General features: G+C 47.9%; 3 protein-coding genes across 4 annotated transcripts in view; 2 read left to right on the forward strand and 1 right to left on the reverse strand.

The window, feature by feature from the left end:
* The first annotated feature begins 462 nt into the window (after positions 1-462).
* Positions 463-22662, forward strand: dnase2b (deoxyribonuclease 2 beta). Of its 2 annotated transcripts, XM_033029080.1 has the most exons (6): positions 465-849; positions 2580-2757; positions 3897-3975; positions 14077-14238; positions 16031-16228; positions 21566-22662. In XM_033029080.1, the coding sequence occupies exons 1-6, from the start codon at positions 743-745 to the stop codon at positions 21901-21903; spliced, it is 1062 nt and encodes a 353-aa protein (XP_032884971.1). In that variant the 5' UTR covers positions 465-742; the 3' UTR covers positions 21904-22662. The 2 variants fall into 2 exon arrangements, with proteins under 2 accessions (XP_032884972.1, XP_032884971.1); XM_033029081.1 differs by lacking the exon at positions 14077-14238 and having other exon boundaries at positions 463-849.
* Positions 22663-28198: 5536 nt separating this feature from the next.
* Positions 28199-58289, forward strand: rpf1 (ribosome production factor 1 homolog). The gene is made up of 9 exons (XM_033029082.1): positions 28199-28471; positions 35637-35693; positions 42763-42843; positions 48460-48555; positions 51073-51226; positions 53614-53696; positions 54940-55121; positions 56107-56233; positions 57614-58289. The coding sequence occupies exons 1-9, from the start codon at positions 28250-28252 to the stop codon at positions 57653-57655; spliced, it is 1044 nt and encodes a 347-aa protein (XP_032884973.1). The 5' UTR covers positions 28199-28249; the 3' UTR covers positions 57656-58289.
* Positions 58290-66580: 8291 nt separating this feature from the next.
* Positions 66581-71276, reverse strand: part of gng5 (G protein subunit gamma 5) — a 15747-nt gene continuing 11051 nt past the window's right edge. Inside the window, exon 3 of the mRNA XM_033029083.1 lies at positions 66581-66975. The gene's annotated coding sequence lies outside the window, so the exon portion shown is untranslated. The remainder of the gene's footprint in view (positions 66976-71276) is intronic.

Raw genomic sequence — 71276 nt, forward strand, 5'->3', positions numbered from 1 at the left:
GGGCATGTTAGCCGTGGGCAAGTTGGGCCGAAGGGCCTGTTTCCATGCCGTACGACTCTATAATTCTATGTATGTATTTTTCACACTTTTGTACCACTTGCCCGTTGGGCAAGGGGAGAAGAGGGAGTGACTGGGGTGAGACTGGTCCTTGTCTGGGCATGGGTCACCTACACTGAAGAATGAGTGGCTGAAAGCACCATCTGGGTATCACCTTGTGTGAGAAAGAACTGCAGATGCTGGATAAAATCGAAGGTAGACACAAAATGCTGGAGTAACTCAGCGGGTGAGTCAGCACCTATGGAGAGAAAGGATGGGTGATGTTTTGTGTCGAGACCCTGAATCACACCCATTCCTTCTCTCCATAGATGCTGCCTGTCCCGCAGAGTTACTCCAGCATTATGTGTCTACCCTAGGTATCTCCTTGCTGTACTCAAGAACAAACAGCGGAAGTGGCCAGAAGCTCCCCCAGAGTCACCATCACAGGCTCAGGTCAGCCGCATCTTAACTATCTGAGTCTTTAGCTGAACTGTTTTATCTGGGCAAGATGATCAAGTGTCAAAGGCAGCGGGGGACAATGTGCGGAGGGACTGGTAGCTTCTCACGTGCGATTTACCACAGTGTCACTTCTGCTTTCTGGAAGTTGATTCAGCAAGACGAACCTGGCTCGTGACACAACCTCCCCCACTGAAGCTGACAGGAGACTGCCAGCAACTCAGCTCTTCACAGCTCAGCAGCTCTTGAAATGAAGACAGGACCACCGTGCAGTCTGCTCCTTCTGATCGTCGCTCTCCTCCACCCCGGCTTGGCCGCCATCTCCTGCAGAAATGAGCTGGGCCAACAGGTGGATTGGTGAGTACGAGAAGTATGGCATTGAAACTTTCCGAATTGTGAAAGGCCTGGAGAGAGTGGATGTGGAGAGGATGTTTCCACCAGTGGGAGAGTCCAGGACCAGAGGGCACAGCCTCGGAATTAAAGGACATACTGATTCTGTTCTATTCTGTTCTGTAGCTTTTTGCACAATCCGCAGGCATTGCCACTTTCATTTCACTGCACATCTTATATGTGTATGTGACAAATAAATTTGACTAGACTTGACGACTTGAGATGAGGAGGAATTTATTTCGTCAGAGGGTGGTGAATCTGTGCAATTCTTTGCCACAGAAGGCTGTGGAGACCAAGTCAATGGATATTTTTAAGGCAGGGATAGACAGATTCTTGATTAGTACGGGTGTCAGGGGTTATGGGGAGAAGGCAGGAGAATGGGTTCAGGAGGGAGAGATAGATCAGCCATGATTGAATGGTGGAGTAGACATGATGGGCCGAATGGCCTAATTGTACTTCTATCACTTACGACCTTATGACTACATGGAGTGGTTAACATTCGGCCCAACTAGTCTATGCTAGCACGGTGGCGCAGCGGTAGAGTTGCTGCCTCACAGCGCCAGAGACCCGAGCTCAATCCTGACTACGGGCGCTGTCTGTACGGAGTGTGTTCTCTCCAGATGCTCTGGTTTCCTCCCACATTCAAAAGACGTGCAGGTTTGTAATTTAATTGGCTTCTGTAAATTGCCACTAGTGTGTAGGATGGTGCTAGTGTATGTGGTGATCGTTGGTCGGCGTGGACTCGGTGGGCCGAAGGGCCTGTTTCCATGCTGTATGTCTCCATGACTAAAAATGCAGCATCCTCATTGGGCGGCATAGTGGCGCAGCGGTAGAGTTGCTGCCTCACCGCGCCAGAGACCCGGGTGTGATTCTGTCCACTGGTGCTGTCTGTACAGACTTTATACCTTCTCTCTGTGACTGCGTGGGTTTTATCCGGGTGCTCCGGTTTCCTCCCACACTCCAAAAAACGTGCAGATTTGTAGGTTAATTGGCTTTGTAAATAGTCCCTAGTGTGTGCAGGATAGTGTTAGTGTACGGGAACTGGATTTTAGTCGAAAACTAAATCTAAAACAGGCCTTCAAACACAGTACTCATAAATAACATAATAATAAACTAACCATTCAACAATTTATAAAAACTAAAATATTACTGCAAAAAAGCCCAAAGTCCTTAGTGCCACCATGTTAGTTCAGATGGGGAGGGGGTATTCTGGGATACATTGAGAGCCTGCCCTCTGCCTCCCATACGCTCTCCTCCCCTCTCCGCTGTCAGCAAGTGAGGGGCCGCTCTGTGGGAGTGTCCGTGAGCCCACACTGGCTTTACCAGAAGCCCCATGAATGGTGTTGGAGCAAGGCTCCCCCCCCCCCCCCCCCCCACCTCCTCACAAGGAACAGAAGACTTTGGCCCAGTGAGTCCACGCCATACATTAGTTCTATTCTACACACTAGGAACAATTTACAATTTTACAGAAGCCAATTAGCTTACAAACCTGTACGTCTTTGGAGTGTGGGAGGAAACCAAAGATCCCGGAGAAAACCCACGCGGGTCACGGGGAGAACGTACAAACTCCACACAGACAGCACCCGTAGTCAGGATGGAACCAGGGTCTCTGGCAATGTGTGGCTGCAACTCTACCGCTGCGCCACCGTACCGCTCCTGTTTTATGTTCATCTTCTCCCCTGTGCTTGTCCTCATAGGTTTGCCGTGTACAAGTTGCCCAGGCACGTGGAACATCGCGCTGGCGGTCTGGGGCTGACGTACATCTACCTGGACCCATCGATGAAGGACTGGCAGAAAGGCAAATACCTGGTCAACGCGACGGAGAGCGCGGTGGGAAGAACCTTACAGCAGCTTTATTCAACCTACACGTCAAAGGCAAGTGTCTAATGGACTCTGTGGTCAACCTGCATCTACATAATGCCAACATGACCCTTGCAGTGTTCCATGGTACTGGTTACATGGTACATGGTAGTGGTTAGTTTAGTTTGCTTAGTTTAGTTTAGTTTATAAATTCATGTTCATAAGTTCTAGGAGCAGATTTAGGCCATTCTGCCCATCAAGTCTACTCCACCATTCAATCATGGCTGATTGAAACATATAAGATTATTAAGGGTTTGGACACGCTGGAGGCAGGAAACATGTTCCCGATGTTGGGGGAGTACAGAACCAGGGGTCACAGATTAAGAATAAGGGGTAAGCCAATTAGAACGGAGACGAGGAAACATTTTTTCACACAGAGAGTTGTGAGTCTGTGGAATTCTCTGCCTCAGAGGGCGGTGGAGGCCAGGTCGCTGGATACTTTCAAGGGAGAGCTAGATAGGGCTCTTGAAGATAGCGGAGTCAGGGGATATGGGGAGAAGGCAGGAACATGGTACTGATTGTGGATGATCAGCCATGATCATATTGAATGGCTTGAAGGGCCGAATGGCCTACTCCTGGACCAATGTCTATTGTCTATTGTCTATTGTCTATCTATCTTTCCCTCTCAACCCCATTTTCTGCCTTCTCGCCATAACCCCTGACACCCGTACTAATCTTTAGTTTGGTTTGGTTTAGTTTAGAGATACAGCATGGAAACAGGCCCTTCGGCCCACCGAGTCCATGCCAACCAGCGATCACTTCATACACTAGTACTATCCTACACACTGGGGATAATTTTCAGAAACCAATTAACCTGCAAACCTGTATGTCTTTGGAGTGTGGGTGGAAATGGGAGCACCCGGAGAAAACCCCTAGGGTCACGGGGAGAACGTGCAAACTCCGTACAGACAGCACCCGTGGTCAGGATCGAACCCGGATCTCTGGTGCTGTGAGGCAGCATGGTCTAACGCTGTGTCACCGTTCTTGATTAGTAATGGTGTCATGGATTATGGGGAGAAAGCAGGAGAATGGGGTTAGGAGGGAGAGATAGATCAGCCATGATCGAATGGCAGAGTAGACTTGATGGGCCGAATGGCCTAAATTCTGCTCCTATCACCTATTACCTTATGACCTTATTGTTCCTTTGTAAACAGGTGAACGACAGTGCGTATTTTATCTACAATGATGCTGCACCCTGGATGCCTTATGACCCAGACCATGGACATACTAAAGGTGGGTCTTCCACACTGTTGCAGCAAGGGTCAGCTGCAGTAACCTGGTTGGTCCGGTCGCAACATAATTAGTACGGGTGTCAGGGGTTATGGGGAGAAGTCAGGTGAATGGGGTTTAGAAGGGAGAGATAGATCAGCCATGACTGAATGGCGGAGTAGACTTGATGGGCCGAATGGCCTAATTCTACTCCTATCACTTATGGCCTAATGACCATCAGAAGGTCAGGCATTAGGCCGACCATCCATCACCCGTTCCCACTAGTTCTATGTAATCCCGCTTTCTCATCCGCTCCCTACACACTAGAGGGGAATTTACAGAGGGCCGATTAACCGACAAACGTCTTTAGGATGCGGGACGAAACCGGAGCACCCAGAGGAAACCCACGCAGTCACAGTGAGAACGTGCAGACTCCACATAGTCAGCGCATTATGGACTTTAGTGAGGTTGGTGAGGCCACACTTGGAGTTTTGTGTTCAGTTTTGCTCACCCTGCTATAGAAATTATGCTATTAAGCAGGAAAAAGCGCAGAGATATTTCCAGGACTCGTGGACCTGACCGACCTGGAGAAGTTTGGCAGGCTAGGACTTTATTCCATGGAGCGCAGGAGGATGAGGGGTGATCTTATAGAGGTGTATAAAATCATGAGAGGAATAGAAACATAGAAACATAGAAAATAGCTGCAGGAGTAGGCCATTCGGCCCTTCGAGCCTGCACCGCCATTTAATATGATCATGGCTGATCATTCAACTCAGTATCCTGTACCTGCCTTCTCTCCATACCCCCGATCCCTTTAGCCACAAGGGCCACATCTAACTCCCTCTTAAATATAGCCAATGAACTGGCCTCAACTACTTTCTGTGGCAGAGAATACCACAGATTCACCACTCTCTGTGTGAATTTTTTTTTTCTCATCTCGGTCCTAAAAGACTTCCCCCTTATCCTTAAACTGTGACCCCTTGTTCTGGACTTCCCCAACATCGGGAACAATCTTCCTGCATCTAGCCTGTCCAACCCCTTAAGAATTTTGTAAGTTTCTATAAGATCCTCCCTCAATCTTCTAAATTCTAGCGAGTACAAGCCGAGTCTATCCAGTCTTTCTTCATATGAAAGTCCTGCTATCCCAGGAATAGATAGGATGTATGCACAGTCTTTTACCCAGGGTGGGGGAATCAAGAACCAGAGGACATGGGTTTAAGGTGAGGGGGGAAAGATATAATAGGAATCTGAGGTGCATCTTTTTCACAAAGTGGATGGTGTGTAGTTGGAACGGGCTGCCAGAGGCGGTAGTTGAGGTGTGTACAATAACAACATTTAAAATATGTTTGGACAGGTACGTGGATAGGAAAGATGTAGTGAGGATTGGGCCAAACGTGGGCAGGTCGGACTTGTAAGCAGAATTGTATACAGTGGACTGGAAAAATGGGCTGGACTAGTGTAGATGGGGCATGTTGTTCGACTTGGGCAAGTTGGGCTGAAGGGCCTGTTTCCGTGCTGTATGCATCTATGGAAGGATTAAGGCGGAGGAGATTGGCGCAGGATTTCCGCTCCCTTTGCCGGGCAGAATACTTTGGAGTCATGTTTGAATAACCTAATTAATATACAACAGATGAATATTGTTGACCATTGTGAAATGGAATGGTCCGCAAGGGTCACGTACATTGTTTGGTCAATAAGCCAAATCCTTCATGGCTTGGAACAACACTGAGTTTACTCAACACACACAGAGTTTCTGATCAAATATCATCTTGTGTTTTCTGTCCCAAACTTTTAAACTTTGCTCTTATCCCGTTCTCTCCAAGTTTAGTTTAGTTTAGAGATACAGCACGGTAACAGGCCCTTCGGCCCACTGGGTCCGCGCCGACCAGCGATCCCCGCACATTAACGCTATCCTACGCCCACAAGGGACAATTTTTACATTTACCAAGCCGATTAACCTACAAACCTTTGGATTGTGGGAGGAAACTGAAGGTCTAGGAGAAAACCCACGCAGAAAACGTACAAACTCCGTACAGACAGCACCCGTAGTCGGGATCGAACCCGGGTCTCCGGCGCTACATTTGCTGTAAGGCAGCAACTCTACCGCTGCGCCACCGTGACCGCCTTTGATCGTTGTGTGAACTCGGCTTCCCTCAAACATTATTCAGGGCGGCACAGTGGCGCAGCAGGTGGAGCACATTCTGCCTTTCACCCAGAGGGTTGTGAATCTGTGGAATTCTCTGCCTCAGGGGGCAGTGGAGTCCAATTCCCTGGATGCTTTGAAGAGAGAGCTAGATAGACCTCTGGAAGATAGTGGAGTCAGGGGATATGGGGAGAAGGCAGGAACGGGGGGCACTGATTCTAGAAGATCAGCCATGATCACAGTGAATGGCGGTGCTGGCTTGAAGGGCCGAATGGCCTACTCCTGCATCTATTGTCTATTGACTATTGCCTATTGGCCGCATGGATTTATTCCAAGAAAAAAGACGTGCGGTTTTTGTAGGTTAATCGGCCTCTCTAAGTTGTAAATTGTCTCTAGTGTGTAGGGAGTGGATGTGAAAGTGGGATAACTACTTAAAAGACACATGGACAGGTACGTGGATAGGACAGGCTTGGAGATATATGAACCAAACACAGGCAGGTGGGACTAGTGTAGATGGGGCATCTTGGTCGGTGTGGGCAAGTTGGGTTGGTCTGAAGAAGGGTCTGGACCTGAAACGTCACCCATTCCTTCTCTCCAGAGATGCTGCCTGTCCCGCTGAGTTACTCCCAGCATTTAGTGCCTATCTTGGGCTGGTACAACTCTGACTCTGTGACTCTATAACTAGTGTGAACAGGTGATCAATGGTCGGCGTGGACTCGGTGGACCGCAGGGCGCCTGATTTCCTGCTGGATCTCTAAACTAAACGTCAGGTACACAAGGTTTGTGAGCCAAGGTCATGGCTGCCTGCGGGGATTGTGCGGGTTATCTGAACCAGAACGCTACTGTATCGCTCTTGTTGCTCTATCACTCGATAATGTAACTACCCGTCATCTGCAACGCAAACCTGCGTCCAATGACCCTCTTACAAAATCAACCCTTTCCCCTTTAACCCAAAGCCGTAATTTTCCATTCATTATTCTTGTTGCTACGTCACTGGAGTTACTGAATTGCTGCCAACAGTCTGAGGGTCATAAGGTCATAAGTGGTAGGAGCAGAATTAGGCCATTCGGCCCATCAAGTCCACTCCACCATTCAATCATGGCTGATCTATCTCTCCCTCTCAACCCCATTCTCCTGCCTTCTCCCCATAACTCCTGACACACGTACTAATCAAGAATCTATCTATCTCTGCCTTTAAAATATCCACTTACTTGGCCTCCACAGCCTTCTGTGGCAAAGAATTCCACAGATTCACCGCCCTCTGATTAAAGAAATTCCACCTCATCTCCTTCCTAAAGGAACGTCCTTTAATTCTGAGGCTGTGACCTCTGGTCCTAGATTCTCCCACTAATGGAAATATCCTTTTCACATCCACTCTATCCAGGCCTTTCACTATTCGAGAGGTGGTTTTGTATAATGTAAGAAAATAAATGATTGAATTTAGGGACTTTTGTTAAGGTCCCGCACGGTAAACTGATCTGGAAGGTGGGATCAAGACCAGAGGTAAGAGTGTTTAATAGTAAGATTAAACGAGAACTTACCAGTTTGAAGTTTGATCTTTATTTTATGAGGAGTTACGATGAGGGATTACGTGAAGACCCCACCAGCACGCATGCGCGACATACTTCAAAACAGCGGTGTGGAATCACACAAACAACACAATAATTGAAATAAACATAGTAAAGATAAGGAGAACTAAGTTACTGCAAACTGGTAAGTTCTCGTTTAATCTTACTATTTTACTTCGGAGTCACGTGAGTGACTATGTGAAGATTTCAAAGCTCTGTGATTTCAAACCGTGTAACAGTTCATACTTCACTCGCTGCCGAAGTCATCCAAGGGAGTAAGTATGTTATTGTAATCAAACATGAATCTGTTTATAAAACAATAATGGTATTTATTTGAAAACAATAACAAAGAAAATAATGCTCCCCCGGGCTTAAATTATATATTTGCAGAGTCTAAAATTATTTCTGCAAATAAAACAGGTTCTGCTAATGGCTTGTTGTAGAATGTTTGAAAAGTTATTTCCATGGACCACCCCGCTGTTGCCAGGATGTGGTCCAATGGCACCTCCATTCTTTTAGCCGCCGACGTGGATGCTGCCCTGGTGGAGTGAGATGTGTAAATATCAGTATCCACTCCAGCAGCTCCCAGTACCGGTTTGAGCCATCTAGAGATGGTTTGACTCGACACCCGACCATGTGGTTTTTTGTGGTTGACCCATAGTGCTTTTTCTCTCCCTCGGGAATCTTTGGTTGTGTTGATGTATAATAGAAGGTGAGTCATGACACATAAACGGGGGTCAGGTGGGTACGCCCGGAATTCCATAATAAGACCTGAAGTTCCTGGTCTGCTCTGTTTTACCAGCTCCTGAATGGTGAATGTTATTTGGTCTGGTGTTACGACCATATTGTCCAGTTTGAGTAAGTAAAGAGACTGGACCCTTTGTGCTAAGACTAGAGCCATCAGCATGGCCGTTTTCAGGGTTAGCTGTTCCAGAGTGAGGGATCTGGCTGGTGACCATCCCCTTAGGTATGTCAGGACAACACTGACATCCCAGATCTTGGTGTACCTAGGTCTAGAGGGGTTTTAATTGAAGATCCCTCTCATTAATTTGGCCACCAGCGGATGAGACCCTATGGCCTGTTGTCCTGGTGCCTGTCTTAGGTAGGCCGACAGTGCACTTCTAGCACAATTGATAGCACTATAGCTCAGACCTTCATCATGGTGAAGGCTGGCCAGGAACTCCAGTACATTTGTTATGGTGGTTGATGTGTAGGTTGCCCTGTTCTCGAGCAGTATGTTTCCCATTTTCTTATACTCGAGAGGTATTGTTTCTTGGTGGAAAGTCGGTGAGATGCTGTCATCGTGTCCATGGTCCTGTTTGACAATCCCAGGTCTTTTTAGAATCTGCAACCCAGTAGGTTTATTCTGTCATGGCATGGGTGACTTTCACCTGATACAGGGTGAATCAGTAGATCTGGTCCACTGAGAATGGTCATTGGTGTTTCAACGACCCTGTCAAGGACCACTGGGAACCATGGCTGTGGAGGCCAGTCGGGTACTACCAAAATGCCTGAAGCATGGTCCATCTGTATTTTGCGTAGAACCCGACTGATGAGGCAGAAGGGGGGAAAAGCATAGAAAAATTGTTCCCCCAGTTCAGCGCGAATGCATCCATCGCCGCTGCCTCAGGGTCTGGTTCCCAAGCGACATACATCGGTACTTGGTCGGGATGCAAAGAGATCGATATCTGGTGTTCCATATTGCTTTGTAATTTCAGCAAATACTTTGGGGTTTAACATCCATTCGATGTTATCATTGAACTTGCATGACCTGGTGTCTGCCACTGTATTTAGCTTACCTGGTAGGTAAGTTGCTGATAGCAAATATGTTTGTCGACACACCATTGCCAGATTGTGTTGACCAAATTATCACATGATATCGATTTTATCCCGCCCATATGGTTAATATAGGCCACCACTGTGGTATTGTCAATCTGCAAACGAACATGCAAATGTTGCATATTTGTACAATATGCTTTTAAACCATAGAACACACCCAACATTTCCAAATAGTTTATGCCCAGTGTCTGTAGTAGTGATGATTCTAGATTAGTCCATCTACCACCTGTACTGGATATGGTATTAGTTGCTCCCCAGCCTTGAGCACTGGCATCTGTTTGTATTGTTAACGTTGGGTTATTGATAATGATGGGACTGGAACTATGCCAAATGTTCTCTATCCACCATTGTAACTCTGATATTGCTTCAATGGGCAATTTCATGGTTCGGTCAAAGTGACCTGCATGTTGTTTTAACGCTTGCACCTTTTGCTCTTTGTAAGTTTTGATAATGCAAAGGTCCAAACTGGGTAGCTGGAAATGCTGCTACCAATTTCCCAATTACTCTTGCCACTTGTCGGATGGTTGGTCGATTGTTAACCATTAATTTGTTACACGTTTGTGCCAATTCTGCTGATTTTTCTTTTGGCAACGTTACAGACATGTGGACTGAGTTAATTGTGAATCCCAGATAGTCCATAGTTGTGGATGGCGTCAACTTAGATTTATCTGGATGTATGACAAAACCCAAAGTTTCAAATAAATGTCTAGTAGCTAATACTGCTGAATTAGCTAATTCCATGGTTTTGCCTATTATCAAAATATCATCAAGATATGCCATGACAATATGTTTTTGTTTTCTTAATATTGCTTAATATGGTTTTAATATCTTGGTAAACAGTCTTGGGGCTGACGTTAGACCATTAGGCAACGATTTGTACTGCCATAGTTGCCCTATCCAGGTAAATTTTAGGTATCTACGATGATCCTTATGAATAGGTACTGAATATTATGCATCTTTTAAATCGATGCTTGCCATAAAGTATCCTTTGGAAATCAATTGTTTGGCAGTCACAAATGTTTCCATTTTAAAGTGTATATACTTAACGAAAGTATTCAATGTAGTTAAGTCAATGATGATGCGACATCCACCATCTTTTTTGGTTTTAGTAAATATATTTGATACAAATTCCAAAGGTTCATGTTCAGATTTCTCTATGATACCCTTTGTATGTAACCTCACCAGTTCTGCTTGTCCCTCCCGTTTTTCTTTTAGTGAGAGGGTAAAACCCCTTTGGGGTGCATGCTGAACTGGTGGCATGTTTTCTTGAATGAATTCAATTTTATATCCTCGAATACTATTAAGTATATAACTATCAAGTGTGATAGTCCTCCATGCTTCCATAAACAGGTGTAGTCTCCCCCCTGTTAGCACAATGCCCCCACCTTTTATGTACTGGTAGGAACCAGACCCACCTACCTCCATTGTTATTGGTGGTGTATTCATTTCTTCGGTTTCTGGTTCCTTGTCTGTCGGGGTGGTGCTGTTGGGGGGTGGCGCATTTTCCATGGGCCCTGTCCTAAAAAAGACTTCCGGGGATGGTATGCGGGCCCCGAGCTTTCACCAGTCCCATGAAGTTGACGCCTACTGGTGGATGCGGTGGGGTACTGCCGTCTGGGTTGCGTGGTTCTGCTCGTTCCGGATCCTGCCCTCATGAGGCCAAATGCTTTGGATTCTTCGTCCAAGTCTTTGACTTGCTTGGGCAAGTCCTTGCCAAATAGCAGGATCTGTGGTTCTGAGGTCCTGCAAATTTTGGATTGAGGGCAGGTCTTATTGCTTCCTTACGGAGGTTGTTAATCTCATACTGTGTGTTGCACAGTAGAGCCAGGGTATCTTGCTGGTTAGTTGTCATGTCTACCCCGTCCACGGAACGAGCATACGAGATGATAGCCTACGTCAGGAGCTTCAATATTTTCTGCAGTTTCAATTCTTGGGTTCTGATACCCTGCCCAATGTACCCCCAGATTTGACTATTGACGGCAGGCACATTGAGCGAAATGCAGTTTTCAGGAGGCGTGTAGAGGTCCAACACCTCATTGACTACCTGTTCTTGCAGTGGTTTAAAGGACAGGTAGTCAATGCTGGCCACCAGTTTAGGCTGTAACGGCCGCCCCGCTCGCGGTGTTGCCACGTTGCCGTTCACCACTCCCAGCAGCTCTTCCTGTTCCTGTACCCCAAGCATACTCCCGGTATCTTCAGCCAGTGACCCCTGTTCTTGACCAGCCCAGTCCTGGTCGCCAACGCTCCCCTCTGCTGAGGGAGATGCGATGGCCAGTGCTTGACAGTGCACTGGAGCGGGAGTGCTTGTGCTCCCTTAGCGAGATTGCCCCATCTCCCGGAGCAAGTCTCGCTGGAGCATTTGCTGCATTCGGCTCAAACGGCCACCTTTGCCGCTCTCGGGCGGTGAGTCTTCCGCATCGGACTCGTCTGAGTATACCGGCCGGTCTGACTTCAGTTTTGCCTTACCTCCAGCCCGCTGCTGTTGTTCAGGCTGTGCTAGCGGCGCTGGGCTTGGCTCGGAAATGCTGTCGGTGACTGTGGACCGCAGCGTGTGCGGTCCAGGTGCCGCCGGTCGCCCCCCACTGATGGAAGCCAATTAACTTACAAACCTGTACGTCTTTGGAGTGTGGAAGGAAACTGAAGATCTCGGTGAAATCCCACACAGGTCAAGGGGAGAACGTACAAACTCCGTACAGACAGCACCCGTAGTCGGGGTCGAACCGGGTCTCTGGAGCGGCAAGCACTGTAAGGCAGCAACTCTACCGCTGTAAGGCAGCAACTCTACCGCTGCCCCACCGTGCCGTTCTTAGATCTCAGAAGATCATAAATTTCTTAAAGATTAAAGTGTCCTTTTCACACAGAGGGTGGTGGGTATGTGGAACGAGGAGGTATTGAGGCAGGTTCTATAACAACATTTACAGGGCGGCACGGTGGCGCAGCGGTAGAGTTGCTGCCTCACAGCGCCAGGTTCCATCCTAAGAGGGTTGATTGTATGGAGATTGCACGCTCTCCCCGTGACCGCTAGGGTTTCTCCCACACACCCGGTGTGGGCAAGTTGGGCCAAAGGCCTGTTTCCACACTGTATCACTCTATGATTCCATGACCAAAGACGTACAGGTTTGCAGGTTACATTTGGCTTTGGTAAAATTGTAAACATTGCCCCCCTAGTGTGTGGGATACTGCTAGTGTACGGGGTGGCCGCTAACCTAAAACTAAATTAAGATGGATGGGATTAAGCGAGCGATGGTGCAGACGAGATTCACAAATTTGTTGCAGGAACTGGAGGGCATATGGGCTATACGAGAGTGGAGTCTTTGGAGCATCGGAGGCTGAGGTGTGGGCTTATAGTGTTCTGTAGAAGCATGAGGGACATGGATAAGGTGGATGTTCACAGTCTTTTGCTGAGTTTAGTTTTAGTTTAGTTGAGAGATACTACGCGGATACAGGCCCTTCGGCCCACCGAGTCCGCACTGACCAGCGATCCCCGCACACTAACACTATCCTACACACACGAGGGACAATTTACATTTATACCAAAACCAATTAACCTACAAACCTGCACGTCTTTGGAGTGTGGGAGGGAAGTGAAGATCTCGGAGAAAACCCACGCAGTTCACGGGTAGAACGTCCAAACGTGGGAAAAAGAAAGGAAGAGGCGGAGAGAGTAGGCTGGGAAGGAAGGAGAAAACAAGGACTACCTGAAATTGGAGAAGTCAATGTTCATACTGCTGGGGTGTAAACTGCCCAAGCGAAATATGAGGTGCTGCTCCTCCAATTTGCGGTGGGACTCACTCTGACCATGGAGGAGGCCCAGGACAGAAAGGTCAGATTCGGAAGGGGAGGGGGTGTTGGGCGAAGCGATAAAAAAAGGTCATTAGGCCGAGGTGGAAGCCTGTGATGTGATCCTATTAGCAACTCCCTCTAGTGGTTGAGTGGCTCAAAATATAAAATCTGCTTCTCACACAGAGCTAAACGCTGAGTTCTATCTGGCTTCCCACATTGAATATTGCTATTATTTATGGAAAGACATAAAGTGCTGGAGCACCTCAGTAGGTCAGGCAGCATCTCTGGAGAATGTGGATGGGCGACATTTCGGGTTGGGATCCTTCTTCAGACAATACTGAGTATAGAAGTTTAGTTTAGTTTAGTTTAGAGGTACAGCATGGAAACAGGCCATTCCGTTCACCGCGTCTGCACCGATCAGCGATCCCCACACATTAACACGATCCTACATACCAAGCCAATTAACCTACCAACTTGCACGTCTTTGGAGTGTGGGAGGAAACCAGAGCACTCGGAGAAAAGCCAGGCAGGTTATGGGGAGAACGTGCAAACTCGGTACAGACAGCACCCGTAGTCAGGATCAAAGTCGGGTCTCTGGCATTGTGAGGCAGCAACTCTACCGCTGCGCCACCGTGCCACCCTAGTGTACGGGGAACGCCGGTCGGCACGGAATCGGTGGGCCGAAGGGCCTGTTTCTGCTTGGTATCTTTAAACTAAACTAAACTAGACTCCGGTCTCGAGCTCGGACTGCACCTTTCATCCTAGCCTCATTGTTGCACTGTCTAATTTCAGGGGTGCTGATGTTTGACAGAGTCCAGGGGTTGTGGCTGATGCACAGTGTTCCTAATTTCCCTCCCGGCGTGGAGCAGGGGTATTCCTGGCCTAACTCCGGACGGAGAAATGGACAAAGCTTCCTGTGTGTTACAATCCCGTACCACCAGGTGACAGAGATCGGTAAGGAACAATTGTTTAGTTGAATCTGATCAGCGATCCCCTCATATTAATTCTACACCATCCTACACACACTGGGGACCATTTACATTTATAGCAAGCCAATCAACCTCCAAACCTGCACGTCTTTGTGGGTGGAAACCGAAGATCTCGGAGAAAACCCACGCAGGTCACGGGGGGAACGTGCAAACTCCAAAAAGATAGCATCCGTAGTCAGGATCGAACCCAGGTCTCTGGCACTGAAACCACTGTAAGGCAGCAACTCTACCACTGCGCCACCATGCTGCCCACATGTAGGAAGGAACTAGAGAGCAGTCTGAACCTCTATCTACCTCGTCGGAGAACCTCGGACTATCTTTGATCGGACTTTACTGGCTTTCACTTGCACTAAACATTATTCCCTTATCATGTGTCTGTACACTGTAAATGACTCGATCAAAATCTCCCCAAGGAATAAAGTCCGAGCCTGCACAACCTCTCCCTATAGCTCAGGCCTTCAAGTCCTGGCAATATCCTCGTAAATCTCTTCTACACTCGTTCCACCTAAACAACATCTTTCCTCTAAATGCGGCCTCACCAATGTCTTGTACAACTGTAACAGGATAGACACAAACAGCTGGAGTAACTCAGCGGGACAGGCAGCATCTCTGGAGAGAAGGAATGGGTGACGTTTTGGGTTGCGACCCTTCTTTGGACAGCTGGGAAACCGTCTGAAGAAGGGATTTGACCCGAAACGTCACCCATTCCTTCTCTCCAGAGACGCTGCCTGTCCCGCTGAGTTACTCCAGCTGTTTGTGTCTATCTTTGATGTACCTTCAGTATCTTGCATCTCCATTTAACTAAGGTTATGTTTAATTCTCGTCTTGCCTTTTATCTGTGAACAACGGTCCCTCTCCATGACTAACCTAATAGACGTCACCATCTATCCTTGTGGGCACTCGTCAATAAGCACCAAGACCTGGCTTGGCTGGCGGTGAGGGGAGCCCTCCCAGTCAGATATTTCCTGCACCGTCGGAACCTCACAACCAGCGCACGCTGCCCTCGGGACGGCTGCTATGGAGAGGAGACGGTTTCCCTCCTCTTCGCAGGGTGTGGATTTGCAAAGAGAGTCTGGAGAAGTTTGCAAGGGTCCTCGTCACGACTTATTCCGAACAGCTCCGTAACTGACTGATTCATAGACTGTTCCCAGGGAAGCCTTCAGATACGGACATCGAGTGCTGCTGGGAGGTCATCAACTCATTAAAAGGCGTTCTTTGGTCGGTCCGAGCTTTGTTGACCTCCCAGCAGAGCGGGGTGTCTGTTGGGGAATGTTGTCGACTGGCCTGCTGCAGACAACAGGAGTATGTGCTGAGGGAGGCTCTGTGGGGGAGGACCACAGTCTAGGGCCCTTCCGCTGCTGGACATTGGGGGGCTATGTCCCTGTTTGGTGGAGACGCCCCTCAAACAAGGGAAGGGAGATTGCCCCAGGGGGCCACATGAGTGGCAAGGGTAAAATTGTGTAAACACTACATAGTGATGCATTGAATGTCTCTGAGAATGTCAGAAGAGTATTTTGCACAGTACCTGTTTTATATCGGAAGGAACTGGAAATGCTGGTTTAAACTGGTTAGACACAAAATGCTGGAGGAATGGTCTGAAGAAGGGTCTCGACCCGAAACTTCACCCATTCCTTCTCTCCAGAGATGCTGCCCGTCCTGATGAGTTACTCCAGCATTTTGTGTCTATCACCTGTCCTGTATATATATTTTTACTCTGAATAAAGTTTATTTAGATTTTTATAAATCTATCCCTGTAGGCGACCAGTTGTCCTACACCAACCCACAGGTCTACAATTGGACTCTTCCTCACCTCTTCCTGCCCGAGCTCTCTCACCTGCAGATTGTGGCTAAAGGTGGTAGTCTTGCTCGGACACCGTGGATACGGCGAGCCAAACTAATGTCCACGGGGGGAGTCTTGTTCCAGAGTTTTGCAAAGTACAAGCTCTTTGGAGACGGTAAGTTCAATGGCTCGATGCTGCTTTACTAACACGTGTGCCCTGCACGGTGAAATGCTTCCTGCATAACTCACACACACGCACGAGTCGCCATATATTGCCGCCATTTACACAAAGTCCAAAGTCCGGTCCGTGCGCTCGATGTACTGGAGCAGCTCCAGATCCAAGCGAGCCCCAGGCTGCTGCGGGGCCTCTTCCGTCACCCTCGACCGGCTCGGCCCGCCGACCCACGTCTCTCTCCTCGCCCGCCCGACCCTCTCTGTGAGTGGAGGCATTGGAAAGAGTGCAGAGGAAGTCGCGCTGCCTCGGCAAGGCCAGCAGCATAATGAAGGACCAATCGCACCCCGGTCACTCCCTCTTCTCCTCTCTCCCATCACGCAAAAGGTACAGAAGTGTGAAAACGCACACCTCCAGATTCAGGGACAGTTTCTTACCAGCTGTTATCAGGCAACTGAATCATCCTAACACCAAGTAAAGATATGTGCTGACCTACCATCTATCTCATTGGAGACCTTCGGACTATCTTTAACCGGACATTACCTTGCACTGAACGTTATTTCCTTTATCCCGTATCTGTACATTGTGGACGGCTCGATTGTAATCATGTATTGTCTTTCCTCGGGCTGGTTAGCACGCAACAAAAGCTTTTCACTGTACCTCGGTGACAATAATGAACTAAACTAAGAGCCTGGTACACATGGCAATAATAAACCTAAATCTAAACATTTGAACTATGAATTAACAGCACTAAAGACTTTGGGCTTTTTTGCAATAATATATATATTAATGATTGAGACGTAGGAATTAAACGTGACATCTCCAAGTTTGCAGATGACACAAAGCTGGGTGGCAGTGTGAGCTGCGAGGAGGATGCTATGAGGCTGCAGGGTGACTTGGATAGGTTGGGTGAGTGGGCAGATGCATGGCAGATGCAGTATAATATGGATAAATGTGAGGTTATCCATTTTGGTGGCAAGAACAAGAAGGCAGATTATTATCTGAATGGTGTCAAATTAGGAAAAGGGGAGGTGCAACGAGACCTGGGAGTCCTTGTACACTGAAAGTTAGCATGCAGGTACAGCAGGCAGTGAAGAAAGCAAATGGCATGTTGGCCTTAATGGTGAGAGGATATGAGTTTAGGAGCAAGGAGGTCCTACTGTAGTTATACAGGGCCCTGGTGAGACCACACCTGGAGCAGTGTGTACAGTTTTGGTCTTCTAATTTGAGGAAGGACATTCTTCCTATTGAGGGAGTGCAGCGTAGATTCACCAGATTCACCAAGTTAATTCCCAGGATGGCGGGACTGACATATGATGAAAGAATGGATCGACTGGGCTAATGTTCACTGGAATTTAGAAGAATGAGAGGAGATCTTATAGAAAACTATAAAATTCTTAAGGGATTGGACAGGCTAGTTGCAGGAAAAATTTTCCCGATGTTGGGGGAGTCCAGAACCAAGGGTCACAGTTTAAGAATAAGCAGTAGGCCATCTAGGACTGAGATGAGGAAAAATATTTTCACCCAGAGAGCTGTGAATCTGTGGAATTCTCTGCCACAGAAGGCTGTGGAGACCAATCCACTGGATGTTTTCAAGGGAGAGTTAGATATAGCTATTTGGGCTAACGGAATCAAGGGATATAGGGTGAAAGGAGGGGCAGGGTACTGATTTTGGATGATCAGCCATGATCGTGTTGAATGGTGGTACTGGCTGGAAGGGCTGAATGGCCTACTCCTACACCTATTTTCTAGGTTTCTATGTTTCTAATATTGTAGTTTTTATAATTTGTTGATTTTGCTGTTTATTATGTTACCTATGAGTACTGTGTTTACCAGCCTGTTTCAGTTTTAGATTCAGGGATACACCAACGATACAGGCCCTTCAGCCCTCCGAGTCCATACCGACCATTGATCTCCTGTGGAGAGGATGGTTATGCTAGTGGGAGAGTCCAGGACCAGAGGTCATAGCCTCAGAATTAAAGGATGCTATTTTAGGAAGGAGATTGCGAGCAATTTCTTTAGTCAGAGGGTGGTGAATCTGTGGAATTCTTTGCCACAGAAAGCTGTGGAGTCCAAGTCAATGGACATTTTTAAGGCGGAGATTGACAGATTTTTGATTAGTACGGGTGTCGTCAGAGGTTGTGGGGAGAAGGCAGGAAAATGGGGTTAGGTGGGAGAGATAGATCAGCCATAATTGAATAGCGGAGTAGACATGATGGGCCGAATGGCCTAATTCTGCTCCTATCACTTATGAACTTATGAAACTAGTGAATGATTCCACAGCACCAAACTATCCATGTTATGTCTCTAAACTAAACTAACCGAAAGGTCTCCCTTCAACCATGCTGTTCCTCATGTCCTTGTACCACTTTCACCGTTGAGTGCCCCCTTTCCGGGGTTCCGCCTGTGCCAGGTTGCCCCTCGAAAAGGAACATGCGGTGTCCATGGGCACCATCTTGGATTTGCGGAACCGCTGGGCACATCGGAGGGTGGAATGAATTCTGGACCAGGATTGTAATATAATTATTTAATATTTAGTATAGAGAATATCTGCTGATTTTTGTATTTGGTTGTGGGTGTGTTGGCATTGTTTGTTTTGTACATATTATTTGCAAAGGGCGGCGCGGTGGTGCGGTACAGTGGCGCAGCGGTAGAGTTGCTACTTTACAGCGCTTACAGCACCAGAAACCCAGGTTCGATCCTGACTACGGGTGCTGTCTGTACGGAGTTTGCACGTTCCTTTGGCAAGTAAGGTGAAAGTAAATCCAAAGGGTTTCTACAGCTATATTAATAGCAAAAGGATAACGAGGGCTAAAATTGGTCCATTAGAGAGTCAGAGTGGACAGCTATCTGCAGAGCCAAAAGAGATGGGGGAGATATTGAACAATTTCTTTTCTTCGGTATTCACCAAGGAGAAGGATATTGAATTATGTGAGGTAAGGTAAACAAGTAGAGTAGCTATGGAAACTATGAGATTCAAAGAAGACGAAGTACTGACACTTTTGAAAAATATTAAAGTGGATAAGTCTCCAGGTCCGGACAGGATATTCCCTAGGACATTGAGGGAAGTTAGTGTAGAAATAGCAGGGGCTATGTCAGAAATATTTCAAATGTCATTAGAAACGGGAATAGTGCCGGAGGATTGGCGTACTGCGCATGTTGTTCCATTGTTTAAAAAGGGTTCTAAGAGTAAACCTAGCAATTATAGACCTGTTAGTTTGACGTCAGTGGTGGGCAAATTAATGGAAAGGATACTTAGAGATAATATATATAAGCATGTGGATAAACAGGGTCTGATTAGGAACAGTCAACATGGATTTGTGCCTGGAAGGTCATGTTTGACTAATCTTCTTCAATTTTTTGAAGAGGTTACTCGGAAAATTGATGAGGGTAAAGCAGTGGATGTTGTATATATGGACTTCAGTAAGGCCTTTGACAAGGTTCCTCATGGAAGGTTGGTTAAGAAGGTTCAATTGTTGGGTATTAATGGTGGAGTAGCAAGATGGATTCAACAGTGGCTGAATGGGAGATGCCAGAGAGTAATGGTGGATGGCTCTTTGTCAGGTTGGAGGCCATTGATTAATGGGGTGCCACAGGGATCTGTGTTGGGTCCTGTTGTTTGTCATGTACATCAATGATCTGGATGATGGTGTGGTAAATTGGATTAGTAAGTTTGCAGATGATACTAAGATAGGTGGTGTTGTGGATAATGAAGTAGATTTTCAAAGTCTACTGAGAGATTTATGCCAGTTGGAAGAGTGGGCTGAAAGATGGCAGATGGAGTTTAATGCGGATAAGTGTGAGGTGCCACATCTTGGCAGGACAAATCAAAATAGGACGTTCATGGTAAATGGTAGGAAATTGAGGAATGCAGTTGAACAGAGGGAGCTAGGAATAACTGTGCACAGTTCCCTGAAGGTGGAATCTCATGTAGATAGGGTGGTAAAGAAAGCTTTTGGTGTGCTGGCCTTTATAAATCAGAGCATTGAGTATAGAAGTTGGGATGTAATGTTAAAATTGTACAAGGCATTGGTGAGGCCAATTCTGGAGTATGGTGCACAATTTTGGTCGCCTAATTATAGGAAGGATGTCAACAAAATAGAGAGAGTACAGAGGAGATTTACTAGAATGTTGCCTGGGTTTCAGCAACTAAGTTACAGAGAAAGGTTGAACAAGTTAGGTCTTTATTCTTTGGAGCGCAGAAGGTTAAGGGGGGACTTGATAGAGGTCTTTAAAATGATGAGAGGGATAGACAGAGTTGACGTGGATAAGCTTTTCCCACTGAGAGTAGGGAAGATTCAAACAAGAGGACATGACTTGAGAATTAAGGGACAGAAGTTTAGGGGTAACATGAGGGGGAACTTCTTTACTCAGAGAGTGGTGGCTGTGTGGAATGAGCTTCCAGTGAAGGTGGTGGAGGCAGGTTCGATTTTATCATTTAAAAATAAATTGGATAGTTAAATGGATGGGAAAGGAATGGAGGGTTATGGTCTGAGTGCAGGTAGATGGGACTAGGGGAGAATTCGTGTTCGGCACAGACTAGAAGGGCCGAGATGGCCTGTTTCCGTGCTGTAATTGTTATATGGTTATATGGTTCCCCGCGTGACCTGTGTGGGTTTTCTCCGAGATCTTCGGTTTCCTCCCACACTCCAAATACGTACAAATTTGTAAGTTAATTGGCTTGGTGCATGTGTAAATTGTCCCTAGTGTGTGTGGGATAGTGTTAATGTGCGGGGACCCCTGGTCGGCGCAGACTCGGTAGGCCGAAGTGTGTGAAGTACTATTGACATAGAGTCATTAAGCTTCATAATAAGTACTTAAAATAAGAATACATACAGAGACCATAGCAATAGGTACTGTAGGCTTGAAGTCTTGTGCCCCTGCCCCACATAGGACACCTGAACGGAAACCTCTGGAGACTTTGCGCCCCACCCAAGGTTTCCGTGCGGTTCCTGGAGGTTGCAGGTGGTTGCCGGAGGTTGCAGGTAGTGGAAGCAGGTAGGGAGACTGACAAAAACCTCCGGGAACCGCACGGAAACCTTGGGTGGGGCACAAAGTTTCCAGAGGTTTCCGTTCAGGTTTCCTAAGTGGGACAGGGGGCATTAGGTAAAACTAAAGGTTATGGCTGTTCGCATTCCACAAGATGACATAGTGGAAACCCGACATGGATTATGGATCGGGTCAGCTATAGCAAAACTAGACATGGATCAAATCAGTAATAGTGATTGATCTACAGGAAGTGCCTGTTTTCACACTGAGTCTCTAAACTAAACTATTATTGTTAATAATTGAATACATTTATTTTTGCAAATAAATAAACAATGCTGGCTGTTTTTTCAGACATCTATGCGGCCTGGGTTGCCCAGAGCCTGGGTACGGATTTGCTGGTGCAGTCCTGGAGGAGAGGGAAGCATGTGCTGCCGTCTAACTGCTCCCTGCCCAAACACGTTTACAATGTGGATATGCTCGAGCTGCCGGGACCTGCCCTCTTCGACACCAGGCAGGACCACTCCAAGTGGTGCGTGTCCCCGCGTCCTGCCCGTGGCTGGTTCTGCATCGCCGATCTCAACCGCACACCCTGGCAGATGTGGAGGAGTGGTGGCCTGCTCTGCACCCAGAGCCCCTCGCTCTACAGAGCTTTCCGCAAGCTGGTGTCCCACTACAAGAATTGTTCCTAAGTCACAGAGTGAAAAACCCCGAGTTATAGAATCGTAGAGTCTAAATGTTATCTCTTGTCTGGACCTGAAACGTCGCCCGTTCCTTCTCTCCAGAGATGCTGCCTGTCCCCGCTGAGTTACTCCAGCATTTTGTTTCTATCTTCGGTTTAAACCACCATCTGCAGTTCCTTCCTACACATTCCCCTATCATGCATCTGTTCTCTGTAAATGGCTCGAATGTAATCATGTGTAGTCTTGCCGCTGACTGGTTAGCACGCAACAAAAGCTTTTTGCTGTACCTCGGTACACGTGGCAATAAACTAAACTGAAACATAGAGTCAGTCACGCAGCATGGAAACAGGCCCTTCAGCAAAATCGGAACAGCTTATTCTCCTATCAAAGACTTGTCCCGCACCGATCATTCCTTCTTCTCCCCGCTCCCGTCCGGCAGAAGGTACAAAAGCTTGAAAGCGCGCACCGCCAGACTCAGGAATAGCTTCATCCCCTCTGTTATCTGGCTTCTGAACGGTCCTTCCATAAGCTAGGGTACTGTCCAATTCACCTCTACCCCATTGCGGACATTGGACTTTGTCTCTGGAACTGATGCGCTACAATGCTGAGAACTATATCCTGCACTCTGTATCTTCCTCTTTGCTCTACCTATTGTACTTGAGTTTGACTTCATTGTGTCTATGTATGGTATTGTCTGAACTGATGGGATAGCATGCAAACCAAAGCTTATCACTGTACACATGAAATAATAAACAGAAACTTGGCAAATCCCTCGTGATCCAAAGTGTAATTTATATCTAACTTGGTTGTATTTGATCTGCAGTATCCCGGCTGCCATGTGGCCAAGGATTGTGTTCCCTTTCTGATTTTCTCAGTACTCACGCGGCATGGTGGCGCAGCGGTAGAGTTACTACCAGTGGCGGACTGGGTCTAAAAATATTGGTTGCCAGGAGATAAAGGGGGCCCACGCACAACTACAATGCTATCATTTAACAGGGGCCCACTTGCCATCACTTCATCAGGGGCCCACTTGCCATCGGGCAAGCTGACACCCTGGCCAGTCCGCCACTGGCTACTACCTTACGGCGCCAGAGACCCGAGTTCGATCCTGACTACGGGTGCCAGTCTGTATGGAGTTTGTACGTTCTCCCCGTGACCTGCGTGGGTTTTCCCTGAGATCTTCGGTTTCCTCCCACACTCCAAAGACGTGCAGATTTGTGGGTTAATTGGCTTGGTATGAATGTAAAATCGTCCCTAGGATATGGATAGTTACAGCGTGTGGGATAGTGTTAATGTGCGTGGATCGCTGGTCGGTGCGGATTCGGTGAGCCGAAGGGCCTGTTTCCAAGCTGTATCCCTAAACTGAGCTCAACTACTCCATCTGGAAGACGGAATCATGGGATGTGGGGAAAAAGCACGAACGGGGTACTGATTCTGGATGATCAGTCGTTGAATGGCGGTGCTGGCTCGAAGGGCCGAATGGCCCACTCCTACACCTATTTTCTCTGTTTCTATGTAAATTCTGTAAGGTTCTACACTATTTAGAGTCATAGTCATACAGAACGGAAACAGACCCTTCAGCCCAACTTTCCATGCCGACCACAAAGCTAGTTCCATTTCATAGAGGCCATAGGTCAAACAGCACGGAAACAGGACCTTCAGCCAACTCATCCATCCCAACCAAGATGCCCCATCAAGATGCCCCATCTGCCCACATTTGGCCCATATTCATGTCCATTTATTTCATTGCATTCAAGTAGAAACCGCTGACTTGGTCTTCAAAATAAATAAAAGTGATGTATTCTGGGAATAGTTTTGGATTTCTAAGAGGATATTGGACCAGAATTTCCAAACACTAGTGAGACATTCCATTCACTCATGAACTTGCCGTGACCAGAATAAAGGGAAGTCAAATGGAACTGTGGATGCTGGAATCTGGAGCAAAACACAAAGTGCTGGAGGAACAGAGGGTCAGGCAGCATCTGTGGAGGGAATGGTCTCCCCTCTTCGATACACATCCATTTCTCCCACTATCCCTCCTCATCCCCTTCAAGACGCTGGTGAGGCCACGCTTGGAGTCTTGTCTTCAGTTTTGGTCACCCTGCTGTGGGAAGGATGTTATTAAGCTGGAAAGAGTGCAGAGAGATTCACAAGGCTGTTGCCAGGACCCAAGGGCCTGAGAAACGGGGAGAGGTTGAGCAGGCTAGGACTTTATTCCTTTGAGAGCAAGAGGTTGGGTGATCTTATAAACTCATGAGATGAATAGATAGGATGAATGTACAATCTTTTACCCAGAGTAGGGGATACACGAACTAGAGAACATAAGTTAAAGGTGAGAGAGGAAAGATTTAATAGGAACCTAATGGGTAACTTTTTCACCAAGATGATGGTGGGTGTATGGAATGAGCTGCCGGAAGAGGTAGTTCAAGCAGGTACTATCACAACATCTAGAACATGGTACATGGATAGGACAGGTTTAGAGGGATATGGGCCAAATGTGGGCATGTGGGACTAGCGTAGATGGGGCATCTTGGACGGCATGGGCAAGTTGTGTTGATAGACAATAGACAATAGGTGCAGGAATAGGCCATTCGGCCCTTCAAGCCAGCATTGCCATTCAATGTGATCATGGCTGATCATCCACATTCAGAACCCCGTTTTTGCCTTATCCCCATATCTCCTGACTCCGCTATCTTCAAGAGCCCTATCTAGCTCTCTCTTGAAATTTTCCAGTGAACCGGCCTCCACCGCCCTCTGAGGCAGAGAATTCCACAGACTCACAACTCTCTGTGTGAAAAAATGTTTCCTCAACCGTTCTAAATGGTTTACCCCTTATTCTTAATCTGTGGACCCTGGTTCTGGACTCCCCCAACATTGGAAAAATGTTTCCTGCCTCTAGTGTGTCCAAACCCTTAACAATCTTATATTTTTCAATAAGCTCTCCTCTCATCCTTCTAAACTCCAGAGTGTACAAGCCCAGCCGCTCCATTCTATCAATATATGACAGTCCCGCCATCCCAGGAATTAACCTTGTGAACCTATGCTGCATTCCCTCAATAGCAAGAATGTCCTTCCTCAAATTTTGAGGCCAAAACTGCACACAATACTCCAGGTGTGGTCTCACTAGGGCCCTGTACAACTGCAGAATGACCTCTTTGCTCATATACTCAACTCCTCTTGTTATGAACTTGTTTCCACTCTGTATGACTCCATTCCATTACCACCATCTTTCCAAGTAACGCATTCTAGATCACATAACAACCAGATTTTTATATCAACAATATATCTGAGATGCCATTAAACCCGGCAAATTTAATAGGAACCTGAGGGGTAACTATTTCGCACAGATGGTGGTGGATGTATGGAACGAGCAGCCGGAGGGGGTCGTTGAGGCAGGGACCATTACAACATTTAAAACGTATGTGGACAGGTACATGGAAGGTTTAGAAGGTCATTAGATTATAAGATCATGTGATTGGAGCAGAATTAGGCCATTTGACCCATCGTCTACTCCGCATTCAATCACGGCTGATCTATCTCTCCCTCCTAACCCCATTCTCCTGCCTTCTCCCCACACCCCTGACACCCGTACTAATCTATATTACTAAAAGTCTGATCTTGACTGCTTTTGGCCCACTGTGCTGCGATTTCCGAGAGAACGCCGCCACCTACAGCCGTCATTTTTGGCCACCTCATTCAAAGCCCCCCTCCGCCTTCCGGGACCGGAGGATTTTTCCCATCAATGAAAAATCAGAGATATATTAATGTTTTTAAAAAAAATTCCATTCTCTCTGCTGCCCCCGCTGGCGGCAGGGGGGAGGGACTATAAAACCTGGAAGTGTAGTCCCTCACTCCTGCCAGACCCAGGAAGCGAGAGGATCACGGCTCTCTGAGCTGCGAATAACACTGAACGCACGTCTACTCCAGGGCTGCAGCCCAATTGTTTGCCTTGCCTTTTTTAACAAGTTTGTGTTCACAAAATGAATTTTGGTTGTCAGGTGGTTGCAGCCCAATTGTTTGCCACACCTTTTTTTAAAGTTTGTGTTCACAAAATGAATTTTGGTTGTCAGGTGGCTGCAGCCCAATTGTTTGCCGTGGCTTGGCTTTAAAATCGTTGCAACAGTTTGATGCCAGCCCAAGAATCCATTCGGCTCACAATGTCTATACTAGCTCTCTGGAAACCAGTACCTTCGGCCCCCAACACCCATATTAGCGCAAAAGACAGCCCCCCCCACTGGCGAGCAATATTGGAATTGGTGGAGAGGTGGAATGTTGCGTTGGTGACCAGCCCTCCCGTGTGATGCTGGGACCCAACGGGTCCCACTTAGCCTAGTCAAGAATATATCTATCTCTGCCTTAAACATATCCATTGACTTGGCAATGAATTCCACAGATTCACCACCCTCTGACTAAAGAAATTCCTCCTCATCTCCTTCAGAAATGAATATCCTTCACTTCTGAGGCTATGACCTCTGGTCCTAGACGATCCCACTAGTGGAAACATCCTTTCCACATCTAGAAGGAAATGGCAAAATGTCTTTCTCCTGCGTCAATGCGAGGGTCAACATCTCTACCCCTGCAGAAGCAAGAGCCAGCAAACCTAACCCTGCAAAACACTTTCTCTGAGGTACCAAAACCGAAGAGAACCAAATAGTGAAAGGTCTGGATAGAGTGGATGTGGAGAGGATGTTTCCACTAGTGGGAGAGTCGGAGACCAGAGGTCACAGCCTCGGAATAAATGGACGTTCCTTTAAGAAGGAGATGAGTAATTTCTTCAGTCAGAGGGTGGTGAATCTGTGGAATTCATTGCCACAGAAGGCTGTGGAGGTCAAGTCAATGGATATTTTAAAGGCAGAGATAGATAGATTCTTGATTAGTACGGGTGTCAGGGATTTAGTTTAGTTTAGAGATACAGCGTGGAAACAGGCCATTCGGCCCACCGGGTCCATGCCGACCAGCGATCCTTTCACACTAACACTACCCTGCACACACTCGGGACAATTTATATTTACACCACGCCAATTAACCTACAAACCTGTATGTCTTTGGAATGTGGGAGGAAACCGGAGCACCCGGAGAAAACCAACGCAGGTCAAGGGGGGGAACGAGCAAACTCCACACAGACAGCACCCGTAGTCAGGATCCAACCCAGGTCTCTGGTGCTGTGAGGCAGCAACTCTACCGCTGCGCCACCGAGCCGATGTTATGTGAAGAAGGCAGGAGAATGGGGTTGAGAGGGAAAGATAGATCAGCCGCGATTGAATGCTGGAGGAGATTCGATGGGCCGAATGGCCTAATTGTGCCCCTGGAATGCAGCGGCGCGACTTACCCGTTGCAGCGGCCCCTACAGCCTGTCTGTCTTTTTTTTATTTTTTGTCTAGTTAAATGTTGTGTTGGTGTTTTTTTTAATACTGGTTTTAAATGTGTATATGTGGGGGGCGGGGAGGGGGAAACTGTTTAAAATCTCTTAGCTGTCTGGGAGACCCGATCTTTTCCCTGTCGCGTCTCCGTTGTCGTTGGGGCCTAGCACCGTGGAGCGGCCTCCAACCTGAACGACCCGGGGGCTCGGGAGACTGCGGAGCTGCGGACTACTCACCATCGTGGGGCTGGCCGGCCTCGGAGCATGGGGAGCGGTGGTGACTCGCTGCTGCGACTCGACTCCTGGGGCTCGGAGGCTCCAGCAACGCAGCCGCAGGTCCGGTGGAGTGGGACATCGGGAGCTCGCGGGTCCGGGGGGAGAGACCGCTTCCCGGAGCTCCCGCAACGCGACTTCTCCAGCCCGTGTTGTGGGGTTGGAACGACCCGGAGCGGGGACGTACATCGCCTGGCACGGCTTCATGGCCGTGGGACATTACAGCGCCCACTGGGGGCTCCAACGTTGTGACTTTTAGACCGGGAGCGGAACGTAAATCGCCCGGCACGGCCTAAAATGGCCGTGGGACTTAGCATCGCCCGCCTGGGGCTTGGACATCGGGAGAGACATGGAGAACAGGGGAGAGAAAATACTTTGCCTTCCATCACAGTGGGTCCACTGTGATGGATGTTTGTGTGAATTAAATTGTGTGTATGTCTGTAGGAAATTGTCTTTGTTTGTATGGCTGTGGAAACAGAATTTCGTTTGAGCTCACTGAGGCTCAAATGACAATAAATGGTATTGTATTGTTGTATCGGAAACTAGTGAAGCTTGTGGAGCTGCCGGTCACTCAGACGCCGCCAGGTGGCAGTGCGGAGCGGTGACGTCAGCGCGCGCCCGGGATGGTGATGGTGGTGGGGGGGGGAGGGGCTTCTCCAGGAAGCGGAAGTTGGAGCGGCTGGGGGCGGCCATTAGCGGAAGCGGCTATTCGCTCGCGGCGGCATGGAGGCGATGATCACGGTGAACAAGGGCAAGGCGAAGGCCAAGGCCAAGGGGAAGAAGCGGCGGGAGGCGGAGGCCGAGCCCGTGGCCCCGCAGCCTGAGCCTGAGCCGCAGCCGGCGGCCCCGGAGCTCCAGTTCCCGCCAAACTTCAACGTGTCCGAGATCAAGAACAAGCAGCGGCGACAACTGATGTATCAGAGGTGGAGGCGGCTCCAGCGCAAGGTCAGGGGTCACTGGGGTCAGGGGGCACTGGGGTCAGGGGGCACGGATCAGGGGCACTGGGTTCAGGGGGCACTGGGATCAGGGGCACTGGGATCAGGGGGCACTGGGGTCAGGGGCACTGGGGTCAGGGGGCACTGGGATCAGGGGCACTGGGGTCACGGGGCTCTGGGGTCAGGGGGCACTGGAATCAGGGGCACTGGGTTCAGGGGGCACTGGGATCAGGGGCACGGGGCACTGGGGTCAGGGGGCACTGGGGTCAGGGGGCACGGTTCAGGGGGCACTGGGATCAGGGGCACGGGTCAGGGGGCACTGGGATCAGGGGTCAATTATAAATAGGATCTGGGGTCAGAGGGATCAGGGTTCAAAGGGCTCTGGGGTCAATGGGATCAGTCAAAGGTCAAAAGGCTCGGGTCAATGGGATCAGCGTCAAAGGGCTCGGGTCAATGGGATCAGAGGTCAGTGGGTTCTGGAATCAAAGGGTTTTGCGGTCATCACATCAGGAGTCAAGAGTTCAATGTATTAGGGGACTGGCTGAGGGAGGAGTCTGTGGTCAATGGGATCAGGGGTCAGAGTTTACTGCGTTGGGTCAGGATGGGGGGGGGGGAGTTCAGGGACCACTAGGGGCCGGGGTCAGAATGAACGGAGTGTTGTGGATCAATAAGATCAGTGGTTAGGACAAGGGAGGTGGGATCTGGAGTGGGGAGCATTGAGATTAGTGTAGGAAGGAACTGCAGATGCTAGTTTACACCGAAGATCGACACAAAATGGCATGAAGAAGGGTCTTGACCTGAAACGTCACCCACTCCTTTTCTCCAGAGATGTTGCCAGTTCCCTCTGAGTTACTCCAGCATTTTTGCGAATATCAACATTGAGATTAGAGTCAGTTTCTGATCTTGTGGAGAGAAATTGCGGAGACACAAGACACTGCCAATGCTAGAATCTTGAGCAACGAAACAGACTGCTGGAGGAGTCATAGTTTGTGGAGAGATATTTACATAGTTTGAGTCTGGAACATTCCTCAGACTGAAACTGGAGGTCCGTGCAGAGGTAATAGATAATAGACAATAGGTGCAGGAGTAGGCCATTTGGTCCTTCGAGCCAGCACCGCCATTCAATGTGATCATGGCTGATCATCCCCAATCAGTACCCCGTTCCTGCCTTCACCCCATATCCCCTGACTCCGCTATCTTCAAGAACCCTATCTAGCTCTCTCTTGAAAGTATCCAGAGAACCGGCCTCCACCGCTCTCTGAGGCAGAGAATTCCACACTCATAACTCTCTGTGTGAAAAAGTGTTCCCTCATCTCCGTTCTAAATGGCTTACCCCTTATTCTTAAAGGAGTCCAGAACCAGGTGGCCTCTGGTTCTGGACTCCCCCAACATCGGGAACATGTTTCCTGCCTCTAGCGTGTCCAAGCCCTTAACAATCTTATATGTTTCAATGAGATATCATCTCATCCTTCTAAATTCCAGAGTGTACAAGAACAGCTGCTCCATTCTCTCGGCATATGACAGTCCCGCCATCCCGGGAATTAACCTTGTAAACCTATGCTGCAGTCCTCAATAGCAAGAATGTCCTTCCTCAAATTAGGGGACCAAAACTGCACACAATACTCCAGGTGTGGTCTCACTAGGGCTCTGTCAACTCTATTTAGCTATGTGATGTTCAGGAAGGCTGGAGGGTAGCTGGTGTTGTGCCATTTTTTAAAGAAAAGCAGGAAGTACAAGGTCGGGAACTACAGGCCGGTGAGTCTGAAATCAGTGGGAAAGCTACTGAAGGGGGGGGGGGGGGGGTCTGAGGGACGGGATCTAGCAGCAGATGGTTGACAAGAACTAGTTAGAGATAGTCAGCACAGCTTTGTGTGGGATATCACGTCTCCCAAATCTTTTAGAGTAACTAAAGTCTGAAGAAGGGCCTCGACCCGAAACGTCACCCATCCATGTTCTCCAGAGATGCTACAGGACCCGCGGAGTTACTCCAGCACTTTGGGCTCTTTTGTCGAGTAACCAAGGGATTGATAGGAGAGAGTGTGCACCTGGGTAGCAGAAGGGAAAGGGTTAAAGGCAAGGGGGGAACATTGGTTCATTCTCCAGGGAACAAATGGAGTGAAATCTAATTTGTGCCACATTAGATTTAGTTTGGAATCGCAATGGTTGCCTTTGGGATGGGGAGGGGGGAGAAGTTGGGCTCAGATCCCAGTTGGCAGGTGGGATGGGTGACGCTCTGGGCTCCGAGGAGGGTTCTCTGTTGGTGCAGGGAAAGTGAGGAGAGTGCTGGAGGATGGCGAGCTGCTGGAGGGAGAAGGGAGGGCGGGGAAAGGCCAGCAGTGTTGGAGTGGGAAGCACAGGAGAGGAAATGTGGAGAGGAGGGGTGGAGTGCATGTAGGGGGAGAGCAGTGCATATAGAAGATGGGGGTTGGGGCAAGGGCAGTGTCTGTAGAGGGAGGAAAGGAGTATCGTGGGAAGGAGAGGGAAGAGGAGTGGATGTAGAGGAGGGGGGAAGGAGGGGAGTGACTATAGAGTGAGTGGAGGCGAGGGGAGTATGTAGAGGGATGGGAGGCAAGGGAAGGGGTGTGCAGAGGGGGAGATGAGGGGAGTGTGTAGTGGAAGGGGAGGCGAGCAAAGTGACATCAGAGGAAGAGGTGCCTGAAGAGGGAGGCGATGGGGGTATGTGGAGGGAGGGGGAGGCAAGGGGAGTGTTTGGAGGGGGAGGCGAGGGGAGAATGTAGAGGGAGGGGTAAGGGGAGTGACAATAGAGTGAGTGGAGGCGAGGTGGGTATGTAGAGTGAAGGGAGGCGAGGGGCGTGTTGCAGAGGGAGGTGACACCAAGAGCCTGCCTGTGGGTGAGGGGGTAAGGTGGGAAGCATCAGCCGCAAGGGGTGACGGGGAGACAGGGTGCGTGTGTGTTCATGTGGGAGTGAGGGCACTGCCAGCGAGTGAGGGGCGAGGTGAGGGGGGACAGATTGCGGGGAGCGTGAGTGGGGAGTGGTTGCTGCAGGAGTGGGGGCAGTAACGAGCAGACCACAGGTAAGGGCCTGGTGCAGAGTCCCTCTCCGGGCTGATGTGTTGATGGCTTTGAATAGTTCAGCTCGTGATTCCCTGCACTCCCGCCGATTTTATTGACGTGCTGAGTCCTCCCATCTGCTTGTCATTTGCCAGCCTGGATTTTAGTGTCAGTTATAATCTATAATTTTACATTAGCAAGGCAGCTGTTTGGATAAAGTCACAATTAAGCAGCTACATCTGACTTTGATTCCTCTGTTTTTATCTGATAGTGGCAGCTGTTGCTATTGGCATGAATTGTGAAATCCAAGACAAGCCGAGATCTGCCGTTAGCTCACGTGCTGTGGTGCAGTGTGTGTTATCACTTGCTTCGGCGGTGTAATAGCCCTGTCCTACGGTATGAGTTCATTCCAAGAGCTCTCCCGAGTTTGCCCTGATTCGAACTCGGAGATTTACGGTAATGGCCGCTCGTCGGTACTCGGGGCTCGAGGCTCTCATGAACATTTTTCAACGTTGACAAATCTTCACGAGTCTTCCCGAGCTTACCTGCCGTTAGCGAGTCTTCGCGAGTACCTGTCGTTAGCGTTACGAGCCACTAAGAGACGTCCCCGAGCTCCGACGTACCCGCTGCATTCATTCTCCATGCTTACCATGAGTTTGATTTTTTTTAAACTAGGGAGAGCTCTTGGAATGAACTTGTTCCATGGGACAGGGCCACAAGGCAGCTCAGGATTTATCATCCAACTAGCGTGCTATTGCACGTAACCTGAGTTAACCTGAGTTGGTCTAGAACTACTATCACATCCAGAAGGATGGTGTCGATGCTGTGGAACAGAGGGGCGACATGGTGGTGCGGCGGGTAGAGCGGCTGCCTCACAGCGCTAGTGACCTGGGTTTTCACCAGGTGCTCCGGTTTCCTCCTGCACTCGAAAGGCGTACAGGTTTGTAGGTTAATTGGTTTCAGTAAAGATTGTAAATTGTCCCTAGTGAGTAGGACAGTTCTAGTGTCTGACGATCGCTGGTCGGCGCAGACTTGGTGGGCCAAAGGGCCTGTTTCAATGCTGTATCTCTACACTTAACTAAAAATATCAATTTCCCGTTTTATCAGTCTCTGTAAACAAAGTTCTCCTGGTTTCCTCACAATGTGTGTTGGAAACCAGCCTTTTATTTAAGGCCATTGGAGTTGGACTCTCACCAATGAGAGGACATGATTTCCAAAGATCTCGCAGGGTGACTCTGCAGCCTTCTGGGTTGTAAAGAGGCCTTGCCATTCTTGAAAAGTCAGTGTACTTGCTTCTGTGAATGTTTCTTCCAACGGCATCAGTGTGTTTGCATACTATTTATATAATCTGACAGTGTAATTATACTCCGGGGCAGAGTTCAGGAGAACCGGTTTTAGCGCAGTGCTTGTGAGGCTCTGGAATGCATTTCTGGAACTCACGACTGAAACATAGCTTGTGTTGAGCCTTCCAGATTGGGTTGGATCGGTATTAAAGAAGGGTAAACGGTTTTGGAAATGGATATGTATGCATGTAAATAGATTTATTTATTGAAATCATATTCTATGTCGCTCTTCCAGGGAGATGCTAACTGCATTTCGTTGTCTGTACTGTACACTGACACTGACAATTAAAGTTGAATCTGAATATGCAGAAGAAATTAAGATTAATGCCCAAACAAAATTGGGCGGCACTGTGGCTTAGAGCTCCTGACTACGGGTGCTGTCTGCGGAATTTGTACGTTCCCTCCGTGACCTGGGATTTCTCTGAGATCTTCGGTTTCCTCCCACACTCCAAAGATGTACAGGGGTGGGAGATTGCAACCTTCACGTGGTCTGCCATGTTTCAACGAATGCAATCAACCTGGCGTGCACGATCAAATAAGATCAAATAGAACAAGTTGTCCTACAACGGTAGGTTGTGCACGCCATACGCAAGAAGAAGAAGAAGAAGATGTACAGGTTTGTAGGTTAATTGGCTTGGTGTAAATGTACAATTGTCCCTAGTGTGTGTAGGATAGTGTTAGTGTGCGGGGATCACTAGTTGGTGTGGACACAGTGGGCTGCAGGGTCTGTTTCCGCGCTGTATCTCTAAACTAAACTAAATTAAACAAAAGATAGGTGAACTGTTACAGTGAACAAGAGGCGCAAGGAACTGCAGATGCTAGTTTACAAATAAAAAATTACAAAGTGCTGGAGTAACTCAGCGGGTCAGGGAGCATCTCTGGAGAACACGGAGCCAATTTCCTTGCGAAGTTTCCTCCATGAACCCTGCATTTTGGAGTGTGGAAGGATTGCTGTCATTTTAAGCATTTAGTGTCGTTACTTTTAAGAGGTGGTTCTGGTTATTTTCAACATGCTATGTTAGTAAAACAGCCTGTGTCGTGTCTTTTGGAACAGATATAAGATTACTTCGAAAGCAATTAAGGTTTTCTGTGTGTCAGGATAGTGGGAAGTACAATGTGACATTCCTGTCAAAGCAAAGTATTGATTTCTCTAACTTCAAATAACCCTTGCATCTCCTCTCTCTACGCCCCCCTCCCCTCTCGTCATCGTACTCGTTTCACCGAAGATGGACACAAAATGCTGAAGTAACTATGCTGTTCAGGCAGCATCTTTGAATAGAAGGAATGGGTGACGTTTCAGGTCGAGACGCTTCTTCAGACTGAGCACAGTCTGCTCAGAATTGCTGCCTCACAGCGCCAGAGACCCAGGTTCGATCTTGACCACGGGTGCTGTCTGTATGGAGTTTATACGTTCTCCCTGTGACCTGTGTGGGTTCTCTCCAGCTCCGGTTTCCTCCCATACTCCAAGGACGAACAGATTTGTAGGCTAATTGGCTTGATAAAATTGTACAGTAAATTGTCCTTAGTGCGTGTGTGTGAGCTAGAGTTAGTGAGCGGGGATCACCGGTCCGCATGGACTCGGTGGGCCGAAGGGCCTGTTTCCGTGCTGTATCTCTAAACTAAACTAAAAAGCAGGTAGATGTCCTGGCCACTTCAACCATTGTCAGTGAATTATCTCATCATTATTCCACGGCCATTTGTGGAATCAAACAAGTTGGCTGCTGCAATTCCTGTTCTGTGACCATGGCATTTAGCCTCTTAGCATAAGCTTCAAAGTGGAGCGGTGGTGGAGGACACCAACAACTTTGCTTGACTAGGCCGACCCTGCAATGCCACCAGAACAATGGCCTTCATGGCCAGCTCAAGAACTACATTTATAACAATTTTCAAACTTGAATCTTGAAAACATCTTGTGTACTGTCTCGGTGTACACTTGGGGGCACGGTAGAGTTGCTGCCTTACAGCGCTTGCTGCACCGGTGACCCGGGTTCAATCCCGACAGGTGCTATTTGTACGGTCTCCCCGTGACCTCGTGGGTTTTCTCCGAGAGCTTCCGTTTCCTCCCACTCTCCAAAGATGTACAGGTTTGTAGGTTAATTGGCTTGGTAAATGTTTAAAAAAATAGTCCCTAGTGTGGGTAAGATAATGTTAATATGCTGGGATCACTGGTCGGCGTGGACCCGGTGGGCCGAAGGGCCTGTTTCCGTGCTGTAATTCTGAACATAAACATAAACTTGTACTTAACTAAGATTGTGCTTCTGTGATTGTGCTTACTTTTTCTGAACTGTATGCAAATAAAGACCTCGGTGCATGTACCATAAAGTACCATTGAGTTGAACGTACCGTTGAAAGATGCTTCATTGCTTCTCATGCCTTTTGGGACATAGGATTGATAAAGGTTCATTAAGGTTTAACGTAAATGCAACTCTTTTGGGTTAAAGACATGTTTGCTGACTTGTGCAACCCCATAGATAGACGCAAAATGCTGGAGTAACTCAGCGGGTCAGACAGCATCTCTGGAGAAAAGGAATAGGTGACATTTCGGATCGATCCCCATAGTTAACCCAAGCCTACATTCAGAATTGTTCCTACTCAACCATTGTAGTACTGGCTTTGCAGTTGATGTTCTCCATGGGGCAGCAAGAGTGCTGACTCTAACTACAGTCCTATCAAGCTGCCTCCAACAATGCCTGTGAGAGGTAACTAACTGATGGGGCTCTAGTCGGGCTGGTGACTGGGTGTTGTGGCTCACAGGCGGGTTTTGGCTGGGGAGTGGATGTTGTGCGTCTTCTAACATTGCTTTTGTTTTATCTTTTCAGGAACAACTGGCGTCCAAAAAGAAGCGGCAGAAGGAGAGAGTGGCGCTCGGAGACAAGGTGACTGTCCCAATACGTGTTTGGAACGCGCGGTGATGCTGGGAGTTTGGGTGCATGGACGGGCCAGGGAGCCTGGAGCTTCACGTCCCAGTTAAGCGGGCAATTTGATTAATACGGGTGCACTAATTCATTGCCACAGAAGGCTGTGGAGGGATATTCTTAAGGCAGAGATAGATGGATTCTTGATTAGTACGGGTGTCAGGGGTTATGGGGAGAAGGCAGGAGAATGGGGTTAGGAGGGAGAGATAGATCAGCCATGTTTAAGAAAGAACTGCAGATGCTGGAAAAATCGAAGGTAGACGAAAATGCTGGAGAAACTCAGCGGGTGAGGCAGCATCTATGGAGAGAAGGAATAGGCGACGTTTCGGGTCTGAAGAAGGGTCTCGACTCGAAACGTCGCCTATTCCTTCTCTCCATAGATGCTGCCTCACCCGCTGAGGTTCTCCAGCATTTTTGTCCACGATAGATCCGCCATGATTGAATGGCGGAGTAGACATGATGGCCCGAATGGCCTAATTCTGCTCCTATCACACGAATTTATAAATTAATTGTGATGTTCAAATCCACAAAAGTTTTTGATGGATTGTCCCAAGTCTGTCCAGCCTCTCCCTGTAGCTAATGGTCGTTATTCCAGTGCAATATCATCTTCATCAGAGCACAAATCATTACGTGATTCAGGCATGCTGCGTTGTTTTTTTTATAAGGTGCAGGATTGAATTAGAGCATCAAAATAGAAGTGTAACAAAAGTTGGTACATTGACAAGACTATTCATTGCCTAAATGATAACAGAAATTCCTAAAATGCTGATTGAAGAACTTAATTACTAATTAAATAAAGTGCAATAAGATGGGCATGTTAGGGCAGGTAAACATAGAAACTCGGTGCAGGCGTAGGCCATTCGGCCCTTTGAGCCAGCACCGCCATTCAATACGATCATGGCTGATCATCCAGAATCAGTATCCTGTTTCTGCTTTCCCCCAAATTACCCTTGATTCCGTTTGCCCTAAGAGCTAAATCTAATTCTCTCTTGAATACATCCAGTGAATTGGCCTCCGCTGCCTTCTGCGGCAGAGAATTCCACAGATTCACAACTCTCTGGGTGAAAAAAATTGTCCTCATCGCAGTCCTAAATGGCCTACCCCTTATTCTTGAAGTGTGACTCCTGGTTCTGGACTCCCACAACATGGGGAACATTTCTCCTGCATCTGGCCTGTCCAGTCCTGTAAGAATTTAACATGCAGCGTTGCTGCTGTTACCTGTGGTCTTGGTGCTCCATGGCTGGTACAAGGGCAGTGTTTGTAGCTTAAGGAGCTCAGAGTTGATGAAGCAGAGGCTGATATATTGTCAGTACTTGGACACCTACCAGGACGCAGTCACGCACCTTTGGTCCTGCACAACTGGGCAGTCCTGCACCCTAGGAGGGTGTGACACCGTGTCAGGCAGGTACGGTGGTTCTGGAAGGTAGCATTCAGGCCTCGCTCTTGTTCAGCAGATCCTTTGTGGACAAGAGACTGCAAACTGACATGTAGGCGGCACAGTTATGCAGCAGGTAGAGAGCCGCTGCCTCACAGCACCAGAGACTTGGATTCGATACTGACCCCGGATGCCGTCTGTGTGGAGTTTGCACGTTCTTCAGATTCAGATTCAATTTTAATTGTCATTGTCAGTGTACAGTACAGAGACAACGAAATGCATTTAGCATCTCCCTGGAAGAGCGACATAGCAAATGATTTAAATAAATAATAATAAGTGATAATAAGTGTCCGGGGGGTGGGGGGGTGATTGGCAGTCACCGAGGTACGTTGTTGAGTAGAGTGACAGCCGCCGGGAAGAAGCTGTTCCTGGACCTGCTGGTTCGGCAACGGAGAGACCTGTAGCGCCTCCCGGATGGTAGGAGGGTAAACAGTCCATGGTTGGGGTGAGAGCAGTCCTTGGCGATGCTGAGCGCCCTCCGCAGATAACGCTTGCTTTGGACAGACTCAATGGAGGGGAGCGAGGAACCGGTGATGCGTTGGGCAATTTTCACCACCCTCTGCAATGCCTTCCGGTCGGAGACAGAGCAGTTGCCATACCATACTGTGATGCAGTTGGTAAGGATGCTCTCGATGGTGCAGCGGTAGAAGTTCACCAGGATCTGAGGAGACAGATGGACCTTCTTCAGTCTCCTCAGGAAGAAGAGACGCTGGTGAGCCTTCTTGATCAGAGTTGAGGTATTGTGGGTCCAAGAGAGGTCATCGGAGATGTTGACTCCCAGGAACCTGAAGCTAGAAACACGTTCCTGTGATCACGTGGGTTGCCTCCGGATGCTCCGGTTTCCTCCCACATCCCAATGACGTGCGGGTTTGTAGATGAATTGGCTTTTGTAAATTGCCCCTCGGGTATAGCGGGACAACCCGCGTGAGCGGGCGATTAATGGATGGCGTGGACGCGGTGGGCTGAAAAGCCTGTTTCCATGCTATATCTCTAAACCAAACTGCCTGCAGTGAGCAAGCTTGGGCCAGGGTATAACATTTCAGATGAGTAGGCAGGAAGGAAAAGGTTGGGTTGCTTGCAGAATAGGATGAGATCAGTACAGCAATGGTAAGTTATCTTGGTTTGGGTGAAGGTGAGAAATAGCAAAGGAAAGTAGCACATGTGGGAGTGGTCTGTGTGGCTCCTAATAATAGATGTTGGGGCACTCATGACAACATTACAGAATTTGACATTTATTTTAGTTTGTGTAAGAAACATGAGTCCACAATTTGAATTTAGACAATAGACAATAGGTGCAGGAGTAGGCCATTCGGCTCTTCAAGCCAGCACCACCATTCAATATGATCATGGCTGATCATCCACAATCAGTACCCCGTTCCTGCCTTCTCACCTATCCCCTGACTCCCCTATCTTTAAGAGCTCCATCTAACTCTCTTGAAAGCTTCCAGAGAATTGGCCTCCACTGCCTTCTGAGGCAGAGAATGCCACAGACTCACCACTCTCTGTGTGAAAAAGTTTTTCCTCATCTCTGTTCTAAATGGCCTCACCCTTATTCTTAAACTGTGGCCCCTGGTTCAGGACTCCCCCAACATCGGGAAACGCGAGAAAGAACAATTACGAAGGTCTGAAAGTAGAATTGTACACAGTGGACTGGAAAAATGGACTAGACTGGCATAGATGGGGCATCTTGATCAGCATGGGCAGGTTGGGCCGAAGGGTCTGTTTCCGTGCTGTATCACTTTGTGGTTCTAAAATCTACGAAAGGTCAAGGCAGTATTTGAAAAGTGGACAATATTTCAAGAAAGTATTTTGCAATTCTTGACAAGGTTATGCTTCATTGAGAAATAAAGACTCCAGGAGGCTGAGAAGTAAATGGTGTCAGGTTTGAAGAAAAGACCAACAGCGTTAATGGTGAGCCAGGTGGCTGTGAACATTTTCGAGAGGTGTACAAAAGTTAAAGGATAAAATAGGTTAAGAGTTAATTTGCAAGAAATGTAATAACAGATAGCAAAAGTTTTGGACTCAAAAACAGGCCCTTCGGCCCACCAAATCCATGTTGATCATCAGTTACCTATAATTCACTCATTCCCTTTGCCCAGTTTAGTTTTGTTTATTGTCACGTGTACCGAGGTACAGTGTTGCGTGCTTTTGTTGCGTGCTATCCAGTCAGCGGAAAGACAATACATGATTACCATCGATCCATTCACAGTGTATAGATACATGTGGAGTAGAGGATTTAAATTGTGGAACGATTGTAATAGATTATTGTAGATCTGCTTCTGTGGCGCCTTGGTTTAGAGGACCAAATGAGGGCAGATGGGACTAGTGTAGATGGGGCATCTTGGTCAGAACTCATAAGGAATAGTAGAATTAGGCCATTCAGTCCATCAAGTCGACTCCGTCATTGAATTGTGGCTGATCTATCTCTCCCTCCTAACCCCATTCTCCTGCCATCTCCCCATGACCTCTGACACCTGTACTAATCAAGAATCTATCTATCTCTGCCTTAAAAATATCCACTGAGTTGGCCGTCTGGCAAAGAATCCCACAGATTCACCACCTTCTGACTAAAGAAATTCCTCATCTCCTTTCTCAAAGAACGTCCTATTCAGTATGGTATCAGGTCAGTATGGGTGAGTTGGGCCAAATGGCATATTGCCATGAGTATGACTCTATGACGTGATCCCTAGCCCTCTGCATTGCTGTTTCAAGTGCCCGTCCTGATGCCTTTGCAATGCTACCCCCATCATCCCCACAGGCAGTCCGTTCCAGATTCCAATCACCTTAGGGGTGGCAAAGCTTCTTCCCCTGATCCCCTCTAAACTCTTTCACTCTTATCCTAGACCTACGTTATCTAGTTTTTGACCTATGTTCCAGGGAAATAACTGCTACTTTTTACCCCGTTTGTCTCTCAAAATTATGTAAAACCCCTTTTATCAGCCGTCTCTGCTCTTTGAGGAAAACACATCCGTCTTATCCAGCCTTGCCTCATAATTGAGATGTTTCATCACGGGCAAAATCCTGTTGGATTCTTCTGCACCTTGTCCAGTGAAGTCATGGCCTTCCTAATACCCCTGTTCCACGGTACGAGTTCATTCCAAGAGCTCTCCTGAGTTTGCCCTGATTCGAACTCAGAGATTTACGGTAATGGCCACTCGTCGGTACTCGGGGCTCTCGTGGACATTTTTCAACATGTTGAAAAATCTTCACGAGTCTTTCCGTGATTACCTGCCGTTAGCGAGTCTTCCCAAGTACCTGCCGTTAGTGTTACGAGCCACTAAGTGACGTCCCCGAGCTCCGATGTACCCGCTACGTTCATTCTCCATGCTTACCACGAGTTTGATTTTTTTTAAACTCGGGAGAGCTCTTGGAATGAACTCGTACCGTGGGACAGGGCTTTAACCCTTACTCCTATGGCTTCATGGGAGAACTGTGTACCGTGCTCCTATCTATGGTCTAACCATTGTTTTATAACGTTGCATTATAATTTTACTGCTTTCAAATTCTGTGTTGCAACTAATGAAGCTTCGTATCCTGTATCACCTTTTATCTGTCTATGCTGCCACTTTCAGGAACCTTGGCTTTGTATGCCAACGTACCCCTGTTCCTCAATACATTCCATAAATTTACCGTTCATTGTACATTTCCTACCTTTACTGGCCCTCTGAAAGTGCATGTCCTCACACCTATTAGAATGACATTCCATTTGCCATTGCTCTGACTATTTTACCAACTGATCAGTATCTTCCTGTAACCTCAGTCTCCTCACTATCAACACCAGTCTTTCAGTTATCTGCCAACCTACTGGTCTTCACCATTCCTATCTAAATCGTTAATACATCGTACAGAGAGTAATAGAATAGAATAGTTTCTTTATTGTCATTGTAACATGAACCATGTACAACGAAATTGTAAAATGTCAGCCAGTCAGTGCACCATTCAAACATTTCTAAAAGCTAACGATACATACAAAGTAAAATAGTTAAAAAGATAAACAACTAAAATAAATATCATAAAAATAGCACGCATAAACACCCAGCCCTACATCCTTCTGTCGATTTCATGTATGTATGTATCGCCCCTGCGTTCCTTGGCGGCTACATTTAGTGCCTTTATAGCAGTGGGGTAAAAACTGTTTTTAAGTCTGTTTGTCCTTGTCCTTGTAGATCTGTACCGTCTGCCTGACGGTAACAGTTCAAACAGGGAGTGTCCGGGGTGGGAAATGTCCTTTATAATACTCTGGGATTTTTTGATGCAGCGGGAACTGTGTAAGTCCTCCAAGGTAAGGAGAGGGCATCCGACAATCCTCTGGGCGTTGTCAATGGCCCTCTGGAGCGCTTTCCTCTGAGCCGCTGTGCAGCTGGTGTACCATACGCATACACAGTATGTTAGGAGGCTCTCAATGGAGCACCGATAAAAGGACAGCAGCAGTCTCTGAGTGATGTTATTCTTCCTGAGCACCCTCAGGAAGTGCAGTCTCTGCTGGACCTTTTTCAGCAGCGCAGAGGTGTTCACGCTCCACGTCAGGTCCTCCTCAATATGGATTCCCAGGAAGCGGAAATCCGCCACCCTCTCCACACAGTCCCCTCTGATAATTAATGGTACCATGTCCGTTTTATTCTTCCTGAAGTCTATTATTATCTCCTTGGTCTTTAAGGTGTTAAGGAGCAGGTTATTTTCTCCACACCACACTGTCAGCTGCTCCACCTCATCCCGGTAGGCGTACTCGTCCCCCCCGGAGATGAGTCCCACCACCGTAGTGTCATCCGCAAATTTGACAATGGTGTTTCTGTGGTGGGCGGGGATGCAGTCATGTGTGTAGATGGTGTAGAGCAGGGGGCTCAGCACGCAGCCCTGTGGAGAGCCGGTACTGAGGCTGAGGGCCGTGGATGTGTGATGGCCCACTCTGACTCTCTGGCTGCGACCCGACAGGAAGCTATTTATCCACATGCAGGTGGAGTGTGGAAGTCCCAAGTCCCCCAGTTTGTCCACCAGTTTGTGGGGAAGGATGGTATTAAAGGCAGAGCTGTAGTCCACAAAGAGCATCCGCACGTAGCTCCCCCGCTGCTCCAGGTGGGACAGTGCAGCATGGAGAGCTGTGGCTACAGCGTCCTCTGCAGATCTATTCGCTCTGTACGCAAACTGGTGGGGGTCAAAGCTTCGGGGCAGGAGTGATGTGATGTGACCCCGGACCAGTTTTTCAAAACACTTCATCACCACTGGTGTGAGTGCGACTGGCCGGTAGTCGTTGAGGCTGGAAATGTGGGGTTTTTTGGGCAAGGGGACATAAGGATCCCACACTGAGTCCTGTGATACACCATTAACAGTCTTTCAACCAAGAACAATCGTCCATCATCATTCTCTGCCTTGTGTATATATATAGCGCAGGCTGGATCATTGCATGTTTTCAGGACTGGTGTAGAGGTGATGGAATGCAGCCAGGAGAGTTGACTGGAGGCTCACCGTCACATCCGATGTAATGTTACTGGCACAGAAGACAGCCAGTGAGAATTTGGATTAATTGTTAATGCTCGTGATACAATTGTCACTCGCATGCATGCAAGTGTGTAACATGGTTGTGAATTTTGGTTTAAGGCTCCGCCAAAAGCAGTCCCGAAGACGATCGAGAACCAGCGGGTTTACGATGAAACAGTAGTGGATCCGAACGACGAGGAGGTAATTATCCGAGCGTGGACAACGTTGTGTAAACGGCTGCCTCTGGCAGCTGGCCCCGGCTGCAATTTTACCATTATTGTTGAACGAAGGAACGAATGAATGAATGTGTCAATGAATGAATGAATGATACTCTATTGTCACAGTGAGATTCATTGTTTTTCATACCCAAGGTATGCAAAGAGTGGCCACATAAAGGGCGCTGACATAGTTACAAAGTATCCCGTGCCAGGTCCTCCTTTGTTCTCCCCTCCTCTCTCTCACGGCGGTCCTTCTTCAGTTCAGTTTGGTTTATTGTCATGTGTACCGAGGTACGGTGAAAAGCTTTTGTTGCATGCTAACCAGTCAGCGGAATGATTACAATCGAGTCATTCACAGTGTACAGATACACGATAAGCGAATAACTTTTAGTGCAAGGTAAAGCCAGTCAAGTCCGATCGAAGTTAATCCGCAGGTCCAACAGACAGGGTTCAGTAGTTCAGCACTGCTCTCTGGTTACCATAAGATGATTCAGTTGCCTGATAACAGCTGGGAAGAAACTGTCCCTGAATCTGGAGGTGTGCGTTTTTCACACTTCTATAGCTTTTGCCCGATGGGAGAGGGGAGAAGAGGGATGGCCGGGGTGCGACTGGTCCTTGGTTGTGCTGCTGGCCTTGCCGGGGCAGCGTGAGGTGTAAATGGAGTTGATTGAAGGGACACAAAATTGCTGGAGGAACTCAGCGGGTGCAGCAGCATCTATGGAGCAAAGGAAATAGGCGACGTTTCGGGCCGAAACCCTTCTTCAGACTGATAGGGGGTGGGGAAAGAAAGAAGGACAAAGGGAGGAGGAGGAGGAGCCCGAGGGCGGGCGGATGGGAGGAGACAGCTAGAGGGTGAAGGAAGGGGAGGGGGGGGAGGGGACAGCACGGGCTAGCCAAATTGGGAGAATTCAATGTTGATGCCAAGGGGACGCAAGGACCCCAGACGGAATATGAGGTGCTGTTCCTCCAATTTCCGCTGTTTCTCACTCTGGCAATGGAGGAGACCCAGGACAGAGAGGTCGGATTGGGAATGGGAGGGGGAGTTGAAGTGCTGAGCCACCGGGAGGTCAGGTAGGTTATTGCGGACTGAGCGGAGGTGTTCGGCGAAACGGTCGCCCAACCTACGCTTGGTCTCACCGATGTAAATCAGCTGACATCTAGAGCAGCGGATGCAGTAGATGAGGTTGGAGGAGATGCAGGTGAACCTTTGTCGTACCTGAAACGACTGCTTGGGACCTTGAATGGAGTCGAGGGGGGAGGTGAAGGGACAGGTGTTGCATTTCTTGCGGTTGCAACGGAAAGTGCCCGGGGAGGGGGTGGTGCGGGAGGGAAGTGAAGAGTTGACGAGGGAGTTGCGGAGGGAGCGGTCTTTGCGGAAGGCAGACATGGGGGGAGATGGGAAGATGTGGCGAGTGGTGGGGTCACGTTGGAGGTGGCGGAAATGGCGGAGGATTATGTGTTGTATTTGCCGGCTGGTGGGGTGAAAGGTGAGGACCAGAGGGACTCTGCCCTTGTTGCGTGTGCGGGGATGGGGAGAGAGAGCAGTGTTACGGGGTATGGATGAGACCCTGATGTGAGCCTCATCTATGGTGGCGGAGGGGAATCCCCGTTCCCTGAAGAACGACGACATTTCCGATGCCCTAGTATGAAATGTCTCATCCTGGGAACAGATGCGGCGTAGGCGGAGGAATTGGGAGTAGGGGATGGAGTCTTCACAGGGGGCAGGGTGGGAAGACGTGTAGTCCAGATAGCCATGTGAGTCAGTGGGTTTATAATGTATGTCGGTCAGGAGTCTGTCCCCTGCGATGGAGATGGTGAGGTCAAGGAATGGTAGGGAAGTGTCTGAAATCGTCCAAGTGTATTGGAGTGCCGGATGGAAGTTGGTGGTGAAGTGGATGAAGTCAGTCAGTTGTGTGTGGGTGCAGGAGGTGGCACCAAAGCAGTCGTCAATGTAGCGGAGGTAGAGGTCGGGGATGGGGCCCTGGTACGCATTGAACAAGGATTGTTCAACGTACCCGACAAAGAGGCAGGCGTAGCTGGGGCCCATGCGTGTGCCCATAGCTACGCCTTGTGTTTGGAGGAAATGGGAGGAGTCAAATGTAAAGTTATTGAGGGTGAGGACCAACTCCGCTAAGCGGAGGAGAGTGTCAGTGGCTGGGTATAGGTTGCTCCTCTGGTCGAGGAAGAACCGGAGGGCTCTGAGGCCATCCTGGTGGGGGATGGAGGTGTAGAGTGACCGGACATCCATGGTGAAGATGAGGGGGTGAGGGCCCAGAGAGTGGAATGCGTGGAGGCGGCGGAGAGTGTCTGAGGTGTCTAGAACATAGGTGGGGAGGGATTTGACCAAGGGGGATAGGATGGAGTCAAGGTATGTGGAGATGAGTTCGGTGGGGCACGAACACGCAGAGACAATGGGTCTGCCGGGAGAGCCGGGTTTGTGGATTTTGGGGAGAAGGTAAAAACGGGCCGTGCGGGGCTGGGGAACGATGAGTGTGGAGGCTTGGTCAGGTAGGGCGTGGGAATTGATGAAGTCGGTGATGGTGCTAGAAATGGTGGCCTGGTGCTCGTCAGTGGGGTCATGGTCCAAGGGTAAGTAGGAGGAGGTGTCCGAGAGTTGGCGCGTGGCCTCAGCTTTGTAGAGATCGACGCGCCAGACTACCACGGCACCTCCCTTGTCGGCTGGTTTGATGACCCAGTCTGGGTTTGTGCGGAGTGATTCGATGGCAGTGCGTTCAGAGGGGGAAAGATTGGAGTGAGAAAGGGGAGTGGAGAAGTTGAGGCGGTTGACGTCGCGGCGGCAGTTCTGAATGAAGAGTTCCAGAGCCGGGACTTTCTGAGGGGGGTTCCACGAGGAGGGGGTGCGTTGGAGACGGGAAAAGGGGTCATCATTAGGGGGCGAGGACTCCTTCCCATGGAAGTGCGCTGTGAGGCGGAGACGACGGTAGAAGCTCTCCAAGTCATGGTGGGCGCGGAACTCATTGAGATGGGGACGGAGGGGGACAAAGGTGAGACCTCTGCTGAGGACAGACCGTTGGGTGGGGGAGAGGGGGAGGTCGGGGGGGATGGTGAACACCCGGCAAGGGTGGGAGTTGGGGCCAGAGGGAGGCAGGTGGGTAGACTGGGGACGGGGCGATGTGTGGGGGGGGGGGTTGTGGGTGTTGGAGGGGTGGTGGGTGGTCAGGGGGTGGGGGGGAGAGAGGGCTGTGAGGTGGGTGGGGAAGAGCGGGTGTGACATGGTTGGGGGGGGATGGGGGAGGGTCAGTGGAGCAGCCACTGAGGTTAGCACGGCTGGGCAGACGGGCGCTAGGACCCGGTGGAATTAAATCGAGGAGAGTGGGAGTAAGCAGCGTGAGGGCTGCAGGCCCAGTGCAGAGTCCAGGCTCCAGGTAAGGCGACGGCTGTGGGTTGCTGGAGGGGGGTGGAGTGGCGCGGGTCAACGGACCCGATGGTCGGAGTCCAGCGGCGCGGGTCACCGGATCCGATGGTCGGAGTCCAGTGGTAGTTGAGTCGGGGTCCGCGGGCGATGCGTGGGTGGGCGGATGGTCGGCGGGTCGGCGGCGAGATGAATCGGGTGCGTAGCGGCGGCCATGTTGAGATAGCCCCGGTCCGGTGGCGTTGTCGGGTAGTTGGGGTCGGGTGGCGATGTCGGAGGAATCAGCGAGGGGGAGCGAGTCCAAGTTACCGTTGAAGCTGGGAGGCTGGGCGTCATCGGTCGGCAGGTGAGGGTCGGTGGCGGCATCGATGTAGAGGTCGGTGAAGGCGGCGTCCCGGTGAGTGTGGAAGTCGGTCCTCGTGGCCAAGATGGCGTCGCGGGACTCGGGCAGGCGATGCGGGCCAGGGTTGGGGCCCGGAGTCTGCGAGCGGTCGAGTCGCGGAGTGTAGGCGTCGGGAGCGGCCTGGAGTCGGGATAATTTAAGGTCCTTGGTGGAATTAAGGTAGGCCAGGAATTTTTTATTAAAGAGGTGGATCTTGCGGCGGATGAAATACAGCTGGGGTCCGTTGCAGGTCTGGGTTAGTGAGGCCTGAAGTACAGGGAGTGTCGATGTGAGGTCCTGTTGGTGCCGGTGCATCGCGACCAGGGTGGATCTCAGTGCCCGGTTGGAGAATTGCTGGGTATGCCGGTGGATGGCCAGTCGGTACCGATGGTCCGGTTGGGGTCCGAACTGGGAGGTAGGGAACTGGAGCTGGAAGCCGTGGGGTATGAGATGATGGCGCAGGCAGGACCCGAGGAAGCAAATGTGGCTGTGGTATCGAGTCTGGGTAAGGGTATGGTCGTACAGTTGGAGGGCAGGGGGGATCACAGAAGGTGTGCAATTGGAGAGGAGGTTGTGAAACTGTCTCCGGAGAGAGGAGGAGAACTTCTTCAAAGTAGGCATACCTTGAAGAGATATCGCAGTGGAGTAGACAAAGTGTTCAAAAGGGAACTGCAGATGCTGGAATATCGAAGGTACACAAAATTGCTGGAGGAACTCAGCGGGTGCAGCAGCATCTATGGAGCGAAGGAAATAGGCGACGTTTCGGGCCGAAACCCTTCTTCAGACTGATAGGGGGTGGGGAAAGAAAGAAGGACAAAGGGAGGAGGAGGAGGAGCCCGAGGGCTGGTTTGTGTGACGGTCTGGGCTGCGTCCACAATTTGCTGTAATTTTCTGCTTGTTTCTACTGTTCAGTGCAGCACCCACGGCCTTTTCCTCTCGACTCACATTGAAAGGTTTGTAGTTATGCGTGGCAGAGAGTGGAGACCATCACCTTCCTTTGTCCGGGCTGATAGCCACAGCCTCAGAATAAAAGGACGTTCCTTTAGAAAGATGAGGAGGAATTTCTTTAGTCAGTGGGTGGCGAATCTGTGGAATTCATGGAGACCAAATCAGTGGATATTTTTAAGGCAGAGATTGACAGATTCTTGATTAGTATGTGTGTCAGGGGTTATGGGGAGAAGGCAGGAGAATGGGGTTCGGAGGGAGAGATAGATCAACCATGATTGAATGGCGGAGTAGACTTGATGGGGCAAATGGTCTAATTCTGCTCCTAGAATTTATGAACTATGTTTTTGAAGGCATCAGTGCCTTGGCAAGGAAACCAGCTTTATCAAGAACCAGTACTGATTAAATGGCGGAGTTGATGGGCTGAATGGTCTAATTCTGCTCCGAGAACTTATGAAGAGATGAGGGCCCGCTAACATCTCCCGTCAGCCACTTTTCTAATATAAAGGCATTTTAGATTCAAACCAGGTATTTTAAAGTGTGATGAATATGTTCTTCACCTTTGGGGGGGGGGGGGGGGGGGGGTTCTGGTTCAAAGTGTTCTGGTCAGGGACATGCTGTTATCAGGCAACTGAATCATCCCACCACAACCAGAGAGCAGTCCTGAAATACTATCTACCTCACTGGTGACCCTCGGACTATCCTTGGTCGGACTTAGCTGGCTTTCCCTTGCACTAAACGTGACTGTTTTATCGTGTATCTATACACTGTAAATGGCACGATTATAATCATGTATTGTCTTTCTGCTGACTGGTTAGCACGCAACAAAAGCTTTTCACTGCACTGGACTGAGGTAATAAGCAGAATGTGAATTGAAAATAAAATAAAATCCTCCACAGGTGGCTTTCGATGAAGCGACTGATGAATTTTCGTCCTACTTCAGTCGAGAGACGACCCCTATGATTCTCATCACAACGTCTGATAGACCTCGAGGGGTATGTGAAAGAAACGAGCACGTAACAGAACGGGCTTGGAATTGTAAAGGAAAAATATTGACCATCCTACATGATAATGTAATGTAATATGTCACAATATAGAGGTGTATAAAATCATGAGAGGAATAGATCAGGTAGACTCGTGCCCAGACTCGGTGAATCGATGACCAGAAGACATACGTTTAAGGTGAAGGGGCAATGATTTAATAGGAATCTGAGGGGTAACTTTAACGCACAGAGTGTGGTGGGTGTAACGAACGAGCTGCCAGAGAAGGTAGTTGTGGCAGGTACTATCCCAACGTTTAAGAAACGGTTAGCCCGGTACATGGATAGGAGCGGTTTAGAGGGATATGGGTCAAACGCAGGCAGGTGGGACTAGTGTAGCTGGGACATGTTGGCCGGCGTGGGCACGTTGGGCTGAAGGGTCTAAGTGCTAACTCTCATCAGGGGTATGGCATCTTGGGTGACTGGGCTAAGTTCTTATCTTCCCTGTATGAGACTTTATTAAGATTATTCACGCATTTCTCATATTTTCTTATATATTAATATATCTCTCTATTTTCATAGAATCTTGGCTTCACGCAAGAATACATCCAAAATAATTCTCCCTTTACACCTCCTCCACCCTTGTATCCTTCCCAAGAACTTGTCCTTTCAAAATAGTTTTCAATCCCGCTTTTAAGTTCCCACTTCTGTGACGTGGTATCCTTTCCAATTGAGACTGAAGAAGGAACAGTGCCGTTGCTTCACCACTCTGCACACAGGTTCCATCCCCAGAGTAGTTAACAAAAAAACACATATACAGTGCTGGAGTAATTCAGCAGGTCAGGCAGCATCTCTGGAGAACATGGATAGGTGATGTTTTGGTTTGGGGCACTTTAGAGATATGTTAAACTGATTGCAGTAGGGGGGGGGGGGAGAAAATTGGAAAAGAGTTGGGGGGGGGGGGGGGGGGGGGACGACGAAGCGTGGCATGTGATAGATTGATACAGGTGGGGGGGGGGGGGGGTTGACTGATAGGTGAACAAAGCCTAGAGGTGAAAAGTAACAAAAGTGTAAAATTAGGAACCATTTTGTCCCATTTCATCCCTATCACCCATCTACCAATAAAAGCCCTCACCTGTATCCACCTATCACTTGCCAGACTTTGTCCAACCCTCATCTTTATATCTAAGTTTCTCCCCCCTACTACAATCAATTTGAAGAAGGATCCCGACCCGACGCATCACCTATCCATGTTCTCCAGAGATGCTGCCAGACCTGCCGAGTTACTCCACCACTTTGTTTTTTTGTAAACCGGCAGTTCCTTGTGTCCCCAGTATAGTTAAGTAGCAAAAGAATCAAAGGGTGGTAGAGAAGAAATAAATTGCAGGGTTAAATGGGAGTAAGGGTGAAATGGGACTAACGCGCTGTCAGGGGCTAGACACAAAATGCTGGAGTAACTCAGCGGGACAGGCAGCATCTCAGGAGAGAAAGAATGGGTGGCATTTCAGGGACGAAACCCTTCTGCGCTGCAGGGCTGGTGGTTGAGGCAGATACGATAGTGGCATTTAAGAGGCTTTTGCACACGCACATGGATATCGAGGGATGCAAATTATGTGGAGGTTGATCAAAGTCGGTCTTGGCATCATTTTCGGAACAGACATTGTGGGCCGAAGGGCCTGCTCCTGCGCTGTACTGTTCTATGTTCTAAGGGTGTATTGGGTGATAACATTAGAGCTAGCAGGAGTGAAGATGGCGGTTAATTTGCTTGCTAATCAAGCTTGGTGCCCATTCTATCGGGAGTGGGTGACAAAGTGGGATATTATTGAACTCGGGTGATCAATGGTTAATGAAATGAACCACCATCTCCACTCCTGGCTGTAATGTCATCGCCCCTATCCTATCCCCCGCTGTGCCATGAGCAATGTTGAGATTGGGACAGAGCAGTGGCGCAGCGGTAGAATTACTGCCTTGCAGCGCCAGAGACACGGGTTCGATCCTGACTACGGGTGCCTGTCTGTACAGAGTTTGTACGTTCTCCCTGTGGTCGTGTGGGTTTTCTCTGGAATCTCCGGTTTCCTCCCGCACCCCAAAGACGTAGGTTTATTGGCTTGGCACAATTGCAAATTATCGTAGTGTGTGCAAATAGCATTAATGTGCAGGGATCGCTGGTCGGCGCGGACTCGGTCGGCCGAAGGGCCTGTTAAAGCGATGTATATCTAAACTAAACTAAATTGGAAAAAAAAGTGTCCGGTGCTTCTTAAATATCTGTAAGAAGGAACTGCAGATGCTGGTTTAAAAATAAGATAGACACAAAAAGCTGGAGTAACACAGCAGGACAGGCAAGATCTCTGGAGAGAAGGAATGGGTGATGTTTCGGATCGAGACACTTCTTCAGACCCTTCTTCCGTCTGAAAAAGGATCTCGACCCTAAACGTCACCCATTCCTTCTCTCCAGAGATGTTGCCTGTCTCGCTGAGTTACTCCAGCTTTTTGTGCCTATCTTCTTAAATATCTGGTGTGTTTGATTTTCAGAAAACAGTGAGGCTGTGTGAGCAGATATCAAAGGTGATCCCAAATTCACACGTGTACTACCGCAGAGGCCTGGCTCTGAAGAAGATCATTCCACAGTGCATGGCCAGAGGTTTCACCGACCTGCTTGTCATCAATGAAAATCGGAAAGTACCAAGTATCCTTCACACTTCCGAATTTGCTGCAAGTTGCATTTAGTTTCCTCCGGGATTTCTCACGTTTTACATGTTACCATGCTGTACAACTCCATGACTTCCTTAAACTGGCTATGATGTGCTTGGACCAGGTCATTGCAGGAGAAAACTGTTGTCCTCGGCTGTAAAGTAGATGCAAAGAGGCAGAGGTTCTGCAGAGAAATCTATAAGAACCATAGAAACATAGAAAAATAAGTGCAGGAGTAGGGCATTTGGCCTCTCGTGCCAGCACCGCCGTTCAATATGATCATGGCTGATCATCTAAAATCAGTACCTTGTCCTGCTTTTTCCCCATACCCTTGATTCCCTTAATCCTAAGAGCTAAATCTAATCCTCTCTTAAAAACATCCAGTGAATTGGTCTCCACTGCCTTCTGTGGCAGAGAATTCCACAGATTCACAACTCTCTGGGTGAAAACGTTTTTCCTCATCACAATGGCCTTCACAACATTTTTCTTGCATCTAGCCGGTCCAATCCTTTAAGAATTTTTTGTGTTTCTCTCATCCTTCTATATTCCAGTGAATACAAGCCCAGTCGACCCATTCCTTCATCTTACACGTGATAACACGTGTGCGGATTGCAAACCACAGCATTGCTTGATTTGAAATAAGGGTGCAGAAAGCTGGGGTGTTACCGCGTATCACATTAAATAGATCTGGTTGGGGTGAAATGCACTGACAGATCATGTGGGAACATCATGTGCAATAATGGTGGCATTGGATATGTGGAGCGACATGGTTTGTATAGCGTGTCAGACCCTGGGCAAAGTGGTACTTCACTACTAATATATAATAGTGTATATATAAGTTTTCAAAAATGGCTGGAGTAACTCAGCGGGTCAGGCAGCATCCCTGTCGAACATGGATAGGTGACGTTTTGGGTCGGGACCTTCTTCAGACACAAAATTATGGAAGAATTCAGCGGGTCATGCAACATCTCTAGAGAATAGTTTCATTATTCCCATCCAACTTTTATTTTTAAAGCAGAACACAAAATGCTGGAGTAATTGAGTTCCTCCAGCACAGTGTTTTTGCTCAGGATTCCAGCTTCTGCAGTTTGTTGTGTCTCCATGTATTATTTTTTTTTTAGCCTTGTTTCTTGCTCAACATTAAATAATTGGGGTGGGAGATAGAACAAGTGGTCCTACAACTTTAGGCTGTGCACGCCATACGCAAGATGGATTAGACTCAATAATTTTTAACACAGACTGTGTGCAACCATTTATGATGGAAACCATGTGAGTAGTTTTAGTTTAGTTTAGTGATACAGCCTAGAAACAGGCTCTTCGGCCCACTGAGTCCGAGTCGACCAGTGATCCCCACACACAATACTATCCTACACACACTGGGGACAATTTAAATTTTTACCAAAGCCAATTAACCTACAAAACCTGGATGTCTTTAGTGTGTGGTAGGAAGACAGAGCACCCGGAGAAAACCAATGCAGTCACGGGGAGAGCGTACAAACTCCATAGAAACAGCACCCATAGTTAGGATCTGGCGCTGTGAGGCAGCAACTCTACCGCTGCACCACCGTGAGTAGTTCCAGTGCACAGAGCCCCCTCATAGAGTACAGCAGGCAGTGAAGAAAGCTAATGGAATGTTGGCCTTCATAACAAGAGGATTTCAATATAGGAGTAAAGAGGTTCTTCTGCAGTTGTATAGGGTTCTGGTGAGACCACATCTGGAGTATTGTGTACAGTTTTGGTCTCCTAATTTGAGGAAGGACATCCTTGTGATTGAGGCAGTGCAGCATAGGTTCACAAGATTGATCCTTGGGATGGCGGGACTGTCATATGAGGAAAGATTGAAAAGACTAGGCTTGTATTCACTAGAGTTTAGAAGGATGAGGGGGTAATCTTATAGAAACATATAAAATTATAAAAGGACTGGACAAGCTAGATGCAGAAAAAATGTTCCCAATGTTGGGCGAGTCCAGAACCAGGGACCACCGTTTTAGGATAAAGGGGAGGTCATTTAAGACAGGTGAGAAAAAACTTTTTCACCCAGAGAGTTGTGAATTTATGGAATTCCCTGCCACAGAGGGCAGTGGAGGCCAAATCACTGGATGGATTTAAGAGAGAGTTAGATAGAGCTCTAGGGGCTAGTGGAATCAAGGGATATGGGGAGAAGGCAGGCACGGGTTATTGATTGGGGACGATCAGCCATGATCACAATGAATGGCGGTGCTGGCACGAAGGGCCGAATGGCCTCCTCCTGCACCTATTTTCTATGTTTCTAAGTATCTGAGTTTTCAGAACTGCACCTTCACTTGCTTGAAAATGCTCAGCCTTCCCAACTAAGGAGGTTACACATGAATATAATTATTTTTCTCAACCATATACCATCAGATGGATTAATAGTTAGCCATCTTCCCAATGGACCTACAGCGCATTTCAAGATGTCAAATGCCCGCCTGGCCAAAGAACTTAAGGTGAGAGACGGAATGAGATGAGATAATGAGCACTGTTAAACATCAGTGGAGCTGATTTTTACTTTGCAATATTTGCTAGGAATATTAGTGTCAAGAATTCTTAGTGAATTACATCATGTTTGCATTTGTTTTTATTATGCATTATTATATTATGCCATCTCAACCAATATCGCACAAATCTTCTGTGGGAACTCACCAGGTCAGGCAGCATCTGTGGAGGGAAATGTCTGAAGAAGGGTCTCGACCCGAAATGTCACCCATTCCTTCTCTCCAGAGATGCTGCCTGTCCCGCTGAGTTACTCCAGCTTTTTGTGTCTTATCTTCGGGTTAAACTAGCATCTGCAGTTCCTTCGTACACGTTTTCATAAGTGATAGGGGCAGAATTAGCCCATTCGGCCCATCAAGTTTACTCCGCCATTCGATCATGGCTGTGGATTATAGAATCGTACAGCAGAAACGGGCCCTTCGGCCCAACAAGTCCATGCTGACCAAGATGCCACGTTTGGCCCATCCGCCTCTAAACCTTTCCAATCCATGTACCTGTTCAAATAAATGTCCTCTAAATGTTGTCAACGTACATGCCTCAACTGACAGCTGGTTTCATATATTCACCACACACTGTGTGGAAATGTTGCCCTTTCAGGTTCCTATTAAAGCTTTCCCCTCTCACCTTACACCTATGTCCTCTGATCCTTAATTGCCCTTCTCTGGGGTAAAACACTTCCCTCGTGTTTTTATACACCTCTATATGAAACATCCCTCATCCTCCTGTGCTGCAAGTAATAACATCCTAAGTTGTCCAACCTCTCCCTATACCTCAGGCTGTCGAGTTCTGGCAACATCTTTGTAAATCCTCTATGCACTCTTTCCAGCTTATGTAGAAACATTTCCCTTCAGGTTGCTATTGAATCTTTCCCCTCTTACTCCCTACTGGTTCTTTCACTATCTGGTTCTTTCTTTCCCCTCTCACCTTAAACCTACACCCTCTGGTTCTTCATTTCCACAACCCAGGGATTTTCCCTTTGTTATCAGGATCAAATATTTTAATTTATGGATATTTATGATATCAAGATTCAGAAGAGATGATTGCCTACTCTGTGATGGGAAGGGTTTGAGTATTTCCGGAGTGGATCATTTTTCTTGCCTTTAGTGAGAGATCATGGCTGAATTATTTTTTTTATAGGGCTGCAGCTGTTACACATTTACAACTATAATTAGATAACTCTCATGGTCTTTGTCACAGAGGAGAGGGAAGGAGCCAACAAAACATTCTCCGGAGGTGATCCTTAATAACTTCTCCACTCGGCTGGGCCACAGCATTGGCAGAATGTTTGCCTCACTGTTCCCCTACAGTCCCCACTTCCTGGGGCGGCAGGTGGCGACTTTCCACAACCAGCGGGACTACATCTTCTTCAGATTCCACAGGTAGGCTTCACCACCACGTGTTAAACTGCACGGTGAACCTCACCGCCACGTGTTAAACTGCATCATGGCTTCTTCCAGTTCGCGTTGGAGTTTTTACACAGTCAGTCTAAGGGCACGGTGGCACAGGGGTAGAGCTGCTGCCTTACAGCGCCACAGACCCGGGTTCAATCCTGACAACAGGGTCTAACTTACGGAGTTTGTACCTTCTCCCCGTGACCTGCGTGGATTTTCTCCGAGATCTTCGGTTTCCTCCCACACTCCAAAGACGTGCAGGTTTGTAGGTTAATTTGCTTCTGTAAATTGTGCCTAGTGTGTAGGATAGTGCTAATGTGCGGGGGTCGCTGGTCGGCGTGGACACGGCGGGCCAGAGGGCCTGTTTCTGCTCTGTATCTCAAAAGTCTCGACCCAAACCATCATCAGTTCATATTCTCCATAGATGCTACCTGACCTCATGAGTTACTCCAGCACTTTGTGTCTTGGTAAACCAGCATCTGCAGTTCCATGTTTCTACATTACACACATGTATGTCCACCTTTATATTTGTATCAGAATGGATATGAGGGGCTTTTAAGTATGTTAATGTGTTTAATCATGCATGAAATAAACATTGATAAACTAATATCTCAAACCTTGTTTACAGTAGTTTAGTTTAGAGATCGAGGGCAGAAACAAGCCCTCGGCTCACCGAGTCGGCACCGACCAGCGTTCCCGGTACACGAACACTATTCTACATGCACTAGGGACAATTTATAATTTTACCTAGCAAATTAGTCTACAACCCCGTACGTCTTTGGAGTGTGGGAGGAAACCGAAGCACCCAGAGAAAACCCACGCAGGTCACGGGGAGAACGTACAAACTCCGTACATTCAGCGCCCGTAGTCAGGACCGATCCCGGGTCCCTGGCGCAGTGAGGCAGTAACTCTACCGCTGCGCCACCGTGCTGCCCTGATAATCAGGAGACTGATGGTGATTTTGTTTTTATAGGTATATATTTCGGAATGAAAAGAAAGTTGGTCTTCAGGAGCTTGGGCCTCGTTTCACTCTGAAACTTCGATCTTTGCAGAAAGGGACATTTGATTCAAAGTACGGAGAATATGAATGGGTCCACAAGGTCAGTGTGCAGACATTTCTGTTGCCTTGGCCTGCGTTTTTTGAAAGGCATATTATATATTAAGATTGTTTTATATTTATTGCTGCTTTCCATGTCATCCTTCCATTATTCTGTTCAGCCAAAATGTCAGTCAGACGAGAGTTGTAGGGTCATGCAGCGCGGAAACTGGCCCTTCGGCCCAACTTGCCCACGCCGACCAAGATGTCCTATCTACACTAGATCCACCTGCACGCATTTGAGTTTAGTTCATTCAGCTTTGTTCATGGTCACGTGTACCGAGGTACAGTGAAAATACTTTTGTTGCGTGCTCACCAGTCAGCGGAAAGACAATACATGATTACAATCGAGCCATTTACAGTGTAGGATGATTCAGTTGCCCGATAACAGCAGGGAAGAAACTGTCCCTGAATCTGGAGGTGTGCGTTTTCACACAAATCGTGTGCATTTGGTCCATATTCCTCAAAACCTTTGCTATCCATGTACATAGAAACATAGAAACATAGAAATTAGGTGCAGGAGTAGGCCATTCGGCCCTTCGAGCCTGCACCGCCATTCAATATGATCATGGCTGATCATCCTAGCAAATCCTGTCCAAATGTATTTTAAATGTTATAGTACCTGTAGCAACGACCTCCTCTGGCAGCTCGTTCCATACACCCATCACCCTCTGTGTGAACAGGATATTTTAAAGTTTAAGAAATTAATGGTCAGGTTAATATTTAAAGTGGATTTATGAATTTACCCGTTATATTTTACTGAGAGGATATATAGGTTGACCTTTTGCCAGTTTAGTTTTCTACAACTGCATTGCAGTGTAGCTCATGCCAAACATGATTTGGCCATTCATATAACTGTTGGGATTCTTGATTTGCGTGCATCACCAGGTTCAGGAACAGCTTCTTCCCCGCTGTTATCAGACTACTTCCATAATCTTCATACACTTAGTCAGCAGAGGTGTTGAGGGTTAAAACTCCACCACTGATTGGGAACATGGCTGTACCTCGTGCGGCACGGTGGCACAGCGGTAGAGTCGCTGCGCTTGCAGTGCCAGGGACCTGGGTTCGACCCCGACTACAGGTGCTGCCTGTACGGAGTTTGTACGTTCTCCCCATGACCGCGTGGGAACTTCGCTTTCCTCCAACACTCCAAAGACGTACAGGTTTGTAGGTTGATTGGCTTGGTATAAATGTAAATTGTCCCTATAGTGGGCAGCATAGTGTTAATGTGCGGGGATCGCTGGTCGGTGCAGACTCGGTGGGCCGATGAGCCTGTTACCGCACTGTATCTCTAAGCTAAACTAAATTAAACAATGGCTGATCACAAAATACGCTGCGATCTTTAGTTGTGTGCTGTTGCTGATTTGTGTTTTCTATTTCTCAGCGTCACGAGATGGACTCAAGCCGTAGGAAGTTCCATCTGTAGGGTGGAACACATTGGGACTGGACACTGCCGTGAGACAGCAACCGTTCTCACATCTTTGTGTATTGTTGCACAACCTGAAGACCAACAAAACAGTCCTCACCGCCTCCGTACAAAGCCGGGGCTGAAAGAATGTGTCACGAATGTTAGATTGCTGAAATCCCTGCAACGTTTTTGCTAAAGAGAATTATCTTCTCAAAACTGGATGTTTCTTTCTGGAGTGTACTCGCTGTCCAAAGGTAAAGGGTACTTGAGCAAGAAACAAAGTTCTGGAGGAACTCAGCATGTCAGGCAGCATCTGCGGAGGGAAATCTGTGGACGGGTGACGTTTTGGTCGGGACCCTTCTTCAGGCTGGTGAAGGGTCCCAATCTGAAGCGTCATCTGTCCAGCTCAGGTTAGTTTATTGTCACGTGTACCGAGTTACAGTGAGAAGCTTTTTGTTGCGTGCTAACCAGCCAACAGAAAGACCATTCCCTCTATAGATGCTGCCTGACTCGCTGAGTTCCTCCAGCACTTTGTTTTTTACTCAAGATTCCAGCATCTGCAGTCTCTTGTGTCTCCCCATAAAGGATACCTTATAAATACTGTTTGTAAAAGGATTATAGTTTTGTCAATTAAATCATTCATTTAAATGTGCCCATTTAAGATTGTTTTTACTAAGTTCAAAGTTCAAATTTATTTGTCACATGTACCATAAGGAGCAGTGAAATGTAATTTACCATGCAGCAACACAATTAATAAGGACACAATACACAACATAATTCAACACACACATCCACCACAGCAATCTTCACTGTGATGGAAGGCAATGCAGTCCAGACAGTCCTCCTCCTAAAATGGATTTAAGAGAGAGTTACTGTAGATAGAGCTCTAGGGGCTGGTGGAATCAAGGGATATGGGGAGAAGGCAGGCAGAGAGTTATTGATTGGGGACGATCAGCCATGATCACAATGAATGGCGGTGCTGGCTCGAAGGGCCGAATGGCCTCCTCCTGCACCTATTTTCTATGTTTCGTCCTCCTCCTCCCTTGTTCACCCGTGGTCGGGGCCCTGACCCTCCGTAGTCGCCGCTACAGACGGCCCGATGTTCAAGCCCTCTGGTCGGGATGGTCGGGATGGTCGGAACGCCGACGTCGGTGCAGGTCGAGCACACCCGGAGCCGCGGTACTGGGTAAATATAAATCTGCTTAGAATGGCAGGGTTGTTAAAATTCTGTAACGGTTGAGATGCGGCATTATTTAAACTCTACCTAGTTCCAAGTGTGAAATCTAAGGAAGAATATTTCACAGGAGAAATTTCAAGTAGCGTGGTAGATGACTTTGGGATTGTAAAAGAGGCAATCTGAAGAAGGGTCTCGACCTGAAACGTCACCCATTCCTTCTCTCCACAGTGGCTGCTTGTCCCGCTGAGTTACTCCAGCATTTTGTGTCTTTATCTTCAGCTGATTTCAGTGTTGGATTGTTTGTTGGGGCAAATTAAGGGGCAATTAAGATGTGACATATAGCTTGAATGTGGGCAATAGGTAGACATGGCAGTCAGCATGGATGAGGCGAGCTGTAAGGGACAGTTTCCGTGGTGTACCACGTTATGAAGGAGGGTCTCGACCTGAAACGCCACCTATTCCTTCTCTCCAGAGATGCTGCCTGTCCTGCTGAGTTACTCCAGCATTGTGTAACTATCTTCGGTGGAAACCAGCATCTGCAGTTCCTTCCTGCACTCTGATTCTATGGTTATTTTCTCCCTCCAATGTTTGATCAGGAAACGAAAATGGTGTTCACTTTATAAACGGAGCTGTATGTGAACGAGCTGCATGAGGATTGTGTCACAGATGCTAGTTCTTTGTTTCCAGATTCCAAGGCAACAATAAGCTGTGGGTAGCACTGATTTCACAATCTATGTATGTGATTTCATGCACTGGAGGAAGGGGAGGGATTTCACTCGGTGTGTTTGTCTTCTTCTCAGTCCAATTGCCGACACTTTCCAGTGAAAGAGATCTTGACTTCCACTCCATAATGCCCTTCACATCCTTTACAGAGATACAGCGCGGAAACAGGCCCTTTAGGCCCACCGTGTCCACACCGACCAGCGATCCCCGCACATTAACATAAGCCTACACACACCAGGGACAATTTTATACTTAAACCAAGTATACAAACCCAAGCCATTTAACCTGCAAACCTGCATGTCTTTGGTGCGTGGGAGGAAAAAAAACCATCTCGGAGAAAACCCACGGGGAGAACGTACAAACTCCGTACAGACGGCACCCGTAGTCAGGATTGAACCCGGGTCTCCGGCGCTGCCTGCGCTGTAAGGCAGCAACTCTACCGCTGCGCCACTGTGCTGCCCGTGCCACAAACGGCCGCGTAACCACTGAAGTATAAGACTGAACACCTTTGCAACAAGGACAGCACAGTGCAGCAGGATAGCTGCTGCCTCACAGCGCCTGAGACCCTGGTTCGATCCTGACCCTAGGTGCTGTCTGTACAGAGGCAGTTAAATGTAACATCTCCAAGTTTGCGGATGACACAAAACTGGATGGCGAGGAGGATGCTATGAGGCTGCAGGGTGACTTGGTTGGGCGAGTGGGCAGATGCAGTATAATGTGGATAAATGAGGTTTATGTGGGAACACAAAGGTAGCTTATTATCTGAATGGTGTCAGATTAGGAAAAGAGGTGCAACGAGACCTAGGTGTGCTTATATATCAGTCACTGAAAGTACGCATGCAGGTACAGCAGGCAGTGAAGAAAGCTGATGACATGTTGGCCTTCACTGCGAGAGGATTTGAGTTTAGGAGCAAGGACTCCACGCAGACAGCACCCAAGGTGAGGATGGAACGCGGGTCTCTTGACGATGTGAGGTGGTAGGTAGCTCTACCCGCTGCCCCACCTGCATTATGGAAAAATACCATCAATTACATCATTCTGTAGCAAGACCAGGGTCCTCAACTTAACATCTCTTGAGGAAATTTAGATGCAAGGAACTGCAGATGCTTATTTACAAAGAGAGACACAAAGTGCTGGAGTAACTCAGCGGGTCAGGCAGCATCGTGGGAGAACATGGATAGGCAATGCTTTGGGTCAGGACAATTTAGTCTGCAACTTTGTTTAGTGTATTTTAGTTTAGTGGTACAGCATGGAAACAGGCCCTTCGGCCCACCGAGTCCGCATTGATCAATAATAAAGTTATTATTATTATTATTATCTGTACACTAGTTCTATCCTACACACACGGGGACAATTTTTTTTTTACAAAAGCCAATTAACCTACAAACCTGCACGTCTTTGCTATATAGGAGCACCCGGAGACAACCCACACGGTTACGGCGAGAACGTACGATCTCCGTACTGACAGCACCCGTCGTCAGGATCGAACTTGGGTCTCTGGTGCTGTGAGGCAGCAACTCTACCGCTGCGCCACCGTTCCAAAAACATTTGCGCTCAAATCTCTGGAGAAGGGTCTTGACCCGAAACATCACCCATTCCTTCTATCCAGAGACGCTGCCTGTCCCACAGAGTTTCTCCAGCATTTTGTGTCCATCCCTGGAGAGGCCGGGTCTTGAACTGAGAACCTTCTGACCTAGAGGCAGGACTGTAATCTGCAGGCCCTAGAAATAATGAGTGGAAGCTTCTTCACCGTGCCTTGTGAATGCTGTTCTGAAATGTGAAAACCAGCAAACTCCAGGCAACACGTCCCTAGTTAATAATCTTCCCGGGGGCTAACTTTTGCCAATTACTTTACTGTCGAGGCAGTAAGAACAGTCGTCATCGTTAATAATATAACATTGGCCCTGGCGTCACCAGCTGATTTCAATCACTATTCCATTCATTAGCTCATATTTCATGGCCACACCTTGTTTGACCTGACCCGATGCTGAATCACTATAACTATTGATCACGCACTGGAATATTGGCAGCTTCAGAGTCAAAGACGGCTGTAAGTTTCGATGTTACCTGTTGTGGTTCCTTATTTCTGATCAGATGACATAATTACAGAGTCTGGGGCACTTCCTCAATGTTGAAATAAAGCAAATAGTTGCACATCGAGTCATACAGCACGGAACAGGCCCTTCGGCCCAAATACTCCATGCCGACCAAGATGGCCCTTCTACACTAGTCCTATCTACCTGCATTTGGCCCATATCCCACTAAACCCTTTCCTATCCATACACCTGTCCAAATGTCTTTTAAATGGTAAAGGGGTGAAAGATTTAATCGGAACCTGAGGGATAACAATTTCACACAAAGTGTGGTGGGTATATGGAATGAGCTGCTGCAGGAGGTAGTTGAGGCAGGTGCAGTAAATATCGCAACGTTTAAGAAATATCGCAAGTTTAGAGGGATATGGGCTACATGCAGGTGGGACTAGTGTAGATTGGGGATGTTGGCAGTGTGGGCAAGTTGGGCCAAAGGGCTGTAAGATTCTATGGCTCAAAGTACCTTTAAAGGAAGTTATTGTACCATTCAATGATACATATAGACCATTGAATAATACATGTAGGTGTACATTACAACCTTTTCATCCACCTCAGAAGTCACTGCAATGGAGTGGTAGCAAGTCGTCATTTAAGGTTGTTATTTCTGGCCAAATTGGAGATGCCAGGACACTAAAATTGAATAAAGGCTTTTGGGCTGCTCGGCCATTTGGTCAATTTAAATGCGCCTTCTGCAGAAATGGGACAAGCTGTAGAATGATGCCAGCTTGCCTGGAGCCCAGATAAGAGTTGCAGGGAAAGAATGGGACATCTGCAGATTCTTACAATTAGGTGTAAATTGCATGAAATGGATTGGGTGAATGCAAACCAGACATACACATTGTAAACATTGTGGCAAAGCTTTACTTTGCTAGATGTTGATTGGGTTAAGTATTGAGCCTTGTCTGGGTGCCTTGAATATCCAGGCACATGTTGCATAATTCATCTCTGTTAACTTGCATCTAGAAACTTTGTCATACATTGTATTAGTCACTGTATTATTGGGTTAAGGAAATGTCTTTCATGTACTGTGTTAGTATCCAGAACAAGGGGTCACAGTTTAAGGATAAGGGGAAAATCTTTTAGGACCGAGATGAGGAAAACATTTTTCACACAGAGAGTGGTGAATCTCTGGAATTCTCTGCCACAGAAGGTAGTTGAGGCCAGTTCATTGGCTATATTTAAGAGGGAGTTAGATGTGGCCCTTGTGGCTAAAGGGATCATGGGGTATGGAGAGAAGGCAGGTACAGGATACCGAGTTGGATGATCAGCCATGATCATATTGAATGGCGGTGCAGGCTCGAAGGGCCAAATGGCCTACTCCTGCACCTATTTTATATGTTTCTATGTTAATCGATATCTGTTATTGGACTGTATCGAGACCACCCCCATATGGTTCGGCCCCTCAAGGATCGGGGACCTATAAAAGGTAGCTCCAAATGAGGTCCGATGTCGATCTTCTGGAAGAACGCTTGGGACTGCGTGACCTTTTGGAGTGTCTCTGCTTGCACGAGGCTAGGAGGGCTTGGACAAGCAGATACAGGGATCGAACCCGCGATGGTTAGGTATAGAAGTGGGGAACTGTTATTGTGTTTTCCAAAATAGTTTAGTTGCGCAAGTGCTCGACTCAGTATTTTATTGACTGAAACTAGACTGGGGGAAGCTTAGAACGAGCTATTTACAAGGAGAGAGGTGCAATGTTTTAAGGAGTTATCAAGCAAGTTTTCTTTATGGGTACCTGGAACGTGTTGCCAGGGGTGGTGGAGGCAGGAGATATGATAGTGGCATTTAAAAGACTTCTGGATAGGCACATGGATATACAGAGATATGGATCACTTGCAGGTGGAGGAGATGAGTTTAACTTACATAGAAAATAGGTGCAGGAGGAGGCCATTCGGCCCTTCGAGCCAGAACTTGACTTCAAGAAGGATCTGAAGAAAGGTCCTCGATCCAAAACGTCAGCATCCAATGACCTTCAACAATGCTGCCTGACCCACCGAGTTACTCTGGCAGTTTTGTTCAGTGACAGATTCTAGCATCTGCAGTTCCTTGTGTCTCTCTGACTTGGCATCATGTTCGGCATGGACATTGTGGGCCAAAGGGCCTATTTCTTTGCCGCACTGTTCTGTTTTATGTTCACTGTGTTAGGCCTGAATAGAGTGAATGTGGAGAGGATGTTTCGACTAGTGGGAGAGTCTAGGACTAGAGGTCATAGCCTCAGAAGATGTTCCTTTCGGAAGACAAGGAGGAATTTCTTTAGTTAGAGGGTGGGCCGAAGGGCCTGTTTCCACGCTGAAACTCTAAACTAAACTTTGTGTCTTTCACAAGACTAGTACCTGTCAACCCTTGTGTCTTGTCTTAACCCCTCAGTTGACTGACTGACTCTGAAGTGATGGCGTGTGTAGTGTAGCTTACAATTCCAGGCAATTGATGCAAAGCTTGTCGGAGGCAGGGTGGGAAGAACATTTATTTTCTGATCTGGAGTGCTTGATGCTTACAAAAGAGAAAGGTTGACATTTCTTTACAGAGAGAATCAGTCAGCCCCATGACACAACCTCACAATTGACTGATAATCAGACATTTCTAATGCAATGTGAAACACCTACTTTACTTTGCATCCTTTGACACCCTTCCTGTTCACGATGAGACCTGCGGCATAATTAACTCGCCAACACCTCCTAATCTACACGTTTAAAAAAAAAGTTTATTGAAAGATTTTGATCCGTGAAAGAGATAGATTACGCTGCAACACCACGAAACAGTCAGCGAAATCACGTTACATCCATTTTGTATTGATCAGATACTGTATATACAAGAGCTTCAGGTTCCACACAGCCAAACCTTAGGAAAGGGACCTGACAAAGTGTAATCAGCAGAAGGACACTGCAGTATTCACTGGAGTTTAGAAGGATGAGGGGGCATCTTATAGAAACATATACAATTATAAAAGGACTGGACAAGCTAGATGCATGAAATTTTTTCCCAATGTTGGGCGAGTCCAGAACCAGGGGCCACAGTCTTTGAATAAAGGGGAGGTCATTTAGGACCGAGTTGAGAAAAAACTTTTTCACCCAGAGAGTTGTGAATTTATGGAATTCCCTTCCACAGAGGGCAGTGGAGGCCAAGTCATTGGATGGATTTAAGAGAGTTAGATAGAGCTCTAGGGGCTAGTGGGGTCAAGGAATATGGGGAGAAGGCAGGCACGGGCTATTAATAGGGGACGATCAGCCATGATCATTATGAATGGCGGTGCTGGCTCGAAGGGCCGAATGGCCTCCTCCTGCACCTATTTTCTATGTTTCTACGACACAAAGTGCTGGAGTCAGGAAGCATCTCTGGAGAACATGGATAGGCGACGATTCAAGTCGAGACCCTTCTTCAACCAAAACCACAGTATAATACTTGACTAATAAGAGTAATACTTTGCAATTGTTATTTTTTTTGACAGATCACACTTAGGTAATTTTACTTTGAATGGGCATGACAAATACCTGCGCACCCCGTGTATATAACCCCGTCTCACTCAGCGACAGCATTTACACAAAGCCATCAAATCACCCAGTGTAGCCTCCAGTCTATTAATACATTAATTTAATTCATCATCTGCACCGTTAGAAGGCTTGATAGATTCTTCAAAGCTGATCAGTGTAACAAAGCAGAGAATGTCAAACACAAGATGATAGAGAATTCCACACGCCAGCCAGCCTTTCCTTGAAACCTTCCTATTCTGATAGTTTGTTTTGCTCTGTATAATATTTCAGACAATACTTCCCCCCCCCCCCCCCCCCCAATAATACTGCAGTTTCTGCATATTACTGGCAAGGCTCAGTCTGAAGAAGGGTCTCGACCCGAAACGTCACCCACTGCTTCTCTCCAGAGATGCTGCCTGTCCCGTTAAGTTGCTCCAGCATTTTGTGTCTATCTTCAGTGTAAAACCAGCATCTGCAGTTCCTTCTTACACGTATTATATTCTAAGACTTTTGCCTGTATTTTGTTGTCTATCTCCCCGAGATGATGGTGACAACTCCCGATGTTGGGGGAGTCCAGAACCAGGGGCCACAGTTTAAGAATAAGGAGTAAGCCATTTAGAACGAGACGAGGAAACACTTTTTCACACAGAGAGTGGTGAGTCTGTGGAATTCTCTGCCTCAGAGGGCCGGTTCTCTGGATGCTTTCAAGAGAGAGCTAGATAGGCGTCTTAATGATAGCGGAGTCAGGGGATATGGGGAGAAGGCAGGAACGGGGTACTGATTGGGGATGATCAGCCATGATCACATTGAGTGGCGGTGCTGGCTCGAAGGGCCGAATGGCCTCCTCCTGCACCTATTGTCTATTGATTCTCCTGGTTAATCCATGTAGAGATGTTGTAAATGGCACTCAAGGCTGGGATTGCCAGGTCTTACTCTGAACAACATAAAGACCCACCTAGTGGATCTAGGCAAAAGTCTTTCACAGATAATGCCCAGGGAATAATCCCCAACACCTTTCAATGACAGTACATTCCCTGTACTGAAAGGTGCCACAATCAACACTGAACGCTACAGAATTACCAAGAACCAATTTCTAAATTACAGCTTCTCTACATAATGTATGACATCTCGACTATTGTATTCCACGATCGAACACAAAAAGCTGGAGTGACTCAGCGGGCCGGGCAGCTTCTCTGGAGAGAGAGGGAATAGGTGACGTTTTGGGTCGTGACCTTTCTTCAGACGGAAAGTCAGGTGAGAGGGAGATTCCTTCTCTTCAGAGATGCTGTCTGACCCGCTGAGTTACTTTTTGTCTATCTTCGGTTTAAACCAACATCTACAGTTCCTTCTTACACGTATTATATTCCAAGACTTTTGCCTGATCAATGCCTTGGTTGAATTAACAAGGGAAGAGAAAATATTTGAATTAATGTCGTAATTTTCACTGTAAATATAGAACCTTAAAGTGATGGCCAATTATATTTTGGGGGGAAAAAAGTGTTTCAATCTCGTACACTAGTATATACAGTATCCTTTCAAAATGGTCTTAATCATAAAATACTTGTCAGATAGTTATTAATACATCATTACCAGTGTCCAATGTTCTTAGAAAGAGTATGTTGGACAAGCAACTAAAATTGTACCTACAAAACGTCATTGAAGCAATGAGCTAGGTTTAAAATCAGTATCAAAGAGCAGCCAATTTACAAAGTGACAGTGGAGAAAGTTGGCACAGATTTTAAGAGGCTTCTTATAAAGATCCAACATGGCTTGTCCATTGGTTTCAAGGCCACTGAGAGTCAGGATTAGTGTAAACATCTTCATTGTTTTGCAGGACATTCACCGAGGGTGAATTCAATTTCCACTGAAGAGCCTAAAAACCTGTAATGGAAACACATTCATGCGGAAGTTAGTACGCAACGAAAATCAATGCTCAACATTACTACAGATAAGGACAAGTGCCCGAGCCTGACAGAGTCATACAGCATGGAAATAGGCCCTTTGGATCAACTTGCCCACGCCAACTAAGATGGCCCATCTACACTGGTCCCACCTGCCTGCATTTGTCGCATATCCCTCTAAACATGTCCTATTCATGGACCTGTCCAAACGTCACAAGATCATGTGATAGTAGAATTAGGCTATTCGGCCCATCAAGTCTACTCCACCATTCAATCATGGCTGGTCTGTCTCTCCCTCCTAACCTCATTCTGACACCCGTACTAATCAAGAATCTATCCATCTCCGCCTTAAAAATATCCACAGCCTTCTGGCAAAGAATTCCACAGATTCACCACCCTCTAACTAAAAAAAATTCTGCTCATCACCTTCCTAAAAGAACGTCTCCTTCCTAAAATAAATGTACTTTGAAGGTTGTGATAATATCTGCCTCAACTACATTCTCTGGCAGATAGTTCCATATGCCCACCATCCTTGGTGTGAAAAGGCTTCCTCTCTAGTTCCTATTAAATGAGGGCACCTCAGTGGCACAGCCATAGAGTTGCTGCCTTACAGGGCCAGAGACCCGGGTTTGATCATGAGTACGTACTGTATGTGTGGAGTTTGTACTTTCTCCCTGTGACCAGAGGGTTTTTCTCTAGTTTCCTTCTACAATCCAAAAACGCAGGTTTGTCAGTTAATTGGCTTCTATATGGAGAATAATGTGGGATAAAGTGAAACAGTTTCTTCCCAGCTGTTATCAAGTAACTGAATCATCCCACCACAACCAGAGAACCGGGCTGAATTACTATCTACCTCTATCAATTCAATTCAATTCAATTTTGTGACCCTCAGACTATCTTAGATCGGACTTTACTGGCTTTACCTTGTACTAAAGGTTATTCCCATATTATGTATCTGTACACTGTAAATGGATCGATTGTAATCATGTATTGTCTTTCCGCTGACTGGTTAGCACGCAACAAAAGCTTTTCACTGTACCTCTGTGCACGTGACACTAAACTAAACTGAACTGAGTTTTCTTTTTGGCTGGAAAACAGTATGTTTCAATGGTGGAGGGATGGCAAGCTTTGGGATGCAGAGAGGTCTAGGTGTCCCAGTCTGTAATTTGCCAAAGGAAATAGGAAAGCAGACAACATGTTGCTGCTTATTGCGAGGGGAATTGAATATAAACCGAGGGAGATTGAGTTTCAGTTATATAGGGGCATTGCTGAGGCAATTTCAGAAGGTCACAGTCATATAGATACAGCTCAGAAACAGGCATGGAGTCCACATCAATATTAACCTGACATTAATCCCACTATTTATTCTCCACATATTCCCCCCTCCCAAGATACTTCAACTCACTTTCGTTACTCCAATATCCAGAAAATTATCGAACTATGGCGGAAATTTACAGAGGTCAGTTAACCAGGTGTCAGGGGTTATGGGGAGAAGGCAGGAGAATGGGGTTAAAAGGGAAAGATAGATCAGCCATGATTGAATGGCAGAGTAGAGTTGATGGGCTGAATGGCCTAATTCTGCTCCTATTACATGACGTGACCTTATAACATCACCTCTCCACGTTCTTCAGAGATGCTGCCTGACCCGCTGAGAGATTTGCCAAATCTCCTTTCTTCAATGTGTAGAAAGGAACAGTTGATGTTGGTTTATACCAATGATAGACACAATGTGCTGGAGTAATGGGCCTGACCCACTTAGGCCACTCTTTAAGCGACTGCCGGGGACTAGTTTTAATGGAATTCACCTACGACACCTGGCGACCAGCTACGACAACAAAAATTGTCGCCACTTTGGCCGAAAAATGTCAACATGTTGAAAATTTTGCGGTAGTCGCCCAAAAAAACACCGAAGTGGGACAGGCCCATTACTCAGCATGTTAGGCAGCGTCTCTGGAGAAAATGGATGGGGGATGTTTCTGGTCGGGACCCTTCTTCAGAAAAGGCCCCGACTCAAAACGTCACCTGTCCATTCTCTCCAGAGACGCTGCCCGATCTGCAGTTACTCCAGCACTTTGTGACTTTTTTTTTGTAAACCAGCATCTGCAGTTCCTTGTCTTTCAGTTTTTAAGTTCCTTGAAGCCCATGTAAGGAAGTGTTGCAGCAATTCGACAGCATTTGCCAAGACTTCAACTGGAATTCTGTTTGCAGAATTGAGGAAGGACACACTTGCGTCATGGGCGATGCAATGCGCAGAACAAAAGAACCTTAAACAAAGCAGGAGAGGGCCACTCGGCCCCTCAAGCCCTGCTAGCAGGCGGCATCTTTCATCCAGTGCCCAACAAAAACTTTTCACTCCACCTGCCAAGGTAGAGTGACAATATGTGACAATATACCAAATATACCAAACTCAAACTAAATTCAAACTCTGACCTGAAGCATTTACTCTAGAAAGAGACACAAGGTGCCGGAGTAACAGGGTGAGGCAGCATCTCTGGAGAACATGGATAGGTGATGTTTCCGGTCGGGATCCATCTTTAGTTTAGTTTAGAGATACAGCCCGGAAACAGGCCCTTCGGCCCACTGAGTCGGCACTGACCAGCAATCACCCCGCACACTAACACTATCCGACACACACGAGGAACAACTTACAATCTTACCAAAGCCAATTAACCTACAAACCTGCACGTTTTTGGAGAGTGGGAGAAAACCGGAGCACCCGTAGATAACCCAAGTGGTCACAGGGAGAAGGTACAAACTCCGTACAGACAACACCCATAGTCAGGATGGAACCCGGGTCTCTGGCGCTGTGAGGCAGCAACTCTACCGCTGTCAACACAGATCTCGCTTGTTCTCCCTGTGACCTTCTTCCTCCCCGTTTCCTCCGGAAGCCCCAGTTTCCTCCTACATTCCAAAGATGCACAGGTTTGTAGGTTAATTAGCCCTAATGTGTAGGATAGTGCTAATGCACAAGGTGATTGCTGGTCGGTCGGGCAAATGGGCAGTTTCCACACTGTATCTCTAAACTAAACTAAGGTTGATTTAAGGCAGGGGTCAGCAACCTACGGCCCCCGGGTCGAATACTGCCAGTAACCCGAAATCATCCGGCTCGCAGGTGTATTTTTTCCCCCGTATTCATCCGGCCCGCTGACACCTGTCATCTCCGGTACTTCCCGGGCCCGAAGCCGCAGCACCCAGGTGCGGTGACGCAAGGACACAAGGAGGCCTGCGCTGGCGGTCGCAATGGCAGAGCGCTGAGCTGCCAAGCTCTGGCTGTACCGCATCCTGCGCAAAGCCGCCAGCACGGCCGCGCACCTTCTATGTCTGGGCTTCACGGTCAGGATCGGGGTTGTCAATAGGCCGGGGACGAGTGAGTGTGAGTATTTGAGCCACCGCCTTCAGGACGGAGCTAAGACAATGGTCCGTAGGTATGCCATGTTGGTGAGCACCCGTAACTAGGGACGCCATGTTGGTGAGCGCCCGTAACTAAGGATGCCATGTTGGTGAGCACCCGTATCTAGGGATGCCATGTTGGTGAGCACCCGTAACTAGGGACGCCATGTTGGTGAGCGCCCGTAACTAAGGATGCCATGTTGGTGAGCGCCCGTAACTAGGGACGCCATGTTGGTGAGTGCCCGTAACTAGGGACGCCATGTTGATGAGCGCCCGTAACTAGGGACGCCATGTTGGTGAGCACCCGTAACTATGGACGCCATGTTGGTGAGCGCCCGTAACTAGGGACGCCATGTTGGTGAGCACCCGTAACTATGGACGACATGTTGGTGAGCACCCATAACTAGGGACGCCATGTTGGTGAGCGCCCGTAACTAGGGAAGCCATGTTGATGAGCGCCCGTAATGAGGGACGCCATGTTGGTGAGCGCCCGTAACTAGGGGCCAGAGCTCCAGGTGACGTCCTCGAAGGGGCGGGATCTATGTGAACACGTGATTTGTTGCCTTCCATCCGGGGCGGGATGAGGGCGGGATCCATGTGTACGAGTGATAGATGTGACCTGCCATCCGCTCACAGACATGTGTCCCGGCTCCTATGCAGAACAAGGTTGCCCACCCCTGATTTAAATGAGGAACCCAGCAGGATGGGCAAGAACTGAGCAACCATTACCAGGGATATTAAAACTGAAGAACAATCAGAGTTTCAAGGTAGCAAGTGGTGTTGCAGTCAGCCCCTTCAATAAGGGACGACTTGACACTTTTGGAGGAAGGAACTGCAGGTGAAGGTTTAAACCGAAGATAGACACAAAAAGCTGGAGTAACTCAGCGAGAC

The sequence above is a fragment of the Amblyraja radiata genome, chromosome 10 (genome assembly GCF_010909765.2).
Source record: "Amblyraja radiata isolate CabotCenter1 chromosome 10, sAmbRad1.1.pri, whole genome shotgun sequence".
Lineage (NCBI taxonomy): Eukaryota > Metazoa > Chordata > Chondrichthyes > Rajiformes > Rajidae > Amblyraja > Amblyraja radiata.

Excerpts from the sequence above, each read along its gene's own strand:
- dnase2b (XM_033029080.1), top strand. The coding sequence starts at position 743 with ATGAAGACAGGACCACCGTGCAGTCTGCTCCTTCTGATCGTCGCTCTC. Across the intron at positions 2,758-3,896 it reads ATTCAACCTACACGTCAAAG|GTGAACGACAGTGCGTATTT; the intron begins GCAAGTGTCTAA and ends CTTTGTAAACAG. Across the intron at positions 3,976-14,076 it reads AGACCATGGACATACTAAAG|GGGTGCTGATGTTTGACAGA; the intron begins GTGGGTCTTCCA and ends GTCTAATTTCAG.
- rpf1 (XM_033029082.1), top strand. The coding sequence starts at position 28,250 with ATGGAGGCGATGATCACGGTGAACAAGGGCAAGGCGAAGGCCAAGGCC. Across the intron at positions 35,694-42,762 it reads GAGTGGCGCTCGGAGACAAG|GCTCCGCCAAAAGCAGTCCC; the intron begins GTGACTGTCCCA and ends TTTTGGTTTAAG. Across the intron at positions 53,697-54,939 it reads GCCTGGCCAAAGAACTTAAG|AGGAGAGGGAAGGAGCCAAC; the intron begins GTGAGAGACGGA and ends TCTTTGTCACAG.